This window comes from Stegostoma tigrinum, chromosome 32 (assembly GCF_030684315.1).
Source record: "Stegostoma tigrinum isolate sSteTig4 chromosome 32, sSteTig4.hap1, whole genome shotgun sequence".
Classification (NCBI taxonomy): domain Eukaryota; kingdom Metazoa; phylum Chordata; class Chondrichthyes; order Orectolobiformes; family Stegostomatidae; genus Stegostoma; species Stegostoma tigrinum.
This window is the reverse complement of record NC_081385.1, coordinates 24,251,271-24,323,359: the sequence shown is the minus strand read 5'-3', so window position 1 is coordinate 24,323,359 and position 72,089 is coordinate 24,251,271. Positions and strand designations below refer to the sequence as shown.

General features: G+C 42.4%; 1 protein-coding gene across 1 annotated transcript; it reads right to left on the bottom strand.

Annotated features, from left to right (window-relative positions):
- Positions 1 to 16,703: 16,703 nt before the first annotated feature.
- LOC125466872 (cystathionine beta-synthase-like) lies at positions 16,704 to 65,154 on the bottom strand. Its single transcript, XM_048561981.1, has 15 exons — positions 65,015 to 65,154; positions 63,220 to 63,326; positions 47,552 to 47,686; positions 46,107 to 46,186; positions 40,958 to 41,092; positions 40,578 to 40,647; positions 37,049 to 37,140; positions 34,783 to 34,908; positions 33,928 to 34,012; positions 31,182 to 31,287; positions 30,336 to 30,404; positions 29,709 to 29,843; positions 28,405 to 28,513; positions 22,735 to 22,819; positions 16,704 to 16,822 (listed from the first exon to the last, which is right to left on the bottom strand). Exons 1-15 carry the CDS (start codon positions 65,152 to 65,154, stop codon positions 16,704 to 16,706), a joined length of 1,593 nt encoding a protein of 530 aa, XP_048417938.1.
- Positions 65,155 to 72,089: the final 6,935 nt, after the last annotated feature.

Sequence of the window (72,089 nt, the reverse complement as noted above, 5' to 3'; positions counted from 1 at the left end):
TGTGCATAGTTATCATCTGGTTTGAATTGGAAGCTGAAGGAATACTGAGGGAAAAGTATTCTCATGGGTCATGAAAGTACTGTGGCTGGATATTCACCAATATGATGCGCTGAGCACAGCCACGTTCCAACTGCATAACTAATGACTTGTCATGGTGCATGGCGGTTATAGCTCAGCACATGTATACAGATGATGGTACCCTGCCTCATGGATAGGTTATGAGCATGCTTTCCTAGCTCCTGTCTAGTCAGAGAGAATGCGACATTCTCCCTCTTGCCTGAAAGAATGTCTTTCACATCTCTAATATAGTGAGAGATGAAAAATGTTGTGAAGCTTGAAAAAGATTTACAATGATGTTGCTAGGGTTGGAGGATTGAGCCAAGGTTGAGCTATAGCAAGAGGCTGAATTGCATAGGGATATTTTCCCTGGAGTGTCGGAGGCTGAGGATGACATTATAGAAGTTTACAAAGTAATGAAGGACATACGTAAGGTGAATAGTTAAGGTCTTTTCCCCAGGTAGAGGACTAGATTTGCTGGACAGCAAAGATTTAAGTTGAGAAGGGAAAAATTTAAAAGGGACCTAATGGCAGCTTTTTCACACAGAGGATGGTGTGTGTATGGAATGAATTGCAAAGTAAATAGTGAGGGCTGGCACAATTATGGTATTTAAAAGGCATGAATAGGAAGGATATGGAGGGATATGGGCCAATTGCTGGCAAATGGGACTATATTAATTTAGGTTATCTGGTCATCATGGATGAGTTGCACTGAAGAATCTGTTCCCGTGCGGTATATCCATCTGACTCTAATTAGGAATGATCAAAGACGTTGCATCCTCCAATATGGAATTTCATCAACATGGAAAAATTCACAGCAACAGTCACTTTCATAGTCACTGGTGGTGTGACCTATTCTTGACCTGTTTGCAAAGGGTGATAGAGTTTTGTGAACAAAAAAAGTTCTGAAAAAGCTCTGGCAGCATCTGGGGAGAGAAGAACAAAGTTAACATTTTTAATTGAATATGATTTTTTTTCGAAGGTGTGTCATGTAGTATTTAAAACATTCACTTTTTTTCAGATCTGCTGAAATTTTCCTTCACTTTCTGACTTTTTTTTAAGTTTGTAGCATTTGCAATATTTTGCTTTCATGAGAGAGTTTGGTGAACATTTGTAAAGCATATGCAGTTACTAACTTAGGAGGTAAGAAAAATGTACTGTGAAAACCTTTAGTGTATAAGACGTTTAGTGACAACCACCCCAACTGACACCCAACCACACCCACACACTTTCGCAAGCATCTTCTCTTATTTACTTCTTCATTCTACAGCTCAAGGTGGCATATTGGAATCAGTTCTAAGAAATTTCTTTGGACTGAGTGTGGGATGAAGAGTTTAAGGTAATCTTATCAAAACATGTCAAGCTTCGAGAGGGTTTCTCACATTAAATTTAGAGATGCTTTGTTAGGGAAATCTAGAACCAGTGTGTAAAGACAAAAATTAAATATAACTGGAAGTAGATGGCCTATGAAAACATTTGAAGCCATAACTAACCACTTCTTCACTAACAGCACCATATTTCCTGTTAACATTACCAATTTTGAAATAAATCCATGACCTTCCAGCAATTTGTTGACGGTCCCTTAAAATTGCCATTGTGGGGTTATCTTCCTGCTACTGCTAAACATAACATCCGTTGTACTTGTTGAAGAGAGAGCATTTTCTGGTATGGTAAGATCAATAATTATAACACTGGCACCAAATCAGCATTACACAGTAACTAACATGAAAATCAGTCCCCCTGTATACTTTCTACAGATGGTCCTCCCCAAGATGATGTCCATAGGAGACTGTTCTGGAAGTGTACACAAATGGTACAGATGGCACTTTGTTTACAAAACTGTAATATGAGTGCCAAATGTCTAGCACATAAACAATCTGATTTGATCAATAAAAATTGTCAGAAATTTAAAGCAAATTGGTTAAATATTCTCCAATCCATTTTTTCAAACTGACTCTCTGACTTTGCAACAGAAAACATCCTTTTTATGATGGTGATTATGATTTAAAAAGGGAACTTCATTCAAATCCTTTTAGATAATTCAGTTCATATTTAGCTGTTTAATCATGGATAAATTGAAGCAATCAGGTCTGCCTGATTTTTCATCCTGTCATTTGATTCCACTCTTTTCCTTTCTCAGTCTGGAGACTTTTAATATCCAGATTGCCTTTCACAGTGAGGAATTTTCCAGGAGATTTTTCATCTACCATAAGCTATCTAAAGTCAGCCTATAAATCCTCACGAATTGGTCTTTCCATTTGAACGTGAGGGACTACCCACATTCCTGCACATTGAACCATAGAGACTTTTGGTCTCTCACTGCTGACTCGCTTTCTCCTGTACCCTGTCAGGCAAACATAGTCTGCAGGCTTTCAGGGATATATTATATCCTAACATGTTTAAGAACCATTTTTATGGCAAAGTGAATCATATGGACCTTGTATCCAGGTAGAAATACAAATCATATATCCTTGAAATCCCAGCTCTATTTTTGTCTTGCAATTAAATGGACAACTTAAAAGATAATTGTTTAGAAAGTGAGATTTCAACACTCCTGGGATATAGGAGACTATCAGACTTACCAGACTGCTAACGGCACACAACGTATTGTCATCATCTCTGTATTGCATACAGTTTTGGTGACCACACCACCAGAAGGATGATGATGCTTTGAAGAGGGTACTGAAAAGGTTAACCAAAATGTTGCCAGGTCTGGGGGTTTTTAGCAATGAAATAAGGTTGGATAGATTGCATTTCTTCTTCACTGGAAAGCAGGGGGTTGAGAGATTGAAGTTTATAAGATTGTGAATAGCATGGATAGAGTGGAAAAATGAGGCTTTTTCTCAGGATGGAGGGGTCAATTATATGGGACACAGGTTCAAGTGTAAATATCTTGTGCCTTCTTGCTAGTCAAACAAGATGGGCCAACTTCATTCTCCAAAAATCAAAGAACCAAGGCTTACAGCCAAGCAGACTTCAGGCAGACTATATTACCTTTTACAGTTAATTTGAATTGAAGATTATTCAAATATATAACAACGTTATAAACTTCATAAGATTTACAGATGTTTATAGTTCTGAGCAATTACAAAATCATGGAGTTTTACAGCAAGTAAAAGGTCCCTTTAGCTCATTACATCTATACCAGTCATCAAGCAACCAACTACTCTATTCTAATTTCCAGCATTTGGTTCATAACCTTGCATGCTATAGTACTTTATTTAAATCTTTCTTAAATATTGTGATTGTTCCTGTTTCTAGCACGCTTTCTGGCATTCTTTATGGATTTGATTCCAAATATGCACTGACAATGACAACATTTTTTAATACCACCCTCACTACAGAACTACATCCCGGGAAGAATTATATCATTGTACAATGGTTTACTGTACTGTAACTATAAAGCCTTGATGCTGTGCAGCACCATGTCCAAAAGATGTAGCGAGTTCAAAATGACAATAAAATTAGAGTGCATACAGTGAAGATGCAGGTGAATTAGGATTCATGTAGAAATGGGTGCACTTAAGCAATCTAATACCTACACATTTATTTTCAGTTCCCCTTTCATGAACTCACCAGTTCTTTGAAATCGAGTATGTGGATGGCATAAGCGGGTGTCTGAATCGAAGCAACTGTGTGGCTAGGGTTTTGTGGGTTTTTGCGATTGTATATTTACCTTTTGCAATTTTTTAAACACTGTATTACATCTAAAATAATACACTAATAAAAATGCTAACTTTTTTGGGAATAATGCTCATTGCACCAAAATTATAAAAATCACAATCTTAAACCACTGTAAAATAAAGCCTTGTGTGTCGTCTAGAAGCTATGATTCTTAAGCTGACTTAGATGTCACTGAAACAGATCAATAATAGATATTTTACATGTGATGAATTAAAACAGTTATGTTTGTACATTCTACTAAAGAGTAAGTTAATTCACTGTCAATATCAAATCAGGAGCTATTTGGCAGATTAATGAGCAACAAATGAGTTATGTTACTGAGGAGGCCATGATATAACAAATTAATATACAAAAGAGGATCTGTGATAAGCCATTAGGCCCTTCAAGCTCAGTTTAATACTGACTTATTTTAAACTTCAACTCTACCTTACTGCACAAACTGTACTATCTTCATTTTCAGTAATCCTGATAGCTCGACCAGAAAATTGCAAATCAAAGACAAAAATACTGATATGGCAAAATGGCTATTACATTTGAAGATTAGGAATCTACCTCTATAATCCAAATTCATAAGTTACATATGGGAAGAAAATAACAAGGTAGTTGAATGCCATTTTGATATAATGAATTATTTTGCAAGAGGTTAGAAAATTACTATCAAAACAATTTATTAAGTGTCTACAAGAAAACTTTCCTATTCAATATTGTGTACAGTTCTGGTCACCATACTACTAGAAGGATGAGGTTGCTTTGGAGAGGGTACAGCGAAGGTTTATCAAAATGTTGCCTGATCTGGGGGATTTTAGCTATGAAGTAAGGTTGGATAGATTGTGTTTCTTCTTCACTGGAAAGCCAGACGTTGGGTGGAGAGAGATCTGATTGAAATTTATAAGAATGTGAATGGCATGGATAGAGTGCAAAGAATGAGGCTTTTTCTCAAGGTGGAGGGTTCAATTACTAGGGGACACTAGTTCAAGGTGCAGAGGGGACGTTTAAAAGAGATATGCAAGGCATGTTTTTCATATAAGAGATGGTGAGTGCCTGGAACGTGCTTACAGAGGAGGTAGTGGAAGTAGACACAAAGGCAGCATTCAGGAAACACCTGAATGAACACATGAATTTGAAGGGAATAGACAGATATGGATTCTGTAAAACAACTGTTTTAGCATGGAAGGACAAAATGTGTCGGTACAGGCTTGGAGGGCCAAGAACCTGTTTTTGTGATGTATTGTTCTGTTGTTCTACAGTTGTATGTGGATGCACCTGCGAGAGAATGAGCAATACTTGACCTTTTCTTGGCAAATAAGGCAGATAAGTGACCGAGGAGTCAGTGGGGAACATTTTGGGGTAAATGATCATAATTCTACTCGTCTTAAAATAGTTATGGAAAAGGATAGAACTGCTCAAAAAGTTAATGTTCCAAATTGGTGTAAGGCAAATTTTGACTGTATTAGACAGAATCTTTCAAAAGTTGATTGGGGAATGCTATTTGCAGGTAAAGGGACAGTTAGTCTTTAAAAATGAGATAATGAGAGCTCAGAGACAGTATGTTCCTGTTAGTGTAAAGGGCAAGACTGATAAGTGTAGGGAATGCTGAAAGAGGAATTGAGGCTCTGGTCAAGAAAAGAAGGAGGTATATTTCAGGTAACAACAGCTGGGATTAAGTGAAACCCTGGAGGAGTGTAAAGGCAGTAAGAGTATACTTCAGAGGGAAATCAGGATGGCAAAAAGGGAACTCGAGATAGCTTTGGCAAATAGACTTAAGGAGAATCCAAACAGATTCCATAAGTACATTAAGAACAAAAGAGTAACTAGAGAGTGAATGTGGCCCTTTAAAGATCAACATGGCTATCTCCATGTGGAACCATAGGATATAGCTGAGCTAATAAACAAGTATTTTGTATCAGTATTTACTGTGGAAAACGACATGGAAGGTGAGTGTGGGGAGAAAAAGAATGATTTCTTTAACATAATTCATATTAAAGAAGAGGAGGTGCTGGAGGTCTTAAAATGCATAAAGATAGACAAATCCCCAGGACTGGATCAGATGTTTCTCTTAACTTTGTGTGAAACTAGGAACAAGATTGCTGGAACCCTTTCTGAGATATTTATACCATCAACAGCCATGGATAAGGTGCTGAAGATTGGAGGTAGGTTAATGTGGCGTCATTACTTAAGAAAGGCTATAAGAAAAAGCCAGGGAGCTATAGACCAGTATTACTTGCCAGTGATAGGTAAATTGTTGGAGGGGATTCTGAGGGACAGAATTTGCATGCATGTGGAAAGGCAAGGCCTGATTACGGATAGACGACGTAGCTTTGTGTGTGGAAAACCATGCATCACTAACTTGGCTGAGTAATTTTTGAAGAGGTGTCAAAGACCATGAATGAAGGCAGAGCGGTAGACATTGTCCATATGGACTTCAGTTAAGCTTTTGACAAAGTTTCACATGGTAGACTGTTTGGTAAGGTTAGATTGCATGGGGTCCCGTGGGATCTTGCCAATTGGATTCAAAATTGGCTTGAAGGTAGGCAATGTGGGGTAGTGGTAAAGGATTGCTTCTCAGACATGAGGCTTGTGACCAGCAGTGTGCCACAATGATCAGTGCTGGGTCCACTGCTTTTCATCATTTATATAAATGATTTGTAAGTGAATAGAGGAGGCATGGTCAGAAAGCTTGCAGATGACACCAAAGTAGGTGGTGTAGTAGACAATGAAGAAGAGAGTCTCAGAGTATAATAGGCCTTGATCAGATGGACCAATATACCGAGGTGTGGCAGATGGAGTTTAATTTAAATAAATGTGAGGTTTTGCATTTTGGTAAGGTACACCAGGGTAGGACTTATGCAGTTAAACGTAAGGTCCTGGGGATTGTTTGAACAAAGAGACTAAGTGTGCAGGTGCATAGTTCCTTGAAAGAGAGTCATAGGTAGATACAGTGGTGAAGAAGGCATTTGTTGCGCTTGCCTTCATTAGTCAGTGCATTGAGTTGGGGCTTCATATTGCAGCTGTGCAGATATTGGTGAGGCTAATTCTGGTACCTCCACTGGAGGAAAGATGCTGTTAAACTTGAAAGGATGCAGAAAAGACTTACAAGGTTGTCGCCGGGACGGAATGTTTTAAGTTGACGGGAGAGGCAGGATTGGCTGGGGCTTTTCTCCCTGGAGTGTCGGAGGCTGGGAAGTGACCTGATAGAGGTTAACAAAACCATGAAGGTCATTGACAGGGTGAATAGCCAAGGTCTTCTTCCTAAAGTGGAGGAGTCCAAAACTAGAGAGCATAAGTTTAAGGTGCAAGTGGAAAAGGACCTGAGGAGTAGCTTTTTAGTGCAGATGTGTATCTGGAATGAACTGCCAGAGGAAGTGATGGAGGCTGGTACAATTACAACATTTAAAAGACATCTGAATGGATATATGAATAGGAAGGGTTCAGAAGGTATAGACCAAATCATGGCAAATGGGGCTAGGTTAGATTGGGATGTCTAGTTAGCATGGACAAATTGGACTAAAGGATCTGTTTCCATCCTGTACCATGGGACTGTAATCAATGTTTTTCACAGACTGTGTAAATGATGGGATTAAGCAGTTTCATTTGGAGAACATAACTTGCATTCAATGAGTTTTTTGCATTGTTACAGAGTTTAATGTATCTATACAATATTCATGAAATGTTAGTTAATCACTAATTTTGCTTATAATTAAGTCATTTCCAAAGATTAGAAGTGAATTGATGAGGATCTTGGAAATCTGAAATAATAGCGCAATGTACCAGAGAAACTTTGTGGGTCTGGCATTTTCCGTTAGGAAATAAATTAACTTAACATTTTGATTTAATTGCTAAATGTTAGCTCTGTTTCTCCTTCCACAGATAGTGCCAAACCCGCTGAGTTTCTTCAAAATTTTCTGTGTTTATTTCCAAAGATTATTTGTTTTTGTGTCCAAAATCACAGAGTCGTCCACAGCACTGTGTTTCTCCTCCCAGCTTACAAGCAGAAGCTGAAATGGGAGCATCTTTCATGCAAAGAAGTACAATGCCAGTCTGAGGTCGTAGAAGACCATCTCTGGGACTGCTTGGAATTAGTGGATCGGACCATTTTCAAGTTCAGCAGAAAACCTAGATGTGTAAACCTCTGTCACAGACTTCATAACCAAATGCGTGGATGACTGTATACCAAAGAAGTCAATCCATGCTCCCCATCTGTCAACCTTGAATGAACCAGGAAATCCACTCCCTACTGAAGACCATTCAAGTTGGTTGACCCAGACCTGTACAGAATATCCAGATATCACACCCACAAAGCCATCAGGGAGGCCAAGAGGCAGTACTGAACCAAGTTGGAGCCCAGACCTACCAAACAGACTCCCGCCATCTATGGCAAGACCTAAACAACATTACAAGCTAAAAAATGAAACAGTGTAAAATAGCAGAGAAAGATACATCCCTCCCTGACACACTTAATACCTTCTATGCTCAGTTTGAGCAGAATGCCACTGGAGTGATGACACCTGCCCTGACAGCCCCAGACACACTTATTCCTTCTGTCAATGCTTCAGAAATCAGATCAGTCTTCCTGGGAATCAACCCAAAGAAAGTAATGGGCCCAGATGGTGTCCCTAGCTGGGCATTCAGATCCTGTGTGGACCAACTGGCAGAGGACATCTTCAACCTCTCACTCCTATGAGCCAAAGTCCCCAACTGCTTCAAGAAGACCGCTATCATCCCTGTACCCAAGAAAATACATGCAGTGTGCCTTAATGACTAACAACCAGTGGCTCTGATCTCAATAATCATGAAATACTTCACGAGGCTGGTCATGGCCCATATCAACTCCAGTCTCCCAGACTTCTGCGCTCCCCTACAGTTTGTCTACATAACAGATTCACAGAGAATGCCATATCCTTAGCCCTGCACTCAGCCCTAGAGCATCTGGACAACAAACACACCGATATCAGGCTCCTGTTTGTTGACTACAGCTCCACCATCAACACCATAATCCCTTCCAGGCTGATCTCAAAACGACATGACCTGGGTCTCAGCTCTGCCCTCTACAACTGGGTTGTCAGCTTGCTGATCCGTAGGTCGCAAGCAGTGAGGCTAGGTAACTGCACCTCCTCCACAAAAACACTCAAACTGAAGCCCCACCCATGGATGCTTCCTCAACGCCCTAATGCACTCCCCGTACACCCATGATCTGTGTTGCCAAATAACGAATGAATGCCATCTGCAAGGTCGCTGGCGACACCACCACAGCGGGACAAATATCTAACAATGATAAGTCAAACTACAGAAGGGAGATAGAGGGCTTGGTGATGTCCTGCAACGAAAACAATCTGTTTCTCAACATCAACAAAACTAAATAATTGACCATTGACTTTAGAAAGAAGAGGAGAACACACCACCATCTACATCAATGACACTGAGCTTGAGACAGTGAATAGCATCAACTTCCTCGGAATGACAATAACTGATAACCAGTTCTAGACTTTTCATGTAAATGCAACAGTCAAGAAGACACGGCAATGCCTCTTATTCCTCAGGCAGCTCAGGAAATTTGGCATGTCCGTAAGGTCCCTCAGCAACTTCTACAGATGCACCATTGACAGCATACTGCCCAGGTGTATAACAACCTCATATGGCAACTGCTCTGCCCAGAACCATAAGAAATTACAGAAGGTGGTGTGCACAGCCCAGAACATCACGGAAGCCAGTCTTCCATCCATGGGCTGCTTTCCTTGGCTGCGAGCCATGTAAATGGTTGTGAACATCATCAATGACACACTGCGCCCTGGTAATGACCTCCTACAACTTCTCTCATCAGGCAAAAGATAGAGAAGCCTGAACACACATACAAGCAAGTTCAGGAGCAGCTTTTTCCAGCCATTATCAGACTATTGAATGGACTCGAGCCTCAAATAAAGTAACCTGTATGCCTCTAAGCCTTTTTGATCTGTACATCCTTTTCTTGCTGTGATCTACCTGTGCCGCTTGTAAACAAATGTTTTTGTTGTATTTTGGTACATGTGACAATCAACAAATCAAGCAATAAATATTATCATTAGCTTTCATGAGTTTACATTTTGACTAATGGCTGAACATTTAGAGAAGGTTAGTGATTCTGGCAGCCAAACCGCAATCTTGTTGATAGCAACAGCCCTGCTTCTGGAGACATCCAGCCAGACAATGTCATCTGATGATAGTGGTTGTGGGTTTGGAAAGTTCTGCAGCCCTTCCTGTAGATGGAGCACAATGCTGCACTTCAGCTTTGTTTGGTGGAAGGAGTGAATACTTGTGGACCTGGTGCCAATCAACCCGACTGCTTTGTCCCCAATGATGTCAAGCTTCTTGTGTCTTGTTAGTTTTGCACTCACCTAGCCCAGTAAGGAATATTCCATTACACTCTTGTCTTATGTAGATGGAACTTTGTAGATGGTTGGCAAGCACTGGGGAGTCAGGAGGTGACCTACATGCTACAGAATTCCCAACCTCTGACCGAGGCTCCTGTTGTGCAAATGCTTTTCTGAGCACTTCTATTAAAAATGTGACCCCAAGGTTCTGGTCAAATTCTAATCTAATTTTCCACTTGTGTTTATCTTATTTTTGGCATATCTGGTCTTGGCTCTTTACCTATCTTGGGTGAGCTGCTATAGATTCCTTCTTTCTTTGCTTTTCACACATCTAGTCTCCACATTCAACATGCCATTTGCATCACCCTCAAATTTGCATGGCGACACCACCCACTAAATCTTCCTCTTTCCTTTTAGCATTCTGAAGGAACTACTTCTTCTGCTATATCCTAACCCACTCTTCCTTCATCCTAGCACTTATTCCTCTTCCCATAGCACCTCTCCATATGAGTGCAAAAGATGCTCATTTGCCTTTTTACCTCCTCCCTGCCTATTTCTCTGGGTCCCACATACTCTTTCCATGTGAAACAGCAAGTTATTTGCACTTCTTTCAATTTAATATTCTGCATTTGCTGCTTACAAACTGGTTTCCTCAACATGGGAGACAAAATATCGATTCAACAGCTGCTTTTCTGAGCACCTCTATTCAGTTTTTAAAAAATGTGACCCTGAGATTCTGGTCAAATTCTAGTCTAATTTTCCACTTCATTTGCATTCTGACCTCCCTGTTCCTAACCTCCATCATGATCCAATGAAGTTCAATGGAAGCTGAAGGGACAGGAACTTATCATTCAGCTAGACTTTTTTAAAGCTTCTGAACACAATGCAGAGGTTAAGCATTTCAGGTCAAAAGACTGCTCCCATTTTACAGGTGCTGATAATCATTTTGCTGTTTCCATTTACGCCTCCTCTAGACCCACTTTCTGCTTCTTTAATTTGCCTGGTGAAAATATAGCAGCTGGAAACTTTCACAGAATAGTTCTATCCACACAACGACATGAGAATGCTGCTCAAAACCTGTTTCCACTCATAAGTTTGAATTCTACCATCTGGAAGGTTAAGTTAGAACAGCTCAAGGAAATCCCCTGTGATGTACCCAAAAGTAAAACAATAACTAACGTGGTTGCTATTTTGTGTACGCTGTCCCTATTGCTTTAATCTCATATTCGAAATGAAAATTTCCACTGACACACCTAAAGTGGGATTTTATGCTTAATTTCATTTTCCACAAATGGAGTTTCATTAATATCCATTTATATCATAATATCCCAATAAAAGTAGCCTTGTACCTTTATTGATAGCAAGAACGACAGATGCTAGAGTCGGAGGCAACACAACGTGAAGCTTGAGCAACACAGCAGGCCAAGCAGCAGGACCAGGCAAGTTGACATTTTGGGTTGTTTTCTGAAGAAAGGTCCCAGCTCGAAACATCAACTTTCCTGTTCCTCTGATGCTGCCTGGCCTGCTATGTCCTTCCAGCTGTCTCTTGCACCTTCATTTCTTTGCTTGATATCGCTATTTCACCGATATAATTCTGTCTTTGTCTTTATTAAGATCTTGGCCATTAGAGCAGGAACCACGTCTTTGAAATATTAGTAATTTTGGTATAGAGGAAGAATGGCTTAACATGAGCTTTGATGTGAGAAAGAGGGTCAGGGAATAACTTGATGACTTCTCATGTGATCCAAACTGACTGCTATATTTTAAAAAACAATGATGAGGCATTTCAGTACATGATCTGGAACCAAGTGAAGTGAACAGATCATGGTATTAGTACCTAATGCTGATTTGACATCCAGCACTTTATTTTTGACCACCTTGACCCAGATAGCCCCTTTGCCTAAATACTGGAAAATAACATACATTCAGCTGCAAGAGCGTCCTCCCCCATCCCAACGTCAATGTTGTATAAAGGAATACCATTCAACTTTTCAGAGGTAGAAGCAGTACTTAACTTTTGAGATAACAAGGTGTGGAGCTGGATGAATACAGCAGGCTAAGCAGCATCTTAGGAGCAAGAAAGCTGATGTTTCGGACCTAGGCCCTTCATCAGAAATGCAATATTGTCACGGCTGGGGCTAAATTGGAAAGGCTTGAATGTGGACTGTAGTCCATTGGGGTTGATCTGGTTCCATAGGCAGGTATGAGGAAAGGTGATGTGGCTGTAGTACCTGGTTTGCTTCAGGACATGGTCGAGCATTTTCAAGGCTGAAGAGATTACTAGGCCTGAAAGGTCAGCTTAACTTATGAGTGCAGCTCTTTCAGTTACAAGGCAATTTAGGGCTATGGTATTTTACATATTGTATCACTTGTGTCTTGTACAGTTTTAGGAAAAGGGCCCTGAACATTGTTCTGTTTGAAATAAAGGCAAACTTTCAATTTGTCTTCCCTATTGTCTGCTGAACATGCATGCTAGTTTTTTGTAATTTGTGTACGAGGACTTCCAAAGTTTCTGGACTGCATTATTCCGCAAACTTTATCCATTGAATTAATATGCAGCTCATTAATTCTTGTTGTCATTGTGAAAAACCTTACATTTTCCCACATTATCTTCTATCTGTCTGGTTACAGCCCATTCATTTAACCTGTCTTTACCTCTCTATGGGACCTTTCTGTCATCCTCATCACAGAGATCCTCACCCATCTTTTTGTACATCTACAAACTTAGTAATAGTCATTTGCTTCCCTATTGAAGTTATTAATATATAAAATATATAATAGTGACCTCACTACTGTTCACTGTGGAACTTTACTAGTTACAGATTATCACCCTGAACATGCCCCACTTTTCCTAATTCTCTACCTTGTATTTGTTCACCAATCCTCTATCCTGCTAACATACCATCCCAAAGACCAGGGGTCTCATCTTTTTAAGCAGCCTGATAGGGTACCTTATAGAATACCTTTCAAAATCCAAATATATTACACTTACAGGTTTTTCTTTGTCTTTCTGCTTGTCACCTCCTCAAATAATTCTGATAAATCTTTCAAGCGTAATTTTCCCTCCATAATGTCATGGTGACTCTGCTTCATGATGTATGTATAAATGCTCCCCTGTTACATGTTGCACAATAGGCAAGAACATTTCCCCACAGTTATTTCAGAACCAAGTTCCTTGCTCTCAAACTGAGTTCTACATTCAGCCACACAGAATCATAAAATCATGGAATTCCTACAACACAGAATTACAGTCACGGTTTCATGAACAATATCTTACTCCAGGATCATTTAGTAAAGCTGCCTCATTTCATGTTGTTAGGTCAAAAATAGCCCAAACCCTGGTTAGATTTCAACATAGTATTGTTCTAAGAATTGGTCTCAAATGCAGTCTTGCGGCTATTTGATTTTCCCAATCCATATGAAGATTAAAATCATGATTAATACAGTGTCTTTTTTTTTACATACAATCATTATCTTTTGATTATCCTCTGTTCTACAATATAGCCGCTGTTAGGGAGTCTATTGACTACTTTCCATTTTATTTCCTATTTCCACACATATGGATTCCATAGCTTCTGATCCAAATTTATTGTTTATTATCATACTTATTCCATTTGGTTCTAACTAAGCAATATAAGCGCCCAATTTCTATTTAAGTCACATACTCCTGAATATTTTGTTTCCAGCTTCAAACTCATGTAATCATGTCTCTGTAATATCTATAAGATCATTGCCAATAATCTCTGTTTATGCCATTAATTAATTTATTTTATTCTAAATACAACATGTACTTAAGCTTTGTGTTTTACCAGTTTTCGCTCCATTTCATCAACTAGCTATGCTTTTTCAATGTTTGTTCACTGCCTTTTCCTGTCCTATTATGGGTATCATTACCTCAATGAATGTTCTGCAATGTTGCCATATCTTTTCACTTTGTGAGTTTACATATTCACAAGTACTGCCCTTAGTCTGGTATACCCTCAGATGAACTGTCACCGTTGTCAGTATTCAGACTTAATGAATGGTTGGCAAGCAGAATGTATTGTAAGGACTCCTGTACCACCAGCTTGATTCTTTTTGAAGCCTGTTGCTCACCCATATCCACTCTCCCTGCATACGCTAACTTCGTAGTGACCACATGCTAACCACATGGCTCAGCCTCAGGAATACCCCAGAGTGACATTAGGTGCTGTACAAGTTCCAGAACATGAAGCTGGAGGGAAAGGACAGATGTGTGGGAAATTTAAGACTGTACAGCGGTGATGTTTGAGGATTTCAATTACCCATATATTGATCAGGATGGTACCAGTGTAAAGAGCAAGGAGGAGTAAATAACTGATATGCATGTTGTAAAAATTAAATTTCTAAATTAGAATAAGGCATAAACCAGGAACTTTCAAATGTTGATTGCAGTAGACCACTACACATAAAGGGTCAACTGCCAAACGGGAGGCTTTTAAAATTGAGATAATGAGAGTTCAAGGGTAATACGTTCCTGTGAGAATGAAGGGCAAAGTTGGTAAGAGGGAGGGAACAATGGATGAATAAAGATATTGAGGCTCCAGTCAAGAATAAGAGGGAGTTTTGTGTCAAGTACAGACAACTGGGATCAAGTGAGTCTCTTGATCATTCTTAAGGGGGAAATCAGGAGGACATAAGAAGGATATGAAATAGCCTTGACAGATAAGGTTAAGAATAATCCAAACAGATTCTTCAAATAGGTTAAGGGCAAAAGAGCAACTAGGAGGGGAATAGGGCCCTTTAAAGATTAATGAGGTCCTCTCTGTGTGGAACTACATGAGATGGGAAAGATACTAAACAATATTTTGTATCAGTATTTGCTGTGGAGCAAAAACATAGAAACTAGAAAACTTGTACAAATAAATGTTGATGTCTTGGAAACAATCCACATTACAGAACAGGAAGTGCTGGAGATCTTAATAAAGCATAAAGGTGAATAAATCTCTGGGACTTGATCAATTGTATCAGATTGTGGGAAACAAGGGAAGAAATTCTGGGGCCTCTAGTAGTGATATTTGTATCATCAACAACCATGGGTTAGGTGCAGGAGAACTTGAGGGTGGCTAATGTTGTGACTTTATTTAAGAAAAGTCTATAAAGAGAAATTGATGACCTGTGAGCTCGACATCAGTAGTGGGTAACTTGTTGGAGGTGATTTTGAGAGACAAGAGTTACATGCATTTGGAGAGGCAAGGGATAGTCAACATGGCTTTGTGTGTGGAAAATTGTATCTCCCAAACCTGATTGTCAAAAAACTCAATCTGACCAAAAATATAAATGAGGAAAGAACGGTTGTCTACTTGGATTTTAGTAAAACCTTTGACAAGGTTCTGTATGGTAGGCTGGTTAGTAAAGTTAGGTCACATGGGATTCAGGGAGAACTTGCCAATTGGACACAAAATTGGCTTGATGGCAGGAGACAGAGGGTGGTGGTGGAGCTTTGTTGTTTAGATTGGAGGCCTGTGACCAGTGGTACTCTGCAGGGATCTGTGCTGGGTTCGTTGTAGTTTGTCATTTATAAATGATTTGCTTGAGAATTTAGGAAGCATGGTTAGTAAGTTGACAGACGACACCAAAATTGGTGGTATAAAGGGCCGTGAAGAAGGTTATTTAAGATTACAAAGGGGAATTTGATCAATCGGACCAGTGGGTCAAAGGGTGGCAGATACTGTTTAATTTGGATAAATGCGAGGTGTTGCATTTTGTTAAGATGAACAAGGGTGGCACCCATACAGTTAATGGTAAGACCCTAGGAAGTGTTGTCAAACAGAGAGAATTAGGGATTCACGTACATAATGAAAGGTACATCACAGTTAGTCAGGGTGTTTAAGGTGTTTAGCACACATGCCTTTGTTTCTCAGGCCATTGATTATAGGAGTCGGGGTATCATGTTATGATTGTACAAGATGTTACATTTCTGATTGCCCTGCTACAGGAAGGATATTATTAAATTGAAGAGGGTGCAGAAAAGATTTAAGGATGTTGCCAGAACCAGAAGGTTTGAATTATCAGGAGAAGCTGGATAGGCTGGGACTTTTTTTCACTGGAACATAGGAGGTTGAGGGGTAACCGCAGAAGAGTTAAAAATCATGAGGATCATAAATTAGGTGAATATCAAAGATCTTTTCTTTAGGGTGGGGGAATTCAAGACTGGAGGGCATATTTTTAAGCTGAGAGGAGAAAGACTTAAAAAGGACTTAAGGGCAACTTTTTCACACAAACTGTGGTTTATGCAAGGAATGCATTTCTAGAGGAAGTGGTTGATGCAGGAACAGTTGCAACATTGGAAGTACATTTGGACAGGTACACGAATAGCAAAAGTTAGGAGGGATATGGGACAAATGCAGGCATGGACAAACAGCCGCTTCCTGAACTTAAAAAAACTCGATTGACATTCTTTAAGACGACAAAGCACCTTTATTCATTATCAAGCTTTCATGTTGTAAGTTGCTGGATGTGCTAATAACATAGAACCCAAAGCTACAATTTCTCTGCACAGGAAATCAGTTTGTGCAAGCATACATAGCCTGAATTATGTACAATATCCATCAAATTGCTGATGCCATCGATACTCTATCAGGATTTTAAATCTTCCATTTAATATTTTTCTGCTGTCCCCATCATTTTCTTCTCATCTCTTACAAAGTTTATCAGATCATTAAATGTTACCACGCCAAGCACCACTTCTCTCTTTCCACTTTCGCCACTGTCATTACCTGTAATATAAACAAAAAAAAACTCAGATGTCGTTCAGATCTTCAATGATGTAGACATCAATAACACTATTCTGAAGCTCTGATTCTTAGGAAGATGAGAGGAGGAGGCTATTTAACCCTCCAACTGTTTCATTATTCAATGAGATCAAAGTTGTTTTGTGACCTAATTCCATATGCCCTCCTTTGCCTCATAACTTTTGCTAACAAAAAATCTAACAATCTTAGGTTTAACTTAGCAGTCAATAAATCTAATATCAATTGCATTTGAGTGTGTGAGTGACAAAGTTCTAACAATCCTTTTGCATAGAAATATTTACTAATTTGACTCGTGAAACTCTAGCTCTAATTTTTAGACTGTTTTCCGCGCATCCCTAATTGATAGTAGTACTTCGCTCCTATTCACCCTTTCTGTCCCCATAATATTGTAGGTTAGATTTAGTCCTATTGCAATAGCATCCACTAATGGAACCAGAAGCTGTATTTAAAATGTTGTGACGTGTCAACAAAGCAGCCTTTATCCCGGGTAGCATTAAATTTGTCGAGTGTTGTTCAATCACCAATCATTCAGGGAAGTAGAGACTCTTTGATGCCATACAGACCAAAGCAGTCCTCACGGGCTGACATCCCAACCACAACCTTCAACATTCACTGCTTATACCATGTATGCAAAGTGGCGTTCCATAAGATGCACTGCAGTATCTCATCAAGGCTCTTTCAAAGGTGCCTTCAAATTCAGAGCCTTTACTACTTAGGCAGCCAAGGGCAGCAGACGTATTAGAATACCACCACCTCAACATCCCCTTTCAGTTTCCTAATCATCCTTCATTACCATTGGGTCAAAATCCTGGTATTCACTTCCTAAAAGCACTATTCCAACTCGATATAGATATTAGCAGTTTAAGATGCCAGCTCATTACTTCCCTCCCCAGGACAACTAAGAGTGGTTAATAAAAGCTGCATTAACCACCAATGTCTAAAGTCAATTTTTTAAAGAAGTTTAAGTGAAAATCAAATATACATTAGTAAAATAAAAATTTATTGAGTTTAAAAGATGCATCTTTTTGGGAATTAATTTCACCCTTTTCTAACAGTACAATAGTGGCTCATTGTTTGATTACAGTTCAGCCGTTTAGAGTTTCCACTCAAGTCATAACGAAGCCACCGAGGGATTTGGGTCACATTGTGCTTTATTGTGTCTGTTATCTCTGGGATCAGCATTTAAATCTATTCTAAACTGTTGACGTTGAAATTCCCTCTCTCACTCTCTCCTAGCTGTAATATTATCATCAACCATAATGAGTTTTGGTAGACCTAACAAATTACTAATTGACATGAATTCAGACCACAGGACTGTATATGAACCTGCAATAAATGAATTCATCTCACTTAATAATAAACTTGGAGTATGAAAAACAGACATGGAAGAAGAAACAAAAACAGAAATTGCTGCAGAAATTCAGTAGGTCCGGCACCATCTGCGGAGAGAAAGCAAAGTCAGTACTTCGGATCCAGTGACCCTTCATCAGATCAGTTCTGAAAGAATAATGAGCCTGAAATATTGATTTAACTTTCCACAGATGTGGCCAGACCTGCTGTCTTTCTCCAGCAGTTTCTGTTTTGCTTTCAGATTTCCAGCATCTGCAGTTCTTGGTATTATTTTCGAGATGAAAGTAGGCCACTCTGAAAACATTCATCCAGTAGTTATGAACAAGACTTGAGGAATGTTTGTAGTTAATGGAGTGGTGACAGAGTCACTGGGGGGTTAGGGGTTCATTTCAACATTTCCTTTAAGTTGTGCAGCTCGATGGTCACACAGCCATATTGAGGTCCCATGCTTGGCAATCGACATAACTGTTGTGCCAACATTTTGATGTTAGTTTCAAGAAGTCACTGTTGTGCACAAACCTTTGAGGTCCATCCATTAAATTCTTTTAAAAATGGAGTCCTAGCTCAGCTTAATGTTTATCCAGGAGTTAGAACAAGTTTTTAAACTTGCTAATTCATTGTGGGTATGTATTAAGGTTCATTGTCTTGGGACCCTCAGAATCCTTCGACTTTAAGGGCCTTTTTTTTGGACAGTTCCAGATATAGGAGAAATACCCACTGGAATTTTGAAATTCTACTGGACTTAGCTCAATCAGGAGTTCTGCACAGTCTCAAATCACAATACCACAACTCTGCTCTAGTATTTACTTGGCCAGCAGAATCTCTGAGCCAATGTAAAATAAATGTTAATGGACCTTGTCAATTTTCTATTCTATTATAATGGTTTCCCTTCATCATTCAAATTAACCTATATGAATCTCAACATTTTAAGCAACAACACAGGGTGCTGGAATTCACCGACACACTAAGCCTTTGTCTGGAAAAAGAATGTTGAACTTCTGGAAAGTCACTTGATGCAGGGATTCATTTTGTATGTTTTTTTAAAAATCTGCAAGAATGAATCAGTAGTTTTGCAGCTGATACAAAAATTGGTGGAGGGAGGACAGCCCTCAGATTACAGAAGGATATAGACAGGTTGGTCAGCAGGGCTGATCAGTGTCCAAACAGAATTCATTCTGGATAGATGTGAGGTGATGCACTTGGTCAGGAAAAACAAGGCAAATTAATACATGATGTGCGGTAAGGTCTGGCAAGCACTGAGGATGGGAGGGACCTTGATGTGCATATCCGCCAGTCCCATTAGGTAAGATGGATAAAGTGATTAAGAAGACGCGTGATATATTTGTCTTTATTAGAGAAGGCATAAAGTTTAAGAGTCGGGAGGTTATGTTGAAACTGTATGTGTGCAGATACATAGATCCCTTAAAATGGCCACCCAAGTGGACAGGGTTGTTAAGAAAGCATATGGTGTTTTGGCTTTCATTAACAGGGGGATTGAGTTTAAGAGTCGTGAGATCTTGTTGCAGCTCTATAAAACTTTGGTTAGACCGCACTTGGAATACTGCATCCAGTTCTGGGCGCCCTATTATAGGAAAGATGTGGATGCTTTGGAGAGGGTTCAGAGGAGGTTTACCAGGATTCTGCCTGGACTGGAGGGCTTATCTTATGAAGAGAGGTTGACTGAGCTCGGTCTCTTTTCATTGGAGAAAAGGAGGAGGAGAGGGGACCTAATTGAGGTATACAAGATAATGAGAGGCATAGATAGAGTTGATAGCCAGAGACTATTTCCCAGGGCAGAAATGGCTAGCACGAGGGGTCATAGTTTTAAGCTGTTTGGAGGAAAGTATAGAGGGGATGTCAGAGGCAGGTTCTTTACGCAGAGAGTTGTGGGAGCATGGAATGCGTTGCCAGCAGCAGTTGTGGAAGCAAGGTCATTGGGGACATTTAAGAGACTGCTGGACATGTATATGGTCACAGAAATTTGAGGGTGCATACATGAGGATCAATGGTCGGCACAACATTGTGGGCTGAAGGGCCTGTTCTGTGCTGTACTGTTCTATGTTCTATGTTCTCTGTTCTATGTATAAAATGTCAGTTAGGCCACTGTTACAGCATTGTATTAAGTTCTCGAATCCATATTAAAGGAGGGATATGATAGGTGTAAGAGGATGCAGAGGAGACTTACCAAGATGCTGCCTGGGCTGGAGAGTTTCAGGTATGAATAGAAATTGGATGGACTGGCGTTCTTTTCCTTAGAGCAGAGGAGATTGACACCAAACATGACCAAGTTGTATAAAATTATGAGGAACACAAACAGACAGAGTAGACGGGAAAAACCTTTTATTCCTTTTGGAAGGAACAATGAGTGGGGCATTGAATTAAGGGAGGGGCAGGACACTTAGAGGAGATGTGAGGAACATTATTTTTCATCCAGGGAGTGCTGAACTTTGGAACTCACTGTATGTAAGGTGGCAGAGGCAGAAAACCTGATAACATTGAAGTAGTATTTAAATGTGCACTTGTGATGACAAGGCAAACAAGGCTATAGTTGGTACTAGAAAATGGGTTTAGAGTAGTTGGACAGTTGTTTTGACTAACACAGTCATGATGAGCCGAAGGGCCTTTCTCTGTGCTGTCGGCTTTCATGACTCAATATACACTCAGGTTTACCAAATGCAAGCAATCAAGCAGCTAACCTTGGAATTTCAACTACTAAAAAACCTTACAGCCTACTGAAAATATTTCATTTTATAGACCGACGCTTCAACTGCATCTTTAAGTTTATTCCCGGCTAAGACAGACTTTTAATCAGGAAGGGAAACAAAAGTTATAGGAAAAGATAGGAAATTGTAGTTGAGAATTCTTAGACTAACCATGATATAATTGAATGGTGAAGCAAACTCGTTTTGTTGAATGGTCTACTTCTGCTTCCACATCTCATGGTCTTATGGACCTTATCAAAACATCCAGTTATTTGGGAACTTGGCAGGATTGAGCTGTAATGTTCTATGTTCTATGTCATTTCGCCTTGTGAGGATTAGAGGATATAATCACAGAATAAGGGGTCACATATTATAGACAGAAATTAGGAGGAATTTCTTCTCTCAGAGGGCATGGAAACATGGAAACCCTTACTGCAGGGGTCTGTCAGAGTTAAGTATCTTCAAAGCTGAGAGAGACATATTTTTATTCAGCAATTGATTCAGGGATTATAGGGAAAAGACAGGAATGTGGAGTTGAGGATCTTCAACTCAGGCACAATCTCATTGGATGGTGAAGCAGACTCAATGGGCTGCATGGTCTACTTCTGCTCCTATATCTTATCATTATATTGGTGAAATTAAAGGTCTGCTGTGAAGATTGAGGTAACCATTAGCTCTAATAGTATTTTACCTTCATCTGTATCTATTTTTTGTATGTGAGACCCTAGTGAAAGACAAGGAAGTGAAATGTTGCTTTATTTTCAGAGTAAGCTTTGAGGATAAATAACCTTCTCTGTTTTTAAACTCAGAAAAGCTTGACGTTGAAATTATAATTTGAGATCTCTACACTCTGAGGATATATAAATATACACCTCTTATATATAAATATATCAACCATGGACAAAATGGGGAACACACGTTAGCTCCAAAACATTAACTTAACCTAGGTGAATAAAAAATACTGATTCCCATTCACAATCCTCTAACTCTAAGACACTGGAGAGGAAAAATGTAGCATGACTCATGAGATAAAAACCAGGACTAAAAGCAAACCTCAAGCAGATTTGCAATAAATTAAGAGGTTCTAGGAGAGTAAACATTTGTCTTTTAAAAAGTTCATATCACTAAAGTTATGAGATGAAACCTATTTTGTTTGAGTTAGAATTGTTTTCCCTTTTATTCATGAAATTTTTCTTCATCAGGAGTGTGTTCTGGATCAACTTGTAGATATCTGCATATTATCTTGATTAATATGAGGACACTGATTCACTGATGAATGTAACAGGGAAAAATACACTCACATGAGCTAAGGAAATCCTGAATTTTCATTTTCACATGAGGTTATAGCCTAATGTCTGATCATCAAGATGGGAAATCAATATTGGTATTGTAGCTATTAGTTCACTAAATTTAAATGCATTGTAATTTATGAATCATATTTTGATGTCCAGTAAAACAGAAAACTATTATTATGAACATAGACATTAATGGTTTGAACCATTCACAGCCATAGGTGACAGCGAGCACTTTTAGGTGGTAAGCAATTGCTGCACTCTGCATTCTATTCATACTGGCACATTTCAAAAATCTATCAACTGTAGAATAGCAAAAGCAAGTTTTGAAATTTGTCTAATATTTCTGCACAAAAATGGGTTTCTCCCCGATGCAGACCCTCTGTATAATCTCAACAACGAATGGAATAATGACACATCGCTTTACCTTGACATGAATTTCATAAATCTTGTGACCTTCAGTCACATTTACTCTGCTTTTGTTTCCATGGCTGCATTTATGACCAGCTCAGTCAAACCAGCTTTGACTTACTGTGAACTTGTTCCTGAACAATTAAGGCAAAGTGATTCAGTGTCAAAATCTGCAAGATTTTCCCAAGTGTGTCACTTAACTTCACCTAGTAAAGAAAATAAATAGTTAAACAAGAGTAATGCATGAATGCTTTTCATTAAACTTTTGACGTTGTTACAATTCACAATATTGTCAGCAAACTTTATCATGCTTAAAATGACAAAAACCTATTTCATAAGTGATATTTTTCTGTCGATGAGAGAATTGGTTGATTAAACCAGTCATTTAAACCTTCAAGTAAGAAACATTAATAATAAATACTCCTCACAAATATTTCCCTGCCTACACACATACATCAAGATGTATTAGTTGATTGAGTTGTACAGCTGAAAGGCAAAAGGAAATCTAAGAGGCCAGAAATTCAGATTTCCTTAGGTAGAATCTGTTTGAGCATTTCCATGAAAATAGACATATCTGAAAAAGCAAAGGTTATGTTCTGAGTTGCTAAAGGAAAAAAGCACAAAATAAAAATCACCAAAGCATTTCTTCAACTTGAATTTGTTTAGACATTGGGGCAACATGTTTCACTTCAGATAATTTTACAATTTTGTTTGTGCTGAACATGAGTCTTACTGACAAAATGTGACTTTGTTCAAACTGTTCCATCTACACTCATCAGGATAATCCGCGAGAGTATCAATTCAAGAGGAAAAGCAACAATTTTACACTATGAGAGGAGGGTGCTGATTGACTGGAAAACGGATTCTGATTGGTCGAGGCATTGTAAATGAAAAGGCATTTATTTACACAAATTGACAGTTAACTGCAAGGCTTTCTTTAAATTTTACATCAAGCAGGTTAGCTCTGATTGTTCAGCGAATTGCTCTGAGAAATGAATCAATGAACAGCTGTCACAAAGTTTAACGGAACAGTTTCAGTACTTGTCCATGTTCTTTCTGTCTGCAACGACCTGTGTATTCTAATGTGCCACTTCTGGTACACGGATACTATTGTAAAGTGTGCCTTATATCATGTTGTTCCTAAACCACACCTCTAATACTGCAGTAATAAAGATACTTAAATGTCAGTGATAATTTTATTACTGTAATGTAAGGTTAGAGACTTAAATCACAGGGTAACCATTGAGAGTCTATCACAAACAATAGCAATAAATACAAGTATTTCAAACCGATATGAGGAAAACAGCAGCATAATTTTTCCAAAGTACTGTTTATTCCCCTTGCTGTTAAAATAGGAAAATTTATGGGAACCAGGGATCCAGGGGCATGACAAATGCATGTATTTGTAATATAAATTATTCAAATGAGTTTAAAAATCAGAGCTGTGTTGAAGTTAAAACACTATGTTCACATTTCTATTTTAGAACTTCCTAAATCATGCACAGACACAGACTGTGTGGCCAGATATAATTTTGCAACCAGAACAAGCAGCTCTGGTTTTGGTTTGGAACTAGACTGCAGCTCAGTGTTTGCAAAGGAAAGGACATAATGTTGACTAGGCCAGTATAACAAGCAACAAAATATGTTTTCATTCACTGTGTGGCTTGTAGATGAGGCTTGAGAACAGTTTGGAATTTATGAAGGCAAAGAATTACTGGAAGATTTGTAGATCTCACACCATAACGAAGATTTCACAAAATTTTGAGGCAGAATGCAGTTTAGCTTGGAAGTAGACTCGAAATTAGGAATCAGTTGCGGAATTGTATAGAAGTTATTGGAACAAAACTATCAGAGATGGGCAATAAATGTTATCTTAGACATCAATGCCCATGTCCAATGAATGAATAGAAAAATGTAATAGTGCTTGCATTGTTTAATTCTTACATGTAATAAAGTTTTGCTTTGACATTCTGCCAATTCATTACCTAATGCTTGGATAGCTATGCATATAATCCCTAACAAGATATTTAACAGGACTGTAACTAAATCCAAGGTCAGATTGATTGTCATTCAAGCAATCACATTTCAATGAAGAACTTATTCATACACTGCAGAACAGGCTGTTTGAGCCATTGAGACGGCACCAACGTAACTACCCTAAAAGTGAGCTGATCCTAATTTCCCGCACTGTCCCATATCCTTAAGTGTTATGATATTTGAAGTGCTCATCCAAATATTTTTTAAAAGTTTTAAAATTTCCAGCCTCCACTACATTCCCAGGCAGTGCATTCCAGATCCCCACCACACGCTAAGTGAAAATGTTTTTTCCTAAATCCTCTGAATCTCCTGCCCCTTACCCTAAAACTATGCCCTCTTAAAGAAATGTCACAATTGTTGCAAATCGAATCCTAATTTTAGTTTCTAATCACATTTAATTAAATAAAGCAGTATTAAATATCATTAAAACAGTAGTTAATTATTTCAAAAGATGCTTACATTTCCTAATGTTTTCTGTTATGTTTTCTGTAAAAGCTCACCTCGTGTAGCAGCGACCTTCTTGCTTTCAGCAGCAGGAGTTGGTGAGGACGCACACCAGGGTGCCATCAAGATTGTAAGGCGTTTTTCTGTGTAAAAACTTACCTCGTGGGACCTGTACAGTAAGGACAGGTTGCAATTGAACTGGAAGAGCACAAATATCCTGGGAGGGATATTTGCTTGAGCTATACGGGGAGGTTGAAACTAGATTGGCAGGGGGTGCGGAACCGGGTTTGTAATTTGGAGGATGAGGTATTCAGCCTTCCAACAGACACAACAGGGAGTGAGGTTGTTAATAAAGAAATGCGATCAATGGAGCAAAATTGTGGACACAGGGATGGTTTGAAGTGTGTATACTTCAATGCTAGAAGTGTCAGACATAATGCAGATGAACTTACAGCATGGGTCAGTACTTAGAACTATGATGTTGTGGTCATGACAGAAACTTGGGTAACTCAGGGACAGGAATGGTTGTTGGAAGTTCTGGGATTTAGATGCTTTAAAAGAAATAGGGAGGATGGTAAAAGAGGCCGCGGAGTGGCATTGCTAGTCAGAACAAGTATAGCAGCTACTGAAAGGCAGTTTAAGAATGAAAGTCTGCAGAGTCAGTTTGGGCTGAGGCCAGGAACAAGAAAGGAGCAGTCACTTTGTTGGATCTTTTTTTAAAAAAACAGATCCTCTAATAGTTGCAGAGAAGTGGAGGAGTGGATTGGAGACATATACTGGAAAGGTGCAGAAGTCACAGAGTTGTAGTCATGGGTGACTTCAACTTTCGAAATATTGATTGTAAAATTTTTAGTTGTAATAGTTTAGATGGAGGGGATTTTGTCCCGTGCGTTCAGGAAGGATTCCTGGCACAGTATATAGATAGGCCAACATGAGGAGAGGCCACTTTGGATTTGGTGCTTGGCAATGAACTGGGCCAAGTGTTAGACCTGTTGGTAGGAGAGCATTTTGGTGGTACCTATCATAACTCTGTTACTTTTACAATAGTCATGGGAAAGGATAAGTACATACAGCAGGGCAAGGTTTATAATTGGGGGAAGGACAATTATAATTCCATTAGACAAGAATTGGGTAACATAAAATGGGAACAGATGCTGTCAGGGAAGAGCACTATACAAATCTGGAGATTGTTTAAGGAATGTATACTGTGTGAGCTCGATATGTTTGTCCCTAGCAGGCAGGGAAGATGCAGTCGAGTGAGGGAACCTTGGTTCTCGAGAGAAGTTGAATGACTAAGAGGAAGAGGGATGCTTATTTAAGGTTTGGGAAACAAGGATTGGAAAAGGGTCTAGAGGGATACAAGTTAACCAGGAAGGAGTTGAAGAAAAGGTTTAGGAGATCTATAAGGAGGCATGAGAAAACCTTGGCAGATAGGATCAAGGAAAACTCCAAGGTTTTTTACACGTACATGAGAAATTAGAGAATAACCAGAGAAAGGGTAGGGCAGGCCAAGGATTATAAAGGGAATTTGTGCACGGAGCCTAAAGAGATAGGAGAAGTCCTTAATGAATACTTTTCTTCGGTATTCACAAGTGAGAGGGACATAGTTGCAGGGGAGGACAATGTGAAACAGGTTGGTAGGCCAGAGGAGGTTGATGTTAATAAGGAAGATGTACTTGAAATTATGAGGATCTTGAAGATAGGTAAATCCCCTGGGCCTGATGGGATTTATCCAAAGATTCTACGGGAAGTGAGGGAGATCGCAGGGCGTTTGACAATGATCTTTTCATCCTCACTGTCCACGAAATAGTGCCGGAAAACTGGAGACTGGCAAATGTCAATCCCTTGTTCAAGAAAGGGGGTAGGGATAACCCCGGAAAGTACAGGCCAGTTAGTCTTACTTCAGTGGCGGGCAAATTATTGGAAAGGGCTCTGAGAGATAGGATTTATGATCACTTGGATAGGCGCAGTTTGATTTGTGATAGTCAACATGGATTTGTGATGGGTAGATCATGCCTCACAAACCTTATTGAATTCTTTGAAGAGGTGACCAAACACGTGGATGAAGGTAGAGCAGTGGATGTGGTATACATGGATTTAAGTAAAGCATTTGATAAGGTTCCCCATGTTAGGCTCATGCAGAAGGTAATGAGGCATGGGATAGGGGGTAATGTGGCAGATTGGATTCAGAATTTGCTGACCCTTAGGAGACAAAGAATGGTAGCGGACGGAAAATATTCAACATTGTGCTCAGTTACGAGTGGTGTACCGCAAGGATCTGTCCTGGGTCCTTCTCTATTTGTGATTTTTGTAAATGATTTGGATGAAGGAGTGGAAGGGCAAATTTGTAAGTTTGCGGATGATATGAAGGCGGGTCGAGTTGTGGATTGTGCAGTGGGCTGTTCTAGGTTACAAAGGGACATTGATAGGATACAGAGCTGAAATGAGAAGTGTCAGATGGAGTTTAACCTTGAAAAGTTTGAGGTGATTCAGTTTGGAAAGACAAATTTGAAAGCAGAATACAAGGTTAACGGAAAGATTCTTGGCAGTGTGGAGGAGCAGAGGGATCCTGGGGTTCATGCCCACAGTTCCCTGAAAGCTGCCATCCAGGTGGATAGAGTTGTTAAGAAGGCAGATAGTGTGTTTTCTTTCATTAATAGAGGGATTGAGCTCAAGAGCCGTGAAGTTATACTCCAGTTATACAAAAGCCTGGTTCGGTCACGTGGAGTATTGTGTCCAGTTCTGGTTGCCTCATTACAGGAATGATGTGGAAGCATTGGAAAAGGTGCTGAGGAGATTTACCAGGATGCTGCCTGGAATAGAGGGAAGGTCTTACGTGTAAAGTTTGAGAGAGCTAGGCCTTTTCTCTTCAGAACAACGAAGGATAAGAGTTGACTTGATAGAGGTGTACAAAATGATCAGAGGAATAGGTAGAGTGGGCAGCTAGTGACTTTTTCCTCGGATGGAGGCAGATATTATGAGGGGGCATAGTTTTAAAGTGAGTGGAGATAGATATGGGGAGAGGTCAGAGGTAGATTCTTTACTCAGAGAGTGGTCGGGGCGTGGAATACATTGCCGGAGAGGGTAGTGGAGTCAGCATCATTAGGGGCATTTAAGCAGCTAATAGATAGGCATATGAAAGATAGTATAAGATAGGGGTGGACGTTAGATAGACCTTAGATTTAGAGTTAAAGTTCATCACAACATAATGGCCTGTACTGTACTGTTCTAAGTTCTATACGATTAGGTTAAAGCACCAAAATGAAAACTTCACAAAGTGCATTTCTGGCTTAAAAAGAGAATCTTCTACCTTTTGGAATTGCTGGTAAATGGCTTTAGCCACCAAATCAGTGAGCTGCAGTTTTCCTTCGTGAACTAAAGACATAATATTTCCTAGGGTGACTAAACCCAGAACTGTCCTGCAAACAAATTCATAAAACTGTAGTTATCCATTGCATGTCAGTTAACATATTAATAATAATATTTAGCTGTCAGAAAAACCTTTATGTTTCAGAACTAATATAGCCATGTGAACTCACATTGAGTATTTAAGGTGATTTGCAACCAGCTGCTACATGGTCCTGTGATTGGAAATGGAACACTGGAATTGGAAAACCCTTGAGTGTACCTGGCATTTTCACAATCAACCAATTTAACATTTCATAACTGTGTTATATTGAATGCACAGGCAAATCATATGAGCATCATAACAGTGTTTCTATCAACTTCAGGTCAATTTCTTCTATTTAGAGTGATGTTAGATCACATGGGATTCAACGAGAGCTTACCAATTGGATACACAATTGGCTTGATGGTAGGAGGCAGATAGTTTTGGTGGAGAGTTGTTTTTCAGACCAGAGGTTTTTTGCAGGGATCAGTGCAGAGTCCACTGTTGTCCATCGTTTATATGAACAATTTGGATGAGAATATGGAAGCATGGTTAGTAAGTTTGCAGATGACACCAAAGTTTGTGGTATAAGTGGAAGTGAATAAGTTTATCTTAGTGTACAAAGGAATATTGATTAACTGGTCCAATAGCCAAGGAGTGGCAGATTGAGTTTAATTTAGATAAATGTGAGGTGTTGCAATTTGGTAAAATGAACAAGAGCAGGACTAACACGGTTAGTGGTAGGGCTGTTGGGGTACTGTAATAAAACAGACCCAGGCACTCAGATGCATAGATTTTTGAGAGTTGGGTCACAGGTAGAAAGGTTAGTTAAAAAGGCTTTTAGCTTGCTTGGCTCAGACCATTGCTAAATCAACGAGATTCTTTCTGGAATTTGATTGTTCAGTTAGTTTAATTCTGAACCAATAGTAAATGATGTTTAAGGTTAGGATCAGTCTGCATAAATTGAAGGTGGCTCAAATGACTTATGAATCATGTTGCATGCTCAGAGCAGTCATTTTTAATCGACAGGTTCTATTTGAATAAGAATATGAAAATTCTTGACATCCAGCAAGATGCAGCCATGTTGTAGTTTTGGATGGTAATAGTGAACTGAACGGTAGATTTTACTCCATGAATTCAATATTTACATTGAATATCCTTTAGCTATACCTGTTAATGTAAAGTTCACACTATCTCCACAAGTTCCTACCTGGAATAATACCCACCCATTGGAGTCAATGACCACTGCATTGTTCATGCTACCCTCTTTGAGAATCTGAATGGTGTACTGGCAACTGGTTGTGGGAAGGACAGTCAAAGTTGGTGGAAGCTTCATCTGACTGATTGGTACATTCCACCAGCTACAGCAAAAAAGAAACGACAAATTAACTCCAATAATAAGAAATTTGAGATGATGTACCACAACACTCAGTGCTACTCCAATGGTTATGTTCTTGTATTCCCTTGTTAGAGTTATATATCTTCATGGTGCCCATAAAATAAGGCTTTTAATTGGGTCAGATGATGTCCTCTAAGTTTGTAACATTGTATTGAATGTTCACATTTTGAATGTTTTTGCAGAAATTGCTAATCCTTATGTTCTGATTGCCATACCTGTAGTAGAGCACATACATTTGAAAATCTAAGTTGTGTTCTTAGTGCTACCAATAATTTATTCAGATGGATCTTCAAACTAATTTGGCTATAATCTAAGGCGGAGATGATGTGTTCTGAAATGCTTGCTTATGCCTGCATTGTTTAAAATTACTATCCGAAAAAATGAGACTGATGTTCTTTTAATTAACAGTATCTCAGCACTTTGGAGAATTAGTCGGTTAATTTTGTGTCTGTACCTTTTTTGGTCACATTCCACATGCAGGAACCCTTTCTCTTCCATCCAATCATCGCTAAGAAATTTTGACCTATATTAGTCCAAGTTAAAGAACAAATGAAGACAAATATTCAGTTAATTTTCAGAAAAGTGAACATAAATAAAGTGGCAATGTTGGATAATTTGTCCACATCTTGTTATTGGTGCACATAGAGTTATAAAGCATGGAAACAGACACTTTGGTCCAACCAGCCCATGTCGACTGTATTCCCAAACTAAACGCGTGACTCCTGCCTGCTCCTGGCCTATCTCCTTCCAAACCTTTCCTATCCATGTGATTATCCAATTTTTTTTTAAATGTTGCAAATGTACCCACATCCACCACTTAAATTTCTCTCCTGTCATCTTAAAAAATGCACCTGCTAGTCTCGAATTAATACATGCTAGGGAGAAGACAACTACCATTAATCTTATGTATATCCTTCAGTATTTTATATACTTCTACCAGGTCAACTGTCAACTTCTTACACTCCAGTGAAAAAGTCCCAGCCTATCCAACCTTCTTTATAAATCAATCCTTCCATACCTGGCAATACCCTGGTAAATCTCTTCTGAACCCTCACCATCTTATCATAGAATAGTGTCAAAATCTCCCTGAATTTAATTTCTCATGGGAAATTAGTGTCACTTTATCACCACATTCTAGTTAGAATAAAAGAAGAGCAGCATTAAATTCTAATAAAATCCCACATCGCAGGAGAATCGGGGGCTGCAGCGAACAGCAAACAAGGTCTATATACGAAGGGCAGGTATTTTACAAATATGAATGTTTGATAATTGCTCAAAGCAGCATTACTTACTAACTTACATGTAATTTCGAACAGAATCCGGGAGAATCACAACACAGCGCTGTCCTTCTTTCAGATCTTTTGCCACTCTTAAAGCTCCACACATAGCACTACCAGAGCTTCCACCTAGAAACAGGCACAATGGAAACAAAAGGTTACTTACAAGTTTGTGTAATTCATACACTGGGCTGGATTTTCCCATCCATCAAAAAGTATCAGTCCTTGTTACTGACCTTAAGGAATAGTGCCTATATAGACTTAACAAGCCCGTGACATGGATTTCCCCTTCCACGATTTAAAACTAAATCCGTCACCCACATGTAAACGATTTCTACATATGAGGAACAGTGATGTCATTCAAGTGGGACAATTGGCCCATCATATTACAGTATTGACAACAAGTGAAATGTTCTGATTGTTCTTCATATTGTTGCAGTTTACAGAAAGTAAAATAAACAATAAAGACATAGGCATAGCATTAATTTAGAAGCTGAAATATCTTTAACAAACTTTTTTAATAAAGATACTTTCGAAACCATTGATTTTTTAAAATCATGTTGGAGAAAATATATGTAAACATTATTTTAAATTTTCATGACTTTTAAAGTTTTTGAGGCTGTTCATCAATAAATATTAGCATGGTTTCCCATTGGAAACCCAATTGCATCTCATGAAAAGAGATATAACATTTTCAACAGTCTTTTTTTAACAGCAGCAGTAAACGTTTGAAAGGATAAGATCTCAGCAGTTCATTGATTTCTAATTGATTGCAGACTGTGGGGATCTCTATAGAGCTCCCTATGGAGAAGCATGCAATCACTAACAGAAACTTCTGAATTTCCCTGTTTAACTGCAAGCTCTAGAGTTGGTGTCTATTTTAAAGAAGTAATGAAATTAAATGCTGACAGTTTTATCATTAAAAATCTGGGTCAATGATTGCAATGAATACTAACAAGATTAAAAAATAAAAACACTGGCACTGTTTATTGGATATAATCCAATTCTGGATGTGCTGAACCTTTTATTGTAAGTTATCAGCTATCAAATTGATCTTGTTTCATATTGTCTATAAAATGATTCTATAGGCTACTTTATGCAGTTACATATCGATAAGAAAAGTAGCTAATCTGGAAAGTACCAAATCATGTAATTGTGAACTCAGTGGGATAGGCAATCAGGTCAACACATTCCTGCCCATTTTGTACAAATGCCAATAACAAATATCTTCCAAAGTTATTAGCTGATGGAGATAAGCCAGATAATATTTCTCACTTTTCCTTACACACGCTTTTGCTTATTTAATTTATATTCTTTGAATTTGGACTTGGGTGGGTTACTGTTTTCAAAATTAATGGCAATTTAAAGATATCATGAAACAGGATGCCATCAAATGTCACTTAACCAGTTCCACACTGTGAGATTTTAAGTGATGTCAAGAGTGGGATTCCCAGATTTCTTCAATATAGGGTTGAGAATTAAACCAATGCCGACAAGTTTTTCAAAGACTCTGTCATCATGATGAGGCCAGCTGGTCATTCTTGCAAAATAGTCAAATTTTAACATTTGGACTAACTTTTAAAATATTGTTTTTCCTTGTTCAGGAATATGCCCAGTCTCAAGGATGCCAGAAAACAGAGATACAACCTTTACATCTGTCAATTTACAATTGTCTCGGGCGCACCTTTTGCAGTCTGTTTAATTTTATAATAAAAATGGTGTCAAACTAAGGATAAATTGTTTGAAGGTCTCTCCTGGCATGTTGATTTATACAAAGCTGAACTAAAAATCACCTGATAAGTCGTTGCAGATACTTTTGAGGTGGAGAATCAGGATCTTCATTTCAGTAAATAAATAAACACTGGTGATTTTACAGCATCCACAGTTTTACAGATGTATACTAGTCAACCTGCTCAGAGATTATTGGACCTCTGGAGCAGGAGGGAATTGAACCTGGGTCTCCTGGTTCAGAGAAAGGGTCTCTACAACTGTAGAATCACAAAAATCCCATCACAGGCAAATGCAAAATTTTCTGCGAAACCTAAACAACATTTGTTCAATTACAAAACCAGACGGGAATTTTGTTTTGATGATTAGTTGAATTTTATAATGGCCAAGATTCAAATCCAAAACCACTTCTCTAAATTAATTATTTGATAATTTATTTCCATCTGTAGGACAGACTTAATCATTCTAAATTAACATTGAACTATGTTCTATTGTTGATGGGACTTAACCTGTAAAAAAATGGAATCATAAATTGCATCTTTAGGCTTCCCCAAAGGGTTCGACAGATAACCTGTTTCAACATATTCAATGCCTTCTTCAGTGAACCATTAATTAGTGATGATGATTCCATTATAATAATGTCCATCCACCCTAAAAGTGTCTGCAATAACTTATCAGAAAATTTACTGCGTCGTGTTATTTGAATTGAGATATGAGTGTGTGTAATGCATCACAAATACTGAACAAAGCTTGAAAATCGTGACTATTGTTAAGGCTCAAGAGTCCCTTGTGGCATTGAAAGGCAACTTTATTCTGACAAGATCTTCTTATGAGAAAGTGATCATCCAGCCTTCCAGGACCAATTTCAGAACATCCTTATTAGGCACAGTCACCCAGTCTCTAAATACAAATAGCAATAAGTTCCAAAACTCAATATAACCAATATTTCTGAAAGTGTGCTGTCGAAAAGATTCACAGTGAATTTCATTTCACAAGGATAGAGAAAACATTCATGCAAGTACTATTTGAACCATGGTTTACCACACAGCAATCCTTCTTTTCTGATCAACATCCGAGCCATTGCAAAACTTTCCTCATCATTAGTCTTCAACCATTTGTCAATCACCTGATTGAGAAAAACATTCTTGTTACAGAGGGCAGTAGAGTTTTAAGCTAAAGAGCAAATGAAAATATTCTTATCTGTTCAGTCTAATAAGTTCTGTAAGAAATTGTCAATTTTCCATAAGAAGCCCTTAATTTCGAACAAAGAATATAATCTTCGCTTTATTGTAACTTTAAGGTATATGCTATTATTGAACAGGGTACGTACTGTATGCAGGTTTCATGGCTACTAAGGTGCAGAAAAAGGCAGCTACTTTCTTCAAGAAAATAACGGCAAGGAAATAATGAACATCATGACATCCCCATACACTTTGCACAAAAGTAAAAACAAAGGTTTTAGAAGAAGTTGCCAGCTGCCCTACAGGGCATTGTTTGTTTTTCAAAACAGGATTAGATATCATCTGTTAGAAGGAGTAAACTTCATTAGTTAAATAGCCTTTCTTATTCATATATATTGCACTCTTCCAAATTTTACTACTTCTTAGTTCTCAAATGAGTCATGTTTGCTGCCCGTTGAAAAGAGAAATGCTATGTATGATTTCTAGGATAAAATATAGCGTAGAAACAAGAAAGCCCATCATTATTGAAAATAATTTTGGATTTATTTGCAAAGAATAGCATTTATAGTGAAATCAGCCTTGAATACTACAATTTTTAAAACCAAGTCTCAAGTTGAAAACAGATTAAATATCACTTTGTCCTTACTTTATGATACATTAAGAGTAATAAGCTCTTCAAATAATTATGCCCACTATGTGGAATGCAAGGACGTACTTTTCTGTCCAATACTGTGGGTATAAATCTATGGCCTATTCCTTCCACTTCATATGAAATAAGGTCTGGAAAGTTCAGTTCTTCTGGTTCAGCCATGGTTGAACCTATAGGGTCAACAGCAATGATCTGACAAAAATAAAGAAAACCAATTACATTTTCCAGACTGGAGCAACTCTCTTTTCAATAGAAGGTAAAGTGATTTGTAGCAAACGGCTTCAGTAAAATGCACATTTTTGTTTTTATTTCAATTTTGATCTTGAAATTAAGTTAGTTCATTCCCAAACAAATGTAACAGATTTATTGCATTCAGACTGTGATTATACTATGTGATTTGAACCAATGCGTTGCAGAGATTTATGTGATGTGCCTGCTGATAAATGCAACAAAATGTCGAAAGCTCAGATCTCGGTCATTACAATTGAGACAAGTAATATGAGACAGCAATAGAAATAATTTATTGGCAAAAGAGTTTGGTAACAGACTACATATTGTTCTAATAACATTGAATCATAGTATAAAACCAATGCAATTTCATTCAGAAGAACCGAAGAATAGCTATTGTAATAGTAATATGTTAGTCATGTGGTAGAAGTATAGAGTTGAGGCATGCTTGACTGAGTATCATCTACCTCTACTAATCATTCCTGGGACTGTTCAAATGTTAAAATTGGGGTTTCCTTTAAACCTGAGTTCATTCAATATTCCATATTTGATATTTTGTGTGTAGCATAAAACCTTACTATACTGTGTTAATGTAATAACTAGTTCCTCACAAGTGTAAAAAGATTTATCAGTTGTAACACTAACCAATAACAAGTGTATTTTACTGAAAATAAGAAGTTTTTTTAAAATAAGGAATGAAGTCAAATCTTCAAATGGAGGTGGGCAAATGGTCACCCTGTCATCATGAGTAGCTGCACATGATCATTGGGTAAAAGACTTTAGGCACATAATTGACATGATAGAAATGATCAGCCTCCAAATTAAAGGTATATCAATAGGGATAGGTGGAGAGAGATGGGTTTGAGCATGAGATCCAGGGGAATGACCTTCCATCAATTTGGGGAAGACCAGAAGAACCCCCACATCAGCTGGGGGAAAGAGCGAAGTCAGTTACTACCAAAGGCTGCTGCAAAAGACTACAAAACATCTGCAGATATCAAGAACTGCGGTGCTGGAGTCAGAAACAACACAATGTGGAGCTGGAGGAACACAACAGGTCAGGCAGCATCAGAGGAGCAGGCAAGCTGGCGTTTCAAAAAACAGCTCCACATTGTGTTGTTACAAAACATCTGGGACAGGAGAGAGAACTGCCTCTACTCTTTCATTTTACAGAAAGGCTTCAGAATTGATCAACTATTCTCATCAGTCATAGTTCTTACGTTTCCTTTTGATGCCGAATTAACTAACATATCATAACTAAGCTGATGCTTCTCAATAATCTCAAAAAATTGCTGCACATTGTCAGCTGCCGATAGTCGCCAAGTGTGATAAAAAAAATCAATAAAATCAGAGGTAACAAGGTGTAGAACAGGATGAACACAGCAGGCTAAGCAGCATCAGAATCCCTCTCAAAAGGGGGTGGTAAAGTGGCTCAATGGTTAGCACTGCAGCCTCACAGCTCCAGGGACCTAGGTTCAATTCCAGCCTCAGGCAACTGTCTGTGTAGAGTTTGCATATTCTCCCCATTTCTGCTTGGGTTTCCTCCAGGTGCTCTGGTTTCCTACCACAGATGGCTAGGTGGATCAACCATGCTAAGTTGCCCATGTCATTCAGGGGTGCGTTGGTTATAGAGGAGTAGGTCTGGGGTGGGAAGCTTCAAGGGGCAGTGTGGACTTGTTGGGCCAAAGGGCCTGTTTCCACACTGTAGGGAATCTAATCTAAAAAAAAACGCCCACCAGCAACAAAATGGGTACAAGTGGGTTTCATTTTTCTAGTATATTTGCCATCTTAATTTGAACATAAAATACAAGGGACTTAAATCCACAAAAGTGAAAATTAACTGCCTTGCATTTGATGCATAAATTTAAGCAGATTGGTAGCTTCAGTTCCTCAAAAGATCTAAACGTTTGCTCAAACATTACTATTTGCAGTTCATTGACAAGCAGAGTTGAACTTTAATTAAATCAGCACTATTACCTTTATGCTGCCAAGTCAAGATGAAGTAGCCATTTTTCAAATATCCCTTTCATCTTAAAGGACACTTCAATATTAATGCAAAAGTTTTACTCATTACCATTTATTTATTTTGTATAAGATGAAATACCTTACAGTTGGGACATTTTTCCTTGAACTTTCTTGCTATGCCAGTGATGGTACCGCCAGTTCCAGCACCCATCACCACAACATCAACTTTTCCTATGGAAATTAAACAAATCAAAAGTTTACTCACAAATGATTGAATTACAGACAAACCAATTATTCCATTAGAAATGTGCCTTTTTGTTTTATTTTCAGTATTGTGGTGCAGCTTGAAAATGAAGTTAGGTACAAGATTTTTCACTCTTAGCTCATCAACAAACAGTCATCCTTAGCAAGGTTAGATTTCTGTATTGTTACAAAGTAACTTGATTTATACAACAATGATGGGTAATTCATGGAGTGAAAAATCTAACTGCATTGCCTTAAATAATTTATACCCTGTAAACATTTGGTAGAGTATCAACAAGAAGTAAAGGGTAAGAATAAGGAAAAATCATGATCCATGATTGGTTGTCGAAAGACTATTTGGAAGTATGAAGCAAGGCAGAAAAGCAAAATGACTTTGGAAGAGATTTCTAGAGACCGAGGTATGGATGCTCACAGTCTTTCATTGGTGGATTAGAGAGGATGGAAGATCACCAGACTGAAAGGAACTTATGGCTAGAGTAGGTAGGTTGGAGCCTGTCTGGTAATAGTGCCCTAAATATGAAGTCAAGGCCTTTAAGCTGATGATATAGAAACAAAGTGCAAAGCAAAGATTAGTTGAGAAATAAATGGGTTAAGTTTCAGGCTGTTTAGTTCTTCAATTCTGAGGAAGGGCCACTGGACCTGAAATGTTAACTCAGCTTTCTCTCCACAGATGCTACCAGACCTGCTAGTTTTTCCAGAAATTTCTGATTTTGTTTCTGATTTCCAGCATCCACAGTTCTTCTGTTTTTGGTCCAGCTTTGGTCTAATTTGCTTAAATTTGAAAAAGTTAGAGGTGGAAAACGTTAAAGAAGGTATTAAAAAATACAAGACAAATAGAAATGGTTAGGTTGTCTCCAAATGGAGATGGTCATAGTGTGGCAGTTGTGATGTGCAAATGTTGCTTGCCAGTTGTCATCCCAGGCCTTGTTGCAAATGAAAATGGACTGCTTCAGCATCTCAGGAATTGTGAATGGGCACTGGACACTGTAATCATCAGTGATCATCCCCACTTCTGAACTTATGATGGATGGAAGATCATTGATGAGGCAGCTGAAGATGGTTAGGAATATGACTGTACCCTGACAAGCTTCTGCAGGGATGCCCTGGAGCAGAGATAGCTGACCTACACCAACCGCAAGCATCTTGCTGACTACCAGGTATGCCTCCAATCAGCAGAGAGTTTGCTCCCTTGACATTCATTGACTCTAGTTTTTCCAGGTCTCCTTGACGGACTCAGTCAAATTGAGGTTGGTTGGCTCATTGAGCTGGTTTGTTGTTCCACAGATGTTTCATTACTTTGCTTGGTAACATCCTCAGTGCAGCCTCTGATGAAACATCGGTGTGTTTTCTCACCTGGTTTTTAATCTCTGGGGTCCGTTGTGATAGATTGCCTCGGGGTTTCCTCTGTAGTGGAATGTATGTGGGGTCGAGTTCAATGTGTTTATTAATAGCCTGCTTCGTGGAGTGCCATGCTTCTAGAAACTCTCGTGCTTGTCTCTGCTTAGCCTGTCCCAGGATCTTGGAGTAGTCCCAGTTGAAGTGGTAGTTCTCCTTGTCCATCACTCACTCATCTCAATCCACACGGACAAGGAGAACCACAACTTCGACTGGGACAACATCAAGATCCTGGGACAAGCTAGGCAGAGACAAGCGTGAGAATTCCTGGAAGCATGGTACTCCACGAAGCATGCTATTAACAAACACATTGAACTCGACCCCATATACATTCCACTATGGAGGAAACCCAGAAGTGAGGCAATCCATTGCCACGGACCCCAGAGTTTAAAAACCAGGTGGGAAAACACACCAATGTTTCATCAGAGGCTGCACTGAGGATGTTACCCAGCATGGTAATGAAACATCTACAGAACAACAAATCAGCTTGGTGAGTGAACCAACCTCAACACCCACAACCCGAGCTACAGATCTACTCCAAAACCTTAGACTCAGTCAAATACTGCACTGATATCAAGTGCTGTCACTCTGACCCCACCTCTGTTTAGACCAAGGCTGTAATAAGGTCAAGAGCTGAGAGGCCCTGGCAGAATGCATACTGGACTTCCTTGAGAAGTTTATTGCTGAGCTGGTGTTACATGATAGCACTATTGATGACATCTAGAAGGTGAAATGCAATTTTGTTGTGTAACTACCTACCACAGTCAAAGGAAGAATGTTAAGCACAAAATTCTGTTCAAGATTGTTGCCACCATCCAGGGTCAAGCAGCTCGCTGGATTATTATCCAATCTATTGCTTCCAAGACTTCCCTGTACTGCCTTGCATGATGACAACAGTGCACAACATCTATAAGATGTATTGCAGTAACGTACCAAGGCTCTTGCAACAATACCTTCCACATCCAAGACCTCAAGCAGATACATGGGAGACCTGCAGTCTACACCTACCCCTCACTGACAATGTGGGATGGAATACTGCTCCTTCACTGTAGTTGAGTCGAGACCCTGGAACAATTCAACAACACTGAGTGTGTCTCCTTCCACTTCAAGACTGCAGAAGTTTTTGAAAGCAGATCACTGCCACTTTCTTCAGGATATTTAGGGGTGAGCAATGTACCCTGGCCTGGACAGAAGATCCCGTGCCCTGTAAAGTTATTTTCAAAATGTAAAACTTTCAGGTCTATGCAAGTTTAGAAAATAAGAAACCTGTGTACAACGGAAACATCTGATCACTTCTGCAACCTCATCCCAAATTACTGCTAATCTCAGGTTTAAGGATAGAAGGGGTGAAAAGACCTCTATCGATCTTATCAAGCTGGAGAGGGTTTAGAAGAGATTTACTAGGATATTGCTGGGTATGGAAGGTTTGAGTTATAAAGAAAGGATGGATAGGCTGGGGCCTCTTTCACTGGAGCCGAGGAGGTTGAGAGGCAACGTGAAAAAATTTGATAAAATAATGAGAGGCATAGACAGAGTTAATGGGAGTTGTCTTTTCCCTAGGGTGGGGGATTTCAAGACCAGGGGGCACATTTTTAAGGTGAGAGGAGGGAGATTTTTAAAAAATACATGAGGGGCAAATGTTTTACACAGAAGGTGATACACATGTGAAAGTGGAGGGTGCAGGTACAGTTACAACATATAAAATACATTTGGGTAGGCACATGAATAGGAAACATTTTGAGGAATATGGGCCAGGGGCAGGTAGGTGGGACTAGTTTAGTTTAGGATTATGTTAGGCACGGACTGGTTGCATCAAAGGATTTATTTCTATGCTGTATGACTCTGACTCAGTGACTACATGATAATTTACATTTTTTATTCAAAACTGGGAATTTTTCTCATTGTGAAACTTGTTCAGTAAATGTTACACTTACAATTTCACAAGGACAGCCTGTGCTTTAATGTGTTTTTAAGCAAATCAAGAATAGCTCCTCTGAGGGATGACTTACCATCACATTGATCCAGAATTTCTTCTGCCGTGATGTCGTAATGAGCTAATGGATTGCTAGCATTTTGATACTACAGATAAAATAAATATTGGCATTATGTTTCCATTTAAAGTAAAGCAACATATTTATAAACAAGTCCTACAAGTTCTTGAGAAAATTTCAAAGATCTGGTTGAAGTTGTTTTAAACTTTCACTACGCTTCATTTGAAGTTAAATAGTTTGATCCCTCAAGATTTCCATTGCCAACATTCTGCACACTCATGGAGGGAATTGAATTTGAGATAAATGCGCTAATTAAAAATATATATATTGTGCAATATTTTCATGTAGTGTGACGAATGCAACAAATTTACGTAAGTTATATTGACAAGTGATTTTACCTGATCAAACACATGGGAGTTTGGAATTTCATTCTTCAGCTTCCAAGCCATTGCAATATGAGAGTCAGGGCTGTTGAGGTTTGCAGCATTTGGTGTCCTCACCACTTCAGCTCCCAAGGCTTTTAACACATTGACCTGCACAAAAAAGGGGGGAAAATGGAACTTATTAATAACCAATGCAATTTTAAAAAATAACAGCTAAACTTTGGGAAGAACATTGCTTCTGCATATTCCAAAATGCATTAATAGACAAGAAAAACTTTGCCATTTTTGTGAGGTGTCAGTGTCTAATTAGAGCAAATATGCATTTTAGGCAACACAATGAGGCAGGAAAATACAGCTGGCTTTCCATCTCAAGATAAATTTCTTCTAATTTCATTAGCCCTTTTTGGCCAATGAAATGGTTGGAGGCACTGGATACTGCAAAGGGTCCTGACATCATTCAGCAATAGTACTGAAAACTTGTGCTGCAGAACTTGCCGCTCCTCTGGCCAAGCTGTTCTGGCACTGTTAGAACATCTACCTAGCAATGTGGAAAACTACGAGGTATTCTTGCACAAACAAAAAGCAGGACAAATTTTCACCCCATAAATCCACCCTCAATCATCAGTGAAGTGATGGAAGGTGTCATCAGTGCTAGCATGGAGCACCTGCTTTGCAATAACCTGCACAGTGGTGCCCGTTTTGTTCCAACAGGGTCACTCAACTCCAGACTTCATTATGCCCTTGGTTCAAACGTGGACAAAAGTGTGGAATTTCAAACTGGAAATGGTGACAGCCCTTGATATCAGGACTGTAATTCACACTAGTGTGACATCAAAGACCCCAGCAAAACTATAATCAAAGGTTATCAATGGGCAAACTCTCAGCTGGTTGGAGTCATATCACCTCTGTAAGGCCATTAGAGATACTGAGAGGAAATATCATACGATCTCCATAATTATGAAGTGATTCAAGAGGTCAGTCAGGGCTCTCATCAACTCTAGCCTCCCAGCCTGCCTTGATCCCCTGCAATTCACCTAGTATTACAACAGGTTCATGATGGATGCCACATCCCTGGCCCTACTCTCATCTTTAGAACATCTGGAGAACAAGGATACCTAAGTCAGGCTCCAACTCTGATTACAGTTCCACCTTCAACACTAGAATTTCAAATAAACTAGTCTCCAAACTGTGAGACCGAACTCCAACCTCTACAACTGGATCCTTGACTTCCTGACCCACAGATGCAATCTGAGAGAGTAGGCTACAGCACTTCCTCCACAACAATCCTCAATCCTCCCACAAGGCTGTGTACGCAGCCCTTTACCATATTCCCTGCACACTCAAGATTGTGTGACTAAATTTTGTCCTAACTCTATTTCCAAGTTCACTGATGACAACACCATTGTAGGCCACATCTCAAACAATAATGAGACAGAATATAGGAAAGAGATAAAGTGCTTGGTGGCATGGTGAAAAGATAACAACCTCTCACTTAAGTCAGCAAAATTAAAGAGCTGGAGATTGACTTCACAGAGCAAGGTGAAGCCATGCTCCTATTTACATCAATGGAGCGGAGGTGATGATAACTGAAAACATCAAGTTCCTAGGAGTGACAACCACCAATAATCTGTCCTGGTCCATCCACATCGATGCAATGGTCAAGAAAGCACAACAATGCTTCTAACTTTCTCACGAGGCGAACGAAATTCATCATGTCAGTAAAGATTTATCAACTTTTATAGATGCACTAGAGAAAGCATTCTATTGGGATACATCATGGATTGGTATGGCAACTGCTCTGCTCAGGGTCATAAGAAATGATAGAGTTGTGAACACTGCCCAGTCCATCATGCAAACCAACCTTCCATCCATTGACTCCAAATATACTTTTTGCTACCTCCAAAAGACAGCTTACAGAATCAAAGATCCCTCCCACCCCGGTTATAAGTTTTTTCAAATTCTTGGCAGAAGATACAAAAGCTAAAATACATAAACCAACAGATTCAAGAACAGCTTCTTCCTTGCTGTGATGAGATTTCTGAATGGATCTCTTAAATTTCAAATTTACTGTTGACCTCACTCTTTGTGAACCTTCTCTGTAGCTGTAACATTGTATTCCTAGCTTTGTTCTACTACCCTTATGTACTTTGTATTATCTGCCTGTACTGTATGTAGATCAAAACTTTTCACTGTACCTAGGCACTTGTGACAATAATGGAACAAGTCAAATCTAATCATACGTGGCACATAGGAAGATGATTATGGCTGTTGGAAGTCAGTCATCACAGCTCGAGGATGTCTTTGCAGAAGTTCCTTAGGTTAGTGCCCTAAGCCCAATCATCTTCAGCTGCCTCAGCATTGACCTTCTGTCCATCATAACATTAGAAATGAGGTTGCTTGCGGACGATCGCGCAATGTTCAGCATCATTCGTAACTCCTCAGATACTGAAGCAGCCCATGTTCAAATACAACAAGATCTGGACAATATCCAGTTTGGTTTGACAAGTGGCAAGTAATATTCGTGCCACAAAAATGGCAGGCAATGATCTTCTCAAAAAAGAGACACAGTCTAACCACCCTGACATTCAATGGTGTAACCCCACTATCAACATCCTGGGGATTAGCATTGACCACAATCTCAACTGTACTCACCAACTCAACACAGTGGCCACAAGAACAGGTCACAGATTAGGAACACTGCAGCAGGTAACTCACCTCCTGGATTCCCAAAGCCTATGTACAATCTCCAAAGCAGAGGTGAAGAATGTGATGGAATAATCCCCAATTGCTTGGATGGATGCAGCTCCAACAACATTCAAGAAGCTTGACACCATCCAAGACAAAACAACCTCACTTCTAATCTTACGATGGACGGAAGGTCATTGATGAAGCACTTGAAGATAGTTAGGCTTTGGGCACTAACTTGAGGAACTTCTGCAAAGACACCCTGATTGGCACCGCGTAAAAACATCCACTCCACCGGAGATGCTCAATAACTGAAGTGTGCACTACCTACAAGATGCACTGCGGTATTTCACCAAAGATCTTCAGACAACACTTTCGAAACCCACGATCATTTCCATCTAGAAAGACAAGGGCAGCAGATAACTGGAAACACCACCATCTGCAAGTTCCCCTCCAAATGACTCAGTATCCTGACTTGTACATGTATCACTATCACTGGGTGAAATTTCTGGAATTCCCTCCTTAAAGACATTTTGGGCACACCTACGGAATCAGAGCTGCATTGGTTCAAAAAGGCAGTTTGCCATCACGTTCTCAATGGCAACTAGGAATGGGCAATAATTACTGATTCGCCAGTGATGCCCATATTCCATGAGTGAATAAATTTTAAAAAACATTAGTTAAAGCCATTAACTTCTGAGTCACTGAAATGGCAATATGATTTTGTCTAACACTAATGCCGTGGTGAAATCTGCCTTTGATTAACATCTAACACATAATCATGCTCACTCTGCGTATGTGAGAAGAAATGTTAGCTAACAAAAAGTAGCTGGAGTTTTTAAATGCACATGCTTGCTTCACATACTCACTCCTTCAACATCCTAATATCCAGCACTTTTCCTCCAGGGATCCCACACAACATAACATGGAAGCAAACTTCATCCACCTTGATCATTTCTTCATTGTATTATCATCCAGAGAACTAGAGCTAGTATCTGTGGATCATGCTCAGAGATATTGTTTGACCCTAAGCAACACATAAATCCTTTGGAGCAACTAGTGAGCTGAAATCGCTAGGTATCTGCTCCGATTTCCATGTGAAATTTCTCAGCATCTAGTTTGTTCGCACATTTGTAAGATAGGAAGCTAAATATTAATGTGGTGAGTTGTGGCATTAATAAAGTGTTTAACAAGCTAAAATCCCACTTACTTGTCAACTCACTACAGCCTGGCAAGAAATTTGATTAATCTTTCATCACTAGGTTTTCAAACGTATCTTCTATCCTTGACCTTCTAGATGGTAGTGGTCCTGGTTTTGGATTGTATAGTCTAAGGATTTTTGGTGAATTTCTGCAGTGCATCTGGTAGATAGCTGTTGATGAACATTAATAGTGGATTGTGATGCTCAGAAAATGTTGTGGAATTCTACTCGCTGTACCTGTAGCTAAAGATTTTGCTGTTGCAAACATTTCTAATTTGCCACAATGCCTACACAGTTTGGGCAGTGGTCCTCACTGTTGCTGACAGAATAACACCACTAGTTGATTTTTGTCTCTTTCCGCCTCTATCACGTGTGAGGGAGTCTTCAGTGGATGAATGATATTCCCTGCTATATTATGAACATAGAGGAGGTGACGCAGAAGCCAAGAGTGGTGCAAAAGCAAAAAGAAAGAAGAAAGGGTTGTATCTGACTACCCAACTGTATTGCCCTATAGAATATACAGCCAGCATAGCACATATCAGAATGTTAATGAAGGAATGTGTATAAAATAGCCAATAAGTGGTGACCTAAGCAGCAGTGCCCACATCCTGCGAAAGAATGAAAATCAGTAAAATAAAAATAACTCTTTTCACCAAGCAGATAAAAGGGGAGTTCCTATATCTACAGTATATTTTAAAAAAAGAACCACTGTTCTGCATTCTCACTGTCTCAGTAGTTATTTAGGGGATGGCTGCTTTATAATGTCTCTCAATCAGTATGTCAGTACACCTTTAGGAGACATGCTGCTGATGTCATGGCATGTGAGGTGAGGAATATGAACTTCTTGAATTCCATCTTACCCTGGGGTTAATTGAAAATATGCTGTACCATTGTAATATAATAGCCTAGTGTTAATCAAAACACTGAATATATCTGTGAAAATAATGCTTGTATGGAATTGCGAACTGCAATTAACATCTTCTTGGATACTTTTATACCATAATGGCCATACCTCGTCTCCGAGGTTGAGACATAAATGAACATTACCACATCAGATAAAATATCCTGCAGGAGGCAAAAACTGCATCAATGCCCATAGTCATCTTTCATGACAGAAAGTCATTTTCAGATGGTCATCATATAAACCAAGGGTCGATATGGGCAGGAACTAATTGACTCGCAGCAGCAGCTGGAATAAAATGAAGTCCAACTGTGGGTTATTTCTGAATCAAGGCATGGCTTTCTCTTAGAATCAAGGATTCTTAATGTTATGTTCACCTTCTCTAAGCTCATCTTCTCTGGCATGACAATAATGCAACGATATCCTTTCACAGCAGCCACCAAGCCCAAACCAATGCCTGTGAAAATATGAACTGATGTCAATACCTTCAATCACTTTATGGCCAAGTGACAAAACTGATGAATCATTCTAATCTAATGATTTACCTGCTAGAATGTTAATACCTTTTTTTTTCTACAACTGATTTGCACAAGGAGAGTGAAAACTACAGTGTTATATCTCACAACGATCATACAATATGCCTTTAAGTGTCATGAAATCACCACTGAATCACGGCAGGTAACTTAATGGTAGAAAGGTCTCAGTCTCCGTCTTACTGAGGTCACATCCAGATTGCATGCTGAGGAAAGCTTGCAACAGTTTGTAATAAAATTCCTCAGTGTTAGCCTAAACATAGTGGCGCCTGGGATTGTAATATATTGAGAGACCAGGGCTGTAATGAATCTTTCTGTTACCGGAAAGATGAAAATGTTACTTGTTCTTATGCTATAGGAGATAACACAAACATTATTTTGTCAAGTAAATAGGCCCCATTGAAAGTCAAAAACCTATCGCTTGCATGTATATCTGACCAGTTCTGCCCTTCTCATACTTTCCAGTTAAGTGCATAGTTCATGAAATATGGAGAAATTTGCCACAAAATTCAATGCTGCAAACAACATTTAAAATGTAAATCAAATATGTGCATTCACAATCTTAGATCTCTAATCAATGTAATAATACAAAATTTTCTTCACCAATGACATTCCATTCTGGCAATAGTATTGATTGGCATAGGATGGAAGCTAATTGCAAAGTTGAAATATTGCACATTTGAAATGATGACTGATGGTTCCTATTCCAGTTACTGTCTTATTTGTATTGAATCTGTAATTTCAGTTCACTTGGCATGCATTCCAGAAACTGGGCTAAAATGTTGAAGCACAGGGCTCAGTGTGCAATGAGTTTGTAAGTACCATGTTTTGGGCTCATTTAACACATTTCTGCAGCAATGATTTTGATCAGGTTACTGTGATTGTTGTGTTATAAAGTTTAGACGCATGATGTTTCAACAAAGGGCATACTTAACCCATTGAATGTTAGAGAAGTTTGTTGCTCACTATGGATGCAAAATGGTCTCCAGGAATTTAACAAATGAACTAATTGGATAAAGATTGAGGAAGGCCGTAATGGCGTGCTTTGGACCAATTTTACTTTCAGGAAGCAGGCACAACATGTATCAATTGCTATTACACTTGCTCCAACAAGTTGGTAGGCTTCTGGTGAAGCCTTGTAGTTCAGCAGAACATCAAGAGAATAGGATAGAATCTGGATACATCACTGATGCTTATTCTGGAATTTCCTCATGGGCAACGTAGACTTCCATTTTGCGATAACCCACTTAGTCTCATTTTTCTTCAACTAATACTTTAACAATTCTTACCCGTGTTACCAGAGGTTGGTTCAATGATGACATCACCAGATTTCAGAACCCCTTGTTTCTCAGCATCTTCAATCATCCGTAAAGCAATGCGGTCCTTAATGCTTCCACCAGCACTAAAAAGCTCACACTTTGCCACTGGGAAAAATGTTCGACATGTAGCCTTAGCAAAGTTATGCTTCTAGTTAATTGTTTCTGATCTTATATCTATATATATGCCTAGTGCAAAGGTATTTTTTAAAAAATATGTAAATGCAAATAAAAAGTAGCACAATATTTTGAGTTAGTATCAAAATACAGAGTGGGATGTGGTGGCAGTAATGTTATTTTTAGAAAAATCTTGTTTTGAAATATTTTCTGAAGTAACCAAAAACAGCCCAGGTGCTAGGCTAGTGCTTTTATCACTAGGCTATTAACGCAGAGACCCAGGTAACATTATGGAGACCTGGTTTCAAACCATGTCACGGCAGATGGTGGAATTTGAACAAAATTTTTGTTTTAAAAGTCTGGAATTGAGAGTGTAGTAATGGCCATGAGACCATTGCCAGTTGTTGAGGAGAAAGTCATTCTGATTCACTAATGTCATTTGTCCTCACGATTTGACAGCTGCTGGTCTGGCCTACATGTGATTCCAGACCCACAATAATGTGGTTGACTCTTAACTGCCCTCTGGGCAATAAATGCTGACCTTGCCAGCAACACGCCAATTCTGTGCATGATGTTTTTTTTTAAAAATTGCCAGGCAAGCGATATTAAAATCACAGTGCACTCTATTATGAGGCTATCTCTACTGTTCAAATTGAGTCTGCTCTTCCATTCAGTGGATCATGACTGATCTGAAAACCCTAAACTCCATTTTCCTGCATCTTCCCTATAACCCATGATACCCTTCAAAAATAATGTCTATCTCAGCCTTGAATATACTTAATGAATTCTGGAAGTGAGTTTGCTCGCTGAGCTGGAAGGTTAGTTTTCAGACGTTTCATCACTTTTTTTTATTTGAAAAAATATACTTTATTTGTAAGATGTACAAAAAATAAAACATATTTATACACCTACCCAGTCATGCAAGTCACTCCGGGTAACCCAGGGGGTACATACACCAACTAAAGGAAAAAAAACAAAGAAGGAAAAAAACAAAGCAAAGAAAATACCCCGGCAGTCGTCACCCTGCACAGTCCCCGTTAGCCCCTTGACCAGTTGGGGGAGGTGCCAGCTGGGCCCAGTTACCAGAGAGGGCCCTGTTTTCCTATTCTGGACGAGGGGTTTCATATGGTGGTCTTTCTCCACCGCGCCTTGGCGTCGGCTGCCCCAAGCTTTAACGCGTCCCTCAGCACGTAGTCCTGGACCTTGGAGTGCGCCAGTCTGCAACACTCGGTCGGGGTCAGTTCTTTCAGCTGGCAGACCAGCACGTTGCGGGCAGACCAAAGAGCGTCTTTCACCGCATTGATGTTCCTCCAGGCGCAGCTGATGTTGGTCTCGGTGTGCATCCCCGGAAACAGCCCGTAGAGCACGGAGTCCCGTGTCACGGAGCGGTGGCGCAGAGATTCCAGGCATGCATAAAGGATCTCACTGGCAGAGCCCCTCTCACCGTCAGCCAAGCAATGTCCTTGTGCTTGTTTGAAAGTTCTGGCGATGAGGCATTCTGCCAAACGACTTTGGCAGTCTGCGTGGGAACCACACGACGGGACCCACCCTCTCCTTTTCCCGAAGGGTCTCGAGGATACTATGTGCTGACCACTGCCTGACGGCCTTGTGGTCAAAGGTGTTTCCTTTCAAAAATTTCTCCACAAAGGACAGGTGGTACGGAACGGTCCAACTACTTGGAGCGTTCCATGGCAACAAGGCGAGGCCCATCCTTCGCAACACCGGGGACAGGTAGAACCTCAGTAAGTAGTGACACTTGGTGCTTGCGTACTGAGGATCTACGCACAGCTTGATGCAGCCCCACACAAAGGTAGCTGTCAGGGCGAGGGTGGTGTTTGGTATGCCCTTTCCCGCATTTTCCAGGTCTTTATACATGGTGCCCCTGCGGATCCGGTCCATCCTCGACCCCCAAATGAAGTGGAAGATGGCCCAGGTGACCACAGTGGCGCAGATCCAGGGAATAGGCCAGGCCTGTGCCACATACAACAGTACCGAAAGCCCCTCGCACCTGACAACCAGGTTCTTACCCGTGATGGAGAGGGACCGCAGCGTCCACCTGCCCAACTTCTGCTTCAGTTTGGTGATATGCTCCTCCCAAGTCTTAGTGCACGCCCCAGCTCCACCGAACCAAACACCCAGCACCTTCAGGTAGTCCGTCCTGACGGTGAAAGGGATGAAGGAGCGGTCGTCACAGTTCCCGAAGAACATGACCTCGCCCTTCCCCCATGACTTTGGCACCCGAGGCCAGATCAAACTGGCTGCAGATGTCTAACAGCCTACTCACTGACCGACGATTGGTGCAGAAGACGGCGACGTCGTCCATGTAGAGGGAGGTCTTGGACTGCAGGCCTCCGCTGCCTGGAGTAGTCACGCCCTTCGGGCTCACTTCCTTCCTGATAGATGCGGTGAAGGGCTCCACACAGCACACAAACAAGGCAGGAGAGAGCGGGCAGCCCTGCCTGACTCCAGATCTGACGGGAAAACTGTCCGATTCCCACCTGTTGATTGAGACTGCGCTAACAATGTTGGTGTAGAGCAGCCGGATCCAATTGCGGATGCCCTCCCTGAGCCCCAATTTGGAGAGGAGGTTCCTCATGTAAGCATGAGAGACCCTGTTGAAGGCCTTCTCCTGGTCCAGGCTGACGAGGCAGGTGTCCACCCGCCTGTCCTGCACGTAGGCGATCGTATCCCTGATGAGCGCGAGGCTCTCAGCGATCTTCCTGCCTGGCACAGCACAGGTTTGGTCAGGGTGAATCAACGACTCTAGGACAGACCTGACCCGGTTGGCTATGAACTTGGCCAGGATTTAGTAGTCCACGTTCAATAGTGAAATGGGACGCCAATTCTTAATTTCTTCCCTCTCCCCCATCCTCTTGTAAATGAGGGTGATGATGCCCTTCCTCATGGACTTGCACATTTCCCCTGCCCGAAGCGCACTATCGTACACCTCCAATAGGTCCTGGCCGACCAGGCCCCACAGAACGGAATAGAGCTCGACCGGTAAGCCGTCGCTCCCGGGAGTCTTATTCCTCTCCAAGGACTTGCGGCCTCTGGTCAGCTCGTCCAGGGATATTGGCCGGTCCAGCCACTCCCTCGTGCTCTCGTCTAAGACCTCCGTGATAGACGACAGGAATGACTCAGAGGCCGTGCTGTCCGTGGGCTTCGTGTTGTACAGTCCAGCATAGAAGAATCTGCTGATCCTCAAAATGTCGGGCCGAGAAGATATCTCCAAGCCATCATCCTCCTTCAGCCGGCTAAGCACTGAGCTCTCTTTGTGCACCTTCTGAAAGAAGAAACACGAGCACGTCTCATCCTGCTCCACGGAACGGACCCTGGACTGGAAGATTATCCTGGAGGCCTCCATGGCGAAGAGCGAGGCTTGCTGGCCCCTCACCTCACGGAGGTCCTCCCTGACATCGACGCCCATCAACTGCAGAAGGAACAGGTTCTGCACACTTTTCTGGAGTCGCGACAGCTTTCCCCGCCTCTCTCTCACCTTCCGAACACCCTTGAGGACAATAAACCTCTTGATGTTCTCCTTCACCGTCTCCCACCCGTCGCCCGGAGATTCAAACAGGGGTTTCACGGCTCTCTGAGCGGCGTACTCCCTCTTAAGCTCCTTGACGTTCTCTGGCATCAACAGAGTCGTGTTGAGCTTCCACGTCCCCTTGCCGGCCGGCTGGTCGTCCTGTTAGTGACAGTCAGCCAGCAGGAGGCAGTGGTCAGAGAAGAACGCCGGCTCGACGCCGGTGGACCAGACCGAGAACGCCCGTGACACAAACAGGAAGTCTATCCTTGAGCGAATAGACCCGTCCGGCCGCGACCAGGTGTACCACCGCTGCGTTCCGTCTGCAGGGGTGCTGAAGACGTCGAGCAGCTTGGCGTCCTTCACTGTGCCCATGAGGAAGCTGGACGTGACGTCCAGTTGAGTCCTCCCACCCACTGTCCCCATGCCGGATCTTCCATCTGCATCGATGATGCAGTTGAAGTCTCCGCCTAGGATGACCGGCCTGGACGTAGCCAGCAGGGGTGGAAGCCGCTGCAGGACGTCCAACCGCTCACTCCGTACCGCTGGGGCATACACGTTGATCAGCCTCTGGGTAGTATTCCTGTAGGTGACATCAGCCACCAGGAGGGGCCCCCCCACCACCTCCTGAACTTGAGAGATGGTGAAGTTGAGCCCCCGCAGCAGAATAGCCAGGCCCGAGGAGCGACAGTCATTACCCCCCGACCAGATTGAAGGCCCACAGGTCCAAGCGCCGGACCATTTCCCGTGCCTGCTAAGGTGCGGTTTCCCACACTCCTGCAGAAACAGGAGGTCCGCCTTGACGGTGGTCAGGTAGGCAAACGTGGACACACATCTTGCGGTGGACTTGACGCTGCACACATTAATGCTCGCAACTCGTACCCCCATTGTGGGCAGTGACCGCAGTACCCTCCCCAAGTCCAAGGTCCAGCCCCTCCATCTGTCCCTTTATGCCCATTGCCTGGGCTAACTGCTGGACGCTCTCCGGGCTCAGGAAACCGTCCGTGCTGCCTTCTGGGTGGCATCCCCCCGTCGGGAGTACGGAGGCAGGAGAGTCTGGCTCTGGGTCAGGCTAGGGATGTGCTGTTTCCTCCTTCCCGCCTGGAAGTTCCGGGGGGCCCTCCAGTGCCCCAGCGGCACGTGACTGGGTGTCGGAGGGAACCTCAGGACGCCTCCTGTTGCCTGGGATCGTGGTGCTGCTTTCATTCTCCCTCGAGATCTTTAGCTTCTGCTTCGGGCGGGCCCTCTCCGAATCCCCCTCGACAGAGGAGCTCTTATAGCCCCCCTGTAGCTGCCTCTTCCCGCCTGATGGTTGCGGTTCCTGGGCCCGCCGACGCGCCTTCCTCCTCACTTTCCGGACTGTCGTCCACTCCACAGGGTCACCTGTCACCGCCTCCATCGACTCCAGGTTGTCGGGGTGGAGCGGAGCCTGGAGGGGCGCTTTGCTGGCCTCGAGTCCATCTTCCGGGGCAGGGCCCTCCTGCACGACCTGGCCCTCCTGCACATTAGTGGAGTCCTTGCTGGGCCCTGGTGCCTTCCTCTCCTCCGGCGGGGCTGGCCCCGCATTGCCCCTGCCGGCGACCTGGGCGTAGGTGGTCCCCCGCCGCGGGCATGCCCTAGAGAGGTGGCCCGCTTCCCCACAAAGGTTGCAGCTTTTCTCTTGTGGGCAATCCTTTGCAAGGTGTCCCTCCTCCCTGCAGTTCCTGCAGATGATGGCTTTGCAGTCGGCCACCACGTGACCTGACCTACCACAGGCATGGCAGACTTTAGGTTGCCCTGCGTAAGTCAGGTAGGCCTTGCTCCCGCCGATCGCGAAGCTGGACTGGGATGTGTATGATGTGCCCGTCCGCGCCCGTCCTCAGCGTCACCCTGACCTGCCTCTTACTGGTCCAGATCCTGAAGGGGTCCATGATGTCAGTTAGGTCCCCTTCCACCTTCACATACCTTCCAAGGAAGGTCAGGACATCAACTGCTGGCACATGCGGGTTGTACATGTGTACAGTCACCATGCAGCTCCTCTGCGCTGGCATCACAAACAGCGGGACAGCGGTCAATACAGAGAGGGGGCCCTCACCTCCTTTCTCCTTGAAAACCTCCAGGAAGCGCTCGCAAAGCTTGGTGCTCCTGAAGGTTACATCGTAAAAACCTCCTCCGGGGAATTCCTCCAGGCAGTAAATGTCCGCAGCAGCGAACCCACAACAGTCCAAAAGGACCCTCTTCATGAAGAAGGTGCGGTCCACAGGTGTACCTTCATCCACCTTCTTTACAGAAACACGGATGGTGTTCCGGACCCCCTGACCTGGGGCACGAGCACTCGCCGCAGCCATCGTTGCAGGTTGGCTGCTCCCCTGAACTATAGTTAGGCCAAAGCCAGCATTAAGATCCATCGGTTGCAAGGGTGCACAGCCAACCCGACGTCTTCCTTCTACCTCCAACACAGTCGCGCTCTCCTCCTCTTGGTCTACAAAAGAGTGGGTCTTTATTTTGTTCCAGATGTAAGCTGGTTCACTGAGCTGGAAGGTTTGTTCCCAGATGTTTCGTCACCATTCTAGGTAACATCATCAGTGAGCCTCCGACAAAGCGCTGTTGTTGTGTCCCGCTTTTTATTTATCTGTTTAGGTTTCCTTGGGTTGGTGATGTCATTTCCTGCATTGGTGATGTCACTTCCTGTTCTTTTTCTCAAAGGATGGTAGATTGGCTCCAAATCAATGTGTTTCCTAGGACAAGCCAAACAGAGACACACACGAGAATTCCTAGAAGCATGGCATTCCAACCGGAACTCCATTGACAAACACATTGATTTGGAGCCCATCTACCATCCTCTGAGAAAATGAACAGGAAATGACATCACCAACCCAAGGAAACCTAAACTGATAAATAGAAAGCGGGACATAACACCAGCGCTTTGTTGGAGGCTCACTGATGATGTTACCTAGAATAGTGACGACGTCTGGGAACAAACCTTCCAGCTCAATGAACCAGCTTACATCCAGAACAAAATAAGACCCACTCTTTTGTGGACCGAGGAGAGGAGAGTGCGACTGTGTTGGAGGTGGAAGGAAGACGTTGGGTTGGCTGTGCACCCTTGCAACTGGTGGATCTTAATGCTGGCTTCAGCCTAATGCTGGTTCAGGGGAGCAGCCAACCTGCAACGATGGCTGCTGCAAGTGCTCGTGCCCCAGGTCAGGGGGTCCGGAACACCATCCGCGTTTCCGTGAAGAAGGTGGATGAAGGTGCACCTGTGGACAGCACCTTCTTCATGAAGAGGGTCCTGTTGGACTGTTGTGGGTTCGCTACTGCGGGCATTTACTGCCTGCAGGATTTCCCTGGATGAGGTTTTTACGATGTAACCTTCAGGAGTGCCAAGCTTTGCGAGCGATTCCTGGAGGTTTTCAAGGAGAAATGAGGTGAGGGCCCCCTCTCTGTATTGACCGCTGTCCCACTGTTTGTGATGCCAGCGCAGAGGAGCTGTATGGTGACTGTACACATGTACAACACGCATGTTCCAGCAGCTGATGTCCTGACCTTCCTTGGAAGGTACATGAAGGTGGAATGGGACCTAACCGACATCATGGACCCCTTCAGGATCTGGACCAGTAAGAGGCAGGTCAGGGTGACGCTGAGGACGGGCGCGGACGGGAACATCGTACACCCACAGTCCAGCTTTGTGATCGGTGGGAGCAAGAGCTACCTGACCTACGCAGAGCAACCTAAAGTCTGCCATGCCTGTGGTAGGTCAGGTCACGTGGCGGCCGACTGCAAAGCCACCATCTGCAGGAACTGCAGGGAGGAGGGACACCTTGCAAAGGATTGCCCAAAAGAAAAAAACTGTAACCTTTGCGGGGTAGCGGGCCACCTCTATAGGGCATGCCCGCGGCGGGAGACCACTTACGCCCAGGTCGCAGGCAGGGGCAATGCGGGGCCAGCCCCCCCGGAGGAGAGGAAGGCACCAGGGCCCAGCAAGGACCCCACTAATGTGCAGAAGGGCCAGGTTATGCAGGAGGGCCCAGCCCCGCAGGATGTGCCCGAGGCCAGCAAAGCGCCCCTGCAGGCTCCACTCCCCCGCGACAACCCGGAGTCGATGGAGGCGGCGACAGGCGACCCAGGGGAGTGGACGATGGTCCAGAAAGCGAGGAGGAAGGCGCATCGGTGGGCCCAGGAACCGCAACCACCAGGCGGGAAGAGGCAGCTACAGGGGGGCTATAAGAGCTCCTCTGACGAGGGAGATTCGGAGGAGGCCCGCCCAAAGCAGAAGCTAAAGATCTCAAGGGAGAAGGAAAACAGCACCCCGCTTCCAGGTGACCGGAGGCGTCCTGAGGCTCCCTCCGACACCCAGTCAAGTGCCGCTGGGGCACCGGAGGGTGCCCCGGAACCTCCAGGCAGGAAGGAGGAAACAGCACGTTCCCAGCCTGACCCAGAGCCAGACTCTCCTGCCTCCGTACGCCCGACGGGGGGATGCCACCTGGAAGGCAGCACGGACGGTTTCCTGAGCCCAGAGAGCGTTCAGCAGTTAGCCCGGGCAATGGGCATGAAGGGACAGATGGAGGGGCTGGACCTTGGACTCGGGGAGGGTACTGCGGTCACTGCCCACAATAGGGGTACGAGTTGCGAGCATTAATGTGTGCAGCGTCAAGTCCACCGCAAGATGTGTGTCCACATTGGCCTACCTGACCACCATCAAGGCGGACCTCCCATTTCTGAAGGAGTGTGGTAGGTAGGGGAAATGGTCTGGCGCCTGGACCTGTGGGCCTTCAATCTGGTCGGGGGGTAACGACTGTCGCTCCTCGGGCCTGGCTATTCTGCTGCGGGGGCACAACTTCATCTCTCAAGTTCAGGAGGTGGTGGGGGGCACATCCTAGTGGCTGACGTCACCTACAGGAACGCTCCCCAGAGGCTGATCAACGTGTACACCCCAGCGGTACGGAGTGAGCGGTTGGCCGTCCTGCAGCGGCTTCCACCCCTGCTGGCTACGTCCAGGCCGGTCATCCTAGGCGGAGACTTCAACTGCATCATCGATGTTGATGGAAGATCTGGCGTGGGGACAGCGGGTGGGGGGAGTCAACTGGACGTCACGTCCAGATTCCTGATGGGCACGGTGAAGGACGCCAAGCTGCTCAACGTCTTCAGCATCCCTGCAGATGGAGTGCAGCGGAGGTACACCTGGTTGCAGCCAGACGGGTCTATTCGCTCAAGGATAGACTTCCTGTTTGTGTCACGGGCCTTCTCGGTCTGGTCCACCGGTGTCGAGCCGGTGTTCTTCTCTGACCACTGCCTTCTGCTGGCCGACTGTCACTTACAGGACGACCAGCCGGCCGGCAAGGGGATGTGGAAGCTCAACATGACTCTGTTGACGCCAGAGAACGTCGAGGAGCTTAATTGGGAGTACGCTGGTTGGAGAACCGTGAAAACTCTCTTTGACTCTCGGGGCGACTGGTGGGAGACGGTGAAGGAGAACATCAAGAGGTTCTTTGTCCTCAAGGGTGTTCGGAAGGTGAGAGAGAGGCGGGGAAAGCTGTCGCGACTCCAGAAAAGTGTGCAGAACCTGTTCCTTCTGCAGTTGATGGGGGTCGATGTCAGGGAGGACCTCCGTGAGGTGAGGGGCCAGCAAGCCTCGCTCTTCGCCATGGAGACCTTAGGATAATCTTCTGTGGAGCAGGACGAGATATGCTCACGTTTCTTCTTTCAGAAGGTGCACAAAGAGAGCTCAGTGCTTAGCCGGCTGAAGGAGGACGATGGCTCGGTGACGTCGTCTCAGCCCAACATTTTGAGGATCAGCAGATCCTTCTATACCGGACTGTACGACGCGAAGCCCACGGACAGCACGGACTCCGAGTCATTCCTGTCGTCTATCGCAGAGGTCTTCGACGACGGCACGAGGGAGTGGCTGGTCCGGCCGATATCCCTGGTCGAGCTGACCAGAGCCTTCAAGTCCTTAGAGAGGAATAAGGCTCCCGGGAGTGACGGCTTACTGTTCGAGCTCTATTCCGTTCTGTGGGACCTGGTCAGCCAGGACCTATTGGAGGTGTACGATAGTGAGCTTCGGGCAGGGGAAATGTGCAAGTCCATGAGGAAGGGCATCATCACCCTCGTTTACAAGAGGAAGGGGGAAGAGGGAAGAAATTAAGAATTGGCGTCCCATTTCACTATTGAACGTGGACTACAAAATCCTGACCAAGGTCATAGCCAACCGGGTCAGGTCTGTCCTGGAGTCGGTGATTCACCCTGACCAAACCTGTGCTGTGCCGGGCAGGAAGATCGCTGAGAGCCTCGCGCTCATCAGGGATACGATCACCTACGTGCAGGACAGGCGGGTGGACACCTGCCTCGTCAGCCTGGACCAGGAGAAGGCCTTCGACAGGGTCTCTCATGCTTACATGAGGGACGTCCTCTCCAAATTGGGGTTCGGGGAGGGCATCCACAATTGGATTCGGCTGCTCTACGCCAACATCGTTAGCGCAGTCTCGATCAACGGGTGGGAATCGGACAGTTTTCCCGTCAGATCTGGAGTCAGGCAGGGCTGCCCGCTCTCTCCTGCCTTGTTCGTGTGCTGTATGGAGCCCTTCACCGCATCCATCAGGAAGGACGTGAGCTTGAAGGGCATGACTATCCCAGGCAGTGGAGGCCTTCAGGTCAAGGCCTCCCTCTACATGGACGACGTCGCTGTCTTCTGCACCGATCGTCGATCGGTGAGTAGGCTGTTGGATATCTGTGGCCAGTTTGAACTGGCCTCGAGCGCCAAAGTCAATCGGGATAAGAGGAGGCCATGTTCTTCAGAAACTGGGATGACTGCTCCTTCGTCCCCTTCACCATCAGGACGGACTACCTGAAGGTGCTGGTAGTTGGTTTGGTGGAGCTGGGGCGTGCACTAAGACTTGGGAGGAGCGTATCACCAAACTGAAGCAGAAGCTGGGCAGGTGGACGCTCCGGTCCCTCTCCATCGCGGGTAAGAGCCTGGTTGTCAGGTACGAGGGGCTTTCAGAACTGTTGTATGTGGTGCAGGCCTGGCCTATTCCCTGGACCTGCGCCACTGCGGTCACCCGGGCCATCTTCCACTTCATTTGGGGGTTGAGGATGGACCGGATCCGCAGGGGCACCATGTACAAAGACATGGAAAATGGGGGCAAGGGCGTACCGAACGCCACCCTCGCTCTGACAGCTACCTTTGTGTGGGGCTGCATCAAGCTGTGCGTAGATCCTCAGTACGCAAACACCAAGTGTCACTACTTACTGAGGTTCTACCTGTCCCCGGTGTTGAAATGGATGGGCCTGGCCTCGTTGCCGCGGAACGCTCCGAGTAGTTGGACCGTTCCGTACCACCTGTCCTTTGTGGAGAAATTTTTGAAAGGAAACACCTTTGACCACAAGGCCGTCAGGCAGTGGTCAGCACGTAGTATCCTCGGGACCCTTCGGGAAAAGGAGAGGGTGGATCCTGTCGCGTGGTTCCCACGCAGACTGCCAAAGTCGTTTGGCAGAATGCCTCATCGCCAGAACTTTCAAACAAGCACAAGGACATTGCTTGGCTGGCGGTGAGAGGGGCTCTGCCAGTGAGATCCTTTATGCATGCCCGGAATCTCTGCGCCACCGCACACTGTCCTCGAGGCGGCTGCGGCGGTGACATGACTGTTGATCACCTCCTTCTGGAGTGTGCCTATGCGCAGGAGGTCTGGAGGGGGATGCAGTGGTATTTGTCGAGGTTTGTCCTGAGCAGCTCCGTGACGCGGGACACCGTGCTCTATGGGCTGTTTCCCAGGACGCACACCGAGACCAACATCAACTGCGCCTGGAGGAACATCAATGCGGTGAAAGACGCTCTTTGGTCTGCCTGCAACTTGCTGGTCTGCCAGCTGAAAGAACTGACCCCGACCGAGTGTTGCAGACTGACGCACTCCAAGGTCCAGGACTACGCGCTGAGGGACGCGTTAAAGCTTGGGGCAGCCGACGCCAAGGCGCGGTGGAGAAAGACCACCATATGAAACCCCTCGTCCAGAATAGGAAATCAGGGCCCTCTCTGGTAACTGGGCCCAGCTGGCACCTCCCCCAACTGGTCAAGGGGCTAACGGGGACTGTGCAGGGTGACGACTGCCGGGGTATTTTCTTTGCTTTGTTTTTTTTCTTCTTTGTTTTGTTTTTTTTCCTTTAGTTGGTTTATGTACCCCGGGTAACCCGGAGTGACTTGCATGACTGGGTAGGTGTATAAATGGTTTTTTTTGTACATTCTATGAATAAAGTATATTTTTTCAAAATTAAAAAAAGTGACAAAACGTCTGAAAACTAACCTTCCAGCTCCGTGAGCAAATTCACATCCAGAACCTCAACCTGAGCTACAAATCTTCTCAAAACTCGCTAATACTTATTGAATAGCCTCATCAGTTGAGTGCAGATTTCCACCATTTCACAGCCCTCAGAGAGAAGAAATTCCTCCTCATCTGTCTTAAATGTGCAACCCCTTATTCTGAAATTATGTCATCTAGTCCTTGATTCTCCCACAAGAGGAAACAATCTTTTCACATCTACCCTGATGACTCCTCTAAGAATCTTTTAAATTTAACAAGATCACTTAACATTCTTCTACATTCCGTTGAGAGCAGGCCCAATCTATGCAACATCTCCTCGTATGACAATCCTTTCCATATCTGGTATTATGAAAATGAACACTCTTTGAACTGTAGATTTTGGTGTGTTCATCGAGCTCCATGGGCACACCAACATCTACAACCAGCACCCAAGTTACAAATCTTCACTCAAACCCTGAATTTTTTGAAATGAATCCAATGACAGTGTACCTTTCCTTAGCTAAGGGTTTCTGAAGAAGGGTCTCGGCTCAAAACGTCAGATTTCCTGCTCCTATGATGCTGCTTGACGTGCTGTGTTCATCCAGCTCTATACATTGTTATCTGGGCTCAAAACTGTTCAGTTTTCCAGCTGTGGTCCGACTAGTGTTTTGCACAACTTTAGCAACATCTCACTACTTTTATATTTCCAGCCCTATAAAATATACCTAATTAATATAATGTAATAAACAGCACCTTCTTTATGACAAGAGCTTCTTCTCATTAGACTAGCAAGTTATTTTCCTCTACATCACTAGACGAGACAGATCCTGCAGATCCTCAAGCTGAAAGAGAATGGTGGCAATACATTTACTTTATCTGGAGCAAAAGTACAGAGAGCTCATACATTTTGAGCTAACGTAGACTAGGTGACTGTTTTGCTGAGCAGTCTAATGACTAGCCCAACATTCTGCTCACTGCCTATTTCAAATTGTCTAAAATGCCCATCCTAGGCCACCTCAGAATATGAATTTGAGGAACTTCCTAGTGGGCATGATTCAGGAATGCAATGGAATATTCTCAACGTGCCTGCAAGTCTAGAGTCTTAACAACAGTCAAGAAACTTGCACAATTGAGGACAAATTATTGGCAGCGTATACACTATCACAACATACAATAATACTTTGGTAGCAATGTATGACATCTGCACAATACACTGTAGCAACTCACCAAGTTGGAGAGGTGATCGTCTAGTGGCATTATCACTGGACATTAACCAATTAATGTTCCAGGGACCTAGGTTCGAATCTCGCTATACTAGATGGTGGAATTTGAATTCAATAAATATCTGGAATTAAAAGTCTATTCATGACCATGAATCCATTGTCGATCGTCAGGAAAACACATCTGGTTCACAAATGTCCTTTAGGGACGGAAATTGCCATCTTTACCTGATCTGAACTATATGTGTCTCCAGATCCACAGCAATGTGGTTGACTCTTAACTTCCTTCTGAGCAATTAGAGATGGGCAATAATTGCTGCCTAGCCAGAAATGTCCTCATCCCGTGAATGAACAAAGAAAATAAAAAGAATCCAAATCTCCTTTCACAGCATCTTCCAAACTCACAATCTCCACCACCTAAAGGGCAACGGGTACTTGGAAATGCTGTCACCTGCATGCTTCCCCCCATGTTATTCACTGTCATAAACTGGAACTCCCTTCCTAACAGCATTTTGTGTTTTCCATACCTCTAGGACTACAGCAGGTCAAAAAGGCAGTTAAGCAGCACATACGTGAAGACCATTAAGGATGTGCAATAAATGCTGACCTATTCAGCAATGCCCACATCCAATGACCAAGTGGAAAAAAGCATTCCTTCACTGTTTGAAAGCTCAGAACTCCTCCTCTAACAATATTACAGATGTACCGTCATCTTTTTGACTGAATCTATTCAAGAAACTATTAACTGCACTTGTTCAAGGGCAATTAGATATGGGCAATTAATGTTGGCAAGAGACAAATAAACTGCAGATGCTGGAATTAATGGTAGACACACAGGAAGCTGGAAGAACACAGCAAGCTAGGCCACATCTAGAGGAGAAGAAAAGTCACTGTTTCGGGCATTACCCTTCTTCAGGGCTGTGTGTCAGTAGGGGCAGTTGAAGATAAAGGCGGGGGAGGGGAATAGCAGAATGCTGGTGATAGTGGACACTGGTAATCAGTCTGATCTGGCTGGTTGATGGGAGGGATAAATCTGGTTGGTAGCTGGAATGGAAGGTCAGTAAGTGGAATGGAAGGGAGAAGGTGGGGTTGGATAGAGAGCTGGGGGATGTGTTGGAAGGTTATTTGAAATTAGAGAACTCAATGTTGAGTCCTCTGGGCAGTTGAATGCCAAGGTGGAAGATAAGGTGTCGTTCCTCAAATTTGTATTCTGAATTGTTGCGACACTGGAGGAGGCCGAGAATGGATATGTCAGGGGGTGGGGGGGTGGGGGGGTTCAAATAGGCAGTGAGCAAGAGTTTGGGCTGGTTATTAGACTGATCAGCAAAACAGTTACCCAGTCTACGTTTAGGCTCACCAATGTAGAGAAGACCACTTTAAGAGCATTGCATGCAATAGACTAAGTTGGAGGAGATTTGGGTGAAACTCTGTCTCACCTGGAAGGACTGTTTAGGACTCTGGATGGAGGTGAGGGAGGTGGTGTGTGGACAGGTGTTGCATCTTTTTTGGTGTGGTGGTGGCAGTAGTTGCAGGAGGAAAAGGAGAGTGGGAGGGTAGTGGGCTGGGGAGTTGGGTGGAGGATTGGCTGGGGGGTGAAGGGTGTGGGAGAGATGAGGAAGAAAGGAGGGAGGGGAGGTGGACAGAAGAGGAGGGAGAGGTATGCTGATATCTGACCTCGAACTCTGAAGCTGAGCAATCTGTCCAATCCCACTTCCTCCCTTGCATTCCTCCTACCCTTCCTTCCAGCTACCAACTGATTCATCCCACCCGTCATCCAACCAGATCATACTTACTACCGATGTCGACCCATCACCACCATTCTGCTACGTCCCACACTCCCACCTCTCTTTACCTGCAGCTATCCCCTATCCCCACATCCAGTCCTGAAGAAAGGCAATACCCAAAACGGTGCCATCTCCTTTCCGATCAATGTTGGCAACACTTCCCAGTGGCCCTTACATCTGAAGAATGATTTTTGTTTTAAATCTTGCCTGACCATTTTCATTGTTCTGCCAAAAATAAGTGTGAGATAATGTTCATATCAGGTGACAGACGTTTTATGTAAAAGATTGCAATTGATATTCTAAAGGTTAGTAAAATAAATTTAGTTCAGCTTTCATTTTATGGAACATTGACTTTAAAGATGCATTTTCATATGAAATTTACTGACAAAAAAATTACAAATAAATTACATTTTGTTTAAAGCAAAAGCCTTTCCTCATTAGACCACCATTGGAGTGTAACCTTCAAGTTTTGATCTGAATATAATATAATTTTTCTTCCTTGTTATACAGTGACTCAGAATGTACCAATAATTGATGCTAGAACAGAATGACTGCAACACAAGCCCGACAAGCTGAAATACAGCGCAAGACTCCCCGTTGTGCTTTGTCTTTATCTACTACAACTACACAAAATAATATTTTGGAAGATCCAGGTATATCCAAAAACTGAAGCTCAAATATCTGGAATGAAAACAATGAGATTTCACTCAATGTTACTTACGTAGCTCACATTTAAGTCCATATTCTTTTGCAATATTGTTCATTCGGATGAGGGGAGTGTTACCAATTTTAGAGAGGACGTTAGGCAAGATCTTGGATGAATCCTTTCTGTAAAAAGGACAAATATGCAGAATGTAACCGAATGCTTTGATACCATTTCAATACATCTGCGCTGTGTGTCCAAAATTAAATGCAGCGCTCGGTGTGCTATTTAGTCAAGGTCCAGGGTTTGATCTCTGATTTAAAATGAGTCTGAAAAGTCCCCTGTAAAAACCAAAGAAAGAATGCTATGGGAGCTATAAAATGAAACTACAGTGTTGCTTAGAAGACGAATTGAGAAATGTCCCCACATGCCTAGATGAATGCAGGTCCAAGTGCAATCAAGATTCTCAGAACGATCTAAGATAAAACAATCTGTTTCATTTACTTCCCCCACAATTGGTGCACTGTACCCACAGTGGGTGCCATCCGTGCAACATGCACTGCAGAAATTCAACGTGCCCGCTTTACCAGGGCTGTAGCCTATACCACTGAGAAAGGCAAGTACAGCAGTCACATGGAAATACTCTTAACTACAAATTCCTCTTCAGGTTACTCAACTTTCTAACTTGGGCATATGTTACCATTCCTTAATCCTTGAACTCTCTGCCCATATGGAAACACATTGATCATATAAAATGCTGCAGTTTATAAAAGAGACTGGCCATCATTTACTAAAGATGACCCTGAGGATGGGTAATCAATGTTGGCCCTATCAGTGATGCCCGTATTTCATGAATGAATGACTGAATGAATGAATAAAAAAATGCCTCCCATGTACAACTGAGGCAATTCTGCAAATAAAGAAAAGGTTATAGTTTTAAAAAGAAAATGGGGCAGATAATGAATTTGTTATCATACACTGTTTCATTGGGCTGAATAATACCATATGTTGGGAGGCAGATTTTCTGCACTTTTGGGTCAGATGTCCTGCCCTAGAGAGCTCTCCAGCACTTTAGACAGACCTGTGTGGCACTGAATCAGGAGTGGAGTTAACTTTTGCAGTTGTTAATCAGGCTAGTCTGGCAAGCCCTTGTGAGGAGAGATTAGAATGAAGAAACTGGGACTCGAAGGTTTGAAAGGTTTTTGTGGGGATGACAACCAGATTAAGCCTTATGGGCCCTTCTGAAAGGCCCACATCAAACCGTCAGTTTGGCAACTTGGCATAGGCCAGTAAAGGGCTAGCGATCATGGGATGAGGCCTTTAAGTGGGCATTAATTGTGGCTACACTGTCCACTGGATTTAATAAGCTCCCCCACCCTGGCAAGCAAGCATTAAATCCAATCCTTTGGGTTTCAGTTAATGACCACCAACCATTCAATTGACACTACCTTATGTTAACAGGCCTTTGATTAGATTACAATCAGTTGTAATCAATTGTGTATACGCTGTTAGATTTTGTGAGGATTCCACTTGGTGAAATCGATACTGATAATGCATTACATTTTTACTCAGAGGAGCTAGTTGAGCAAACGGAGAATTACACCAGAACAGCTAATTCTGTGACCGTCACTTGTGCACGTATACTGAGGGAAGTTGGACTTTAATACTACAAAGACAATCGCTTTGTTAATCTCTATTGCATGCACATAAAAATAAGTGAATTCACTGAATATGATCCCCAAAAAGCTTCTACTACACAAAGGGACTTGAATTTATCTGACACTTAGAAAGTAAAACTATTTGTTATATGACTTCAATGACACATGGCCTTGTTGCTGTGAAGCTACTTCTCTTAAGAGTATGTAATACCTACAGCTCATCTTGAGTGTGGGGAGATTTGGATGGTGGCACCCCCAGGCTCCAGGTGCAGCGCGATGGAAGGTCTGGCATTCTTGTCTGCTGACTTCCCTGCATTTGATTCTCTTTCATTTTGTTGGCCTGTTCAGACGTCATCATGTGATCAATGAAGTTAAAAACAAAGCTTGTTTAATCTGCAGAAAAAAAAGAGAAAGATTTTTCTCAGCGTCCTCTATGTATCCAATCTTGATTAATAACTCATTTGATAAAAGTTCTGCTCTTTGTGCAACTGAATCATGCAAACTAAATCAGTCCTCAGTTCAGCTTCCAGAATGCAGTTAGTTTCTGATAGCCAAGGTGAGGATAATATTACGCTGGAAAAAGTCAGCAGGGCAAAAGATACCTGGATCAGGTGGCATCTATGAAGAGAAACAGAGTTAATACTTCATGCTGAAATGGCCTTTCATTAGTTTGGATGAAAGATCATATTCAAAGAAACACTGACTGTTTCCCTCCACAGACGCTGCCTGTACTGTTGAGTGTTTCCAGCACTTTGTTCTTCTTTATTTTAGATCTCCAGCATCCACAGAAATTTTCTTTTGTGCCACCCAATGATAATTTACTATCTCCATGCCCTTTTTAAGATGGAGAAAACTCAGTCAGCATTCTCACCCATGATTCTTATTCTATGATCCTAATATTGGTGATTATGGGGTAGAGCTTTTCTCGACTGCCTGGGCATGAAATGTTGTCTAGAGTGAGAGCAGAGTGGAGTGAAACTTGTTAAGGAGGATAAGAATAGAGCTTACTTGATGTTCTTTCTACTTAAAGTACCGATGGAGTTACATGATGAGCCATGCTCAACTTTACTTCAACCTTTGACTCAGTCGGCTACAACATCATCCTGCAAAGTTTCTCTTCTGTTACTGATCTGGTCATTGCTATGAATCTGCAACACTGGCTTCATTTCACACACTGGTGCCAGAACCACTTAATGATCTTTGTTTGACCTCCTATTACTACTCAACTAGGTGGTGCCACTCTGCAACATCATCAAAACATGAATATTAGGTTGCGCCTGTACACATGTCGAGTTGGCAGCGCAGCTGTCACCAACTCCCCTGCTTCCACTTCTTTGCCAAAAATCTACCCCCAGATAACAGTGATTTGCATCCAATAAATGCTGCAAAGCCTGAAACCATAACATGAAGTCACTTCTCGGTGTCCCTGTCATATTCCTTGCAACTTGAAGTCATACATGATTCCTAACTGAACTTCTGACCATGTAATCTCTACATTACAAAGATCGCCTCCGTGCACCTCTGCAATATCATTTGCTTTTCCCTCTGCCTCAGTATACAAGTTATTGAAACTCACTTCCATTTCTTTATTACCTCCAAACTCAATTGTTCCAAACTGGAAGGTAAAACATTTAGTCAACCTACAAAAATACCATTTTTGCCTTATTATTGATTTTCACCTGATTACAGTACTTTGAAACATTTAGAAATATACTTCTATGTTAGAGGTGCTATATAATTGCAAATTGTTTTTGATGATCTACTTTCTACCATAGGAAGTTGACTGACGTTTCTGGGCAATACACTCACAGATTTGCAAGTCCCCAACATGAATACAATGGATTTTGGAGAGTCAGCAGGTCATTTCACTGTGGAGGAACCTTCAGCCAGGCTGATTTAACACTGAAGTGGTGAGCACTCTGAAATGGAGTTCTGAATAGCAAACAAGATTCCACAGAACAATTCAAAATATCTGAACCATTAAGCAAACATAGCCTGAATTAGGTTTTAAATGTCTTGACATAGCACTTTAAGGTAATATATATATATAAAATATTCCCTGTTGTGATTGGAAAATTTCCCTGACAGGATAATATAATTTGATATTTCAATAACAAGGCAAAAATTTCCTTGCAATATTTTAGACCCTGTAAATTCATGTGTTCTTGATAAATCAATTTAGACATGATGCAATCATTGAGTTTCAACAGACCAGTAATTTAAATCATTCTCACACACTTTGTATATCAAAAGACAATCACTTTTTCAAGCTTCTGAATGATCAGAATTAATTATCATAATTAATGCTAAGACAACACATTTTGTCAACACGTTTGTTGATTGCAGTTGTTACTGGCAGCTGTAATTATCAATTAAAAGAAAAATAAATGTACTTGGAAAAAATTATTGATATAAATCTCGTTCACTCTAACCTCACCTGGAGAATAAGTGGTTAAATTCTGATGGCTTTCTTCTGAAACAGATACAAGGCAATGTGTAGAGAGAGGGAAGTTCGATTCCTTCTGAAACGTTTTGGTCTGGCATCAACAATTAGAAAGTTTAAATGCTTATCTTGTATCCAATGGGTTCGCAGCTTGGTGAACCCTCCTACTTTTTTTTGTTTTTTTTACTGTGCATCAATATAATGTTTTTGCATTCGCAGCATAATTTGGATTTTCTGACTGCTTCACCCTAGTTTTTTAATTGTTTATTGGCAAAAGAACAGGTTGGACAAAGGAATACAGGTACATTTCTATGGTCTAGAATGCAAAATGTAAGACAACAGTCACACAACACCAGGTTATAGTCCAACAGGTATATTTGAAATCACAAGCTTTCAGATCATAGTTCCTTCATCAGGCGAGATAAAAGCATACAGAAACAGAATTTATAAACAGAGAAATGAAGGGTAAAGAGATCAAAAGATCACAAAAATGGTGTGAGTGGAGTGCCGAAGAATAAGTCTCTGCAGGTGATCAAAAGTGTTAGATGGCGTGACTGGAGCGTCAGCAGCTGAATAATGAGCAAAGCGATGACCGACAATCTGAGTAAATGAGGCAAAGAGATAATTACAAAAAAAATTAAAAATAGGTGGTGCTGGTGAGAAACCAAATGGCTGGAATACCATGACAGGTATAAGAGCCGCATGCTGAGTCTCTAGCCAAAGTAATAAGTAATCCAAAACTGGAAAAACGAAATAAGGTAGAGACATCAAATGACTCTTATACCTATCACGCTGTTCCAGTCATTTATCAAAAGAGGGCAGTAAGGAAGATTTTACAGATACAGGACAGTGTCGTGAGGTCTTATGTTGCGCGAAATGAACCCAAGATCACGACTGAAGCTTGCTTCATGGGTAGGGAACTTGGCTATCAGTTTCTGCTCAGCAGTTCTGCATTGTTGTCTGTCTCAAAAGCCACCTTGGAGGACACTTACCTGAAGACTGGAGACTGAATGTCCTTGACCACTGAAGCGTTCCCCAACTGGGGCTGAACATTCCTATCTGGCCATTGTTGCACGGTGTCTATTCATCTGTTGTTGTAGCTTCTGCATGGCCTTATAAATATACCATACTTTAGGCATCCTTGCCTGCAACATCAGGTAGACAAGATTGGCCAAGCCACATGATTATCTACTGTGTAGGTGGTGGGTGGTGATCCCACGTAGGGTGGTAGTGTCCATGTTGCTGATCTGACATGTCTTGCAGAGGTTGCCATGGCAGGGTTGTACGGTGTTGTAGTTGTTGTCCTGAAGGCTGGGCAGTTTGCTGCAAACAATTATCTGTTGAAGGCTTGGCAGTAGTTCGAAGTCTAGAGCTGGAGGCGTAGGAGAGAACTCAGTGAGGTGCTCATTGTCATCGATAACATGCCGAAGGCTGCAAAGAACATGGCATAGTCTCTCTGCTCCGGGGAAGTACTGGATGACAAAGGGTACTCTTTCAGTCATATCTCGTGCCTGTCTTCTGAGGACGTCATTGCAGTTTTTCGCTGTGGCATGTCAGAACTAGTGACTGATGAATTGTGCATTGTATCCCGTTCTTATATGGGCACCCTTCAAAATCTTTAGGTGTCTATCGCATTCCTTCTCATCTGAGCAGATCCTGTGTACATGAAAAGCTTGTCCATAGGGGATGGCTTCTTTCACATATTTAGGGTTGAAGATAGAGAAGTGCAGCATCATGAGGTTTTCTGTGCGCCTGCGGTCGAGTGAGATGCCCATCCTTGACAAAGCTGTGGGTGTCCAAGAATGAGACTGATTCTGAAGAGTAGACCATGGCAAATCTGATGGTGGGGTGAAATTTAATGATATCAACATGTCGTTGTTTCAGGTGATTCCTCACCATGAATCCAAATGGTGTATAACATTGGTCGGAGGTTCTGCGTAGCTATGGAGTCGTGCTTGAACATGTGCATGAAAATGTTAAAATGTTGGGGTGCAAGTCTGGTCCCTATGGTTGTTTCATATGTCTGAATAAGGAACTGGTTGTCAAAGGTTAAGGCATTGTAGTCGAAGGTGAAGTAGATGTGTTTGTAGGATGGCATCTGGAAATCAGCAGCTGTTGGTATAAAGTACCAAGGCTGCTGCAGTGATGCCATCATTGTAGGGGATGCTGGTGTAGAGTGCCGAAACATCCATTGTGACGAGGTATGTTCCTGGTTTGGTCAGTCCGTGGGTGCTGAGTTTCTGTAAGAAATCTGTAGCGTCACAACAGAAGCTGGGGTTTCCTTGTACATGGGTTTCAAACGCCCTGGACATAGCCAGAGACGCTGTCAAACAGGGTCTCATTGCCTGACACGATGGGACGTCCAAGTGTATCTTCAGAAGGCAGTAGAAGTCTGCAATGTGAGAAGTATGCTGGATGCAAATGCATAGGATACTCAGAAGGTCTCGATCAAAGGTCTTGATTAGTCTTTTCAGTTAACGGGTATGTTCCTTGGTTATATTGGCTGGTATTTGTCTGTATTACTCCCGGTTGTTCAGTTGTCAGTTTGATTCTTTGTAGTAGTCCGTTCTACCCTGTATGATGATGGCTCCTCCTTTGTATACACGTTTAATGACAATGTTGCGATTGGTCTTGAGATCACAGATGGTGTTGTGTTGTGCCTGGGTGACGCTCTGAGCCATCTTATGAGCATGGCTCTCCGTTATATTGATAACTGTGTCGGCGCCAAGAGGACCTCGAACAGTTCATCCATTTCACCAACACCTTCCACCCCAACCTTAAATTCACCTGGACCATCTCCAACACATCCCTTACCTTCCTGGACTTTCTGTCTCCATCTCAGACAACCACCTACAAACTGATGTCCATTTTAAGCCCACCGACTCCCACAGTTACATGGAATACACCTCTTCCCACCCACCTTCCTGCAAAAATTCCATCCTCTTTTCCCAACTCCTTCGCCTCCGCCACATCTGCTCCCAGGATGAGGCATTGCACTCCCTCACATCCCAGATGATCTCGTTCTTCAAGGGCCGCAACATCCCCCCGCAGTGGTCAAGAATGCCCTCGACCATGTCTCCCGCATTTCCCGCACCTCATCCCTCACACCCCGCCCTTGCAATAACCGCCCCAAGAAAATCCCCCTAGTCCTCACATACCAACCCACTAACCTCCGGATACAACACATCACCCTCCGACACTTCCGCCATGTACAATCCAACGCCACCACCAAAGACATTTTTTCCTCCCCACCCTTGTCTGCCTTCTAGAGGGACCACTCTCTCCGCGACTTCCTTGACCGCTCCACACTACCCTCCAACCCCACCACACCTGGCACTTTCCCCTGCAACTGCAGGAAGTGCTACACCTGCCCCCACACCTCCTCCCTCACCCCCATCCCAGGCCCAAAGATGACTTTCCACATCCAGCAGTTGTTCACCTGCACATCCGCCAATGTGGTATACTTCATCTGCTGTACCCGGTGTGGCTTCCTCTACATTGGGGAAACCAAGCGGAGGCTTGGGGACCTCTTTGCAGAACACCTCCGCTCGGTTCACAGTAAACAACTGCATCTCCCAGTCGCAAACCATTTCAACTCCCCCTCCCACTTCTTAGATGACAGGGGCCTCCTGCAGTGTCATAATGATGCCGCCCGTAGGTTGCAGGAACCGCAACTCATATTCCGCTTGGGAACCCTGCAGCCTAATGGTATCAACGTGGACTTCACCAGCTTCAAAATCTCCCCTTCCCCCACTGCATCCCAAAACCAGCCCAGCTCGTCCCAGCCTCCCTAATCTGTTCTTCCTCTTACCTATCCCCTCCTCCCACCTCAATCCGCACGTCCATCTCCTACCTACTAACCTCATCCCGCCCCCTTGACCAGTCTGTCCTCCCCGGACTGACTTATCCCCTCCCTACCTCCCCACCCATACTCTCCTCTCCACCTATCTTCTCTTCTGTCCATCTTCAGTCCGCCTCCCCCTCTCTCCCTATTTATTTCAGAATCCCCTCCCCATCCCCCTTTTCTGGTGAAGGGTCTAGGCCCGAAATGTCAGCTTTTGTGCTCCTAAGACTTTGCTTGGCTTGCTGTGTACATCCAGCTCCACACTTTGTTATCTTGGATTCTCCAGCATCTGCAGTTCCCATTATCTCTTAACACATCTCCTGATGGTTTGAGCATACAAATCAAGAATAGGGCAGCAGCCTTCCAGAGGGAGATAACAAAACTCTTCTTTGGTCTCTTCTCTGTGATCTCTATGTCAACTGTTCCAGTTTGTTGGTTATCTCATTGGCTTTGCTGCTGACATGTTGTAGTTTATAGAAGAATTCCCAGAGCCTCATTCACCTGATGAATTCCTCTGAAAGCGAGCCCTTGCTGGTGAATTCAATTTCTTCCATTTGAAGAGTGTGATCAGACAAGCTGATGATGGATTTCCCTGTGCGGATATTGGTTTCAACTGTGGTACTGGGAGAGGCTTGGTAACTGCTGGTGGTGATGCCAAGTTTCTCCAGTTTCTTGTTCTTGGTGTGCATGTAGGTAGTGTAGTTCCATTGCCTCGTCTGCTTGGCAGCGCCTCATAACTAGTCCAATGTATCCTGAAAGCAAGCTGAGAATGTGGACTCTATCTTGATTTCAAGTTTGCAGTGTCTGCTGTAAAGTTAGTGTCCGAAATGATTGAAGAGTGTGCGATGGTAGTCTCTCAGCATAGCCTGTGTTGTAGATCGACTTGATTGGGCTCGCGATCCATAATTCTTTCTGGATTTTCTCTGTTTTCTTGCATCTCTGCAGGAACTTCATCTCTATATCATTATGTACAATCTTCTTGGAGATCCTCTCCACTTTGAGC

Coding starts and splice junctions, on each gene's coding strand:
- LOC125466872 (XM_048561981.1), bottom strand. CDS start 65,154: ATGACGTCTGAACAGGCCAACAAAATGAAAGAGAATCAAATGCAGGGA. Junction 31,288..33,927: donor AAAAGAAGGATTGCTGTGTG/GTAAACCATGGT, acceptor GCCTGTTTCTAG/GTGGAAGCTCTGGTAGTGCT. Junction 30,405..31,181: donor GATTCTGTTCGAAATTACAT/GTAAGTTAGTAA, acceptor GGACTAATATAG/GTCAAAATTTCTTAGCGATG.